This window comes from Trematomus bernacchii, unplaced genomic scaffold (assembly GCF_902827165.1).
Source record: "Trematomus bernacchii unplaced genomic scaffold, fTreBer1.1, whole genome shotgun sequence".
In the NCBI taxonomy this organism is placed as follows: domain Eukaryota; kingdom Metazoa; phylum Chordata; class Actinopteri; order Perciformes; family Nototheniidae; genus Trematomus; species Trematomus bernacchii.
In genome coordinates, this window is record NW_022987641.1 from 6512927 (window position 1) to 6584749 (window position 71823).

General features: G+C 41.4%; 4 protein-coding genes across 4 annotated transcripts in view; 2 read left to right on the plus strand and 2 right to left on the minus strand.

Moving 5' to 3' along the window:
- Positions 1 to 8420, plus strand: part of itfg2 (integrin alpha FG-GAP repeat containing 2) — a 9291-nt gene extending 871 nt beyond the window's left edge. The window contains exons 2-12 of the mRNA XM_034133258.1: positions 394 to 489; positions 571 to 612; positions 707 to 884; positions 964 to 1103; positions 1674 to 1822; positions 1907 to 2001; positions 2127 to 2180; positions 3454 to 3545; positions 3876 to 3993; positions 5810 to 5983; positions 8265 to 8420. Of these exons, the coding sequence (XP_033989149.1) occupies positions 394 to 489; positions 571 to 612; positions 707 to 884; positions 964 to 1103; positions 1674 to 1822; positions 1907 to 2001; positions 2127 to 2180; positions 3454 to 3545; positions 3876 to 3993; positions 5810 to 5983; positions 8265 to 8332 (1206 nt within the window). The 3' untranslated portion in view covers positions 8333 to 8420. The remainder of the gene's footprint in view (positions 1 to 393; positions 490 to 570; positions 613 to 706; positions 885 to 963; positions 1104 to 1673; positions 1823 to 1906; positions 2002 to 2126; positions 2181 to 3453; positions 3546 to 3875; positions 3994 to 5809; positions 5984 to 8264) is intronic.
- Positions 8421 to 17763: 9343 nt separating this feature from the next.
- nrip2 (nuclear receptor interacting protein 2) lies at positions 17764 to 53026 on the minus strand. Its single transcript, XM_034133259.1, has 6 exons — positions 52451 to 53026; positions 33686 to 33976; positions 23702 to 23784; positions 22882 to 22979; positions 21831 to 21883; positions 17764 to 19821 (listed from the first exon to the last, which is right to left on the minus strand). Exons 1-6 carry the CDS (start codon positions 52604 to 52606, stop codon positions 19711 to 19713), a joined length of 792 nt encoding a protein of 263 aa, XP_033989150.1. The 5' UTR covers positions 52607 to 53026; the 3' UTR covers positions 17764 to 19710.
- Positions 53027 to 55507: 2481 nt separating this feature from the next.
- On the minus strand, positions 55508 to 60183 carry klhl42 (kelch-like family, member 42). The gene is made up of 3 exons (XM_034133257.1): positions 59420 to 60183; positions 57966 to 58159; positions 55508 to 57578 (listed from the first exon to the last, which is right to left on the minus strand). The coding sequence occupies exons 1-3, from the start codon at positions 60181 to 60183 to the stop codon at positions 57130 to 57132; spliced, it is 1407 nt and encodes a 468-aa protein (XP_033989148.1). The 3' UTR covers positions 55508 to 57129.
- Positions 60184 to 62924: 2741 nt separating this feature from the next.
- The window catches only part of LOC117484829 (UPF0577 protein KIAA1324-like), a 13804-nt gene continuing 4905 nt past the window's right edge, over positions 62925 to 71823 (plus strand). Inside the window, 15 exon segments of the mRNA XM_034133260.1 lie at positions 62925 to 63135; positions 66326 to 66418; positions 66420 to 66447; positions 66535 to 66724; positions 66839 to 66986; positions 67519 to 67608; positions 67696 to 67801; positions 68353 to 68502; positions 68655 to 68743; positions 69509 to 69689; positions 69933 to 70061; positions 70467 to 70557; positions 70773 to 70875; positions 71043 to 71180; positions 71537 to 71809. Of these exon segments, the coding sequence (XP_033989151.1) occupies positions 63034 to 63135; positions 66326 to 66418; positions 66420 to 66447; positions 66535 to 66724; positions 66839 to 66986; positions 67519 to 67608; positions 67696 to 67801; positions 68353 to 68502; positions 68655 to 68743; positions 69509 to 69689; positions 69933 to 70061; positions 70467 to 70557; positions 70773 to 70875; positions 71043 to 71180; positions 71537 to 71809 (1911 nt within the window). The 5' untranslated portion in view covers positions 62925 to 63033.

Consider the following 71823-nt stretch of genomic DNA (forward strand, 5'->3'; position numbering starts at 1 on the left):
GAATGTTTTGTAACCAACATATTAACCACTTAACCAATATTGAATAGTGGTGGAAAAAATAGCCCTCCATTTTATTTGTATGTGCTGATGTACATTAATAGTGCTAGTACTTGATATAAAACCCACACTCTTTAAAAAAAAAAAAAGAGGTTTAGTCTGCATATTGACCTTTTCGGTGAATGCACCTGAATATGTAATGTCAAAATGTCATAGCTTTACTCAATGTATTGTTTTGGGAGTGTTATTTCAGTGTCCATGCAGCTTTTGATATTGATTTTGTCTCCTTGATAAAACACCTGAAACACATGGTTTAAACAGGACCTAAACCCCTATTAAAATCACATAATGCTGTACCAGTATAACAAATGTGCGTTCTGTCTCCATGCACTGCAGCTGAACGAGCTGGTTGTAGGAGACACCAACGGGAAGCTGTTTGTGTACAAGAACGATGACTCCAAACCCTGGATCACAAGAACCTGTGTGGGCATGGTCAGTACAGAAACCAGAGAACGTTTATGGTTTAATAAAGTGTATTTCTTTCTCTCATAAAAATGTGTCTTATTTTGCCAGCTGACCTGTGTTGCAGTTGGAGATGTGTGCAACAAAGGAAGGGTAAGTTATAAAGTGATACATGATCAGCAGCAGATTGTTGTGAATATTTTGTGGGTTATGTTCCTAACATTGTGCTCTCCTCTCTATTTGTCAGAACTTTGTGGTGGCCGTTGGTGCGGAGGGCTGGTTCCACCTCTTCGACCTGACAGCTGCCTCTGCTAGTAAATCAGATTCATCCAGTCAGCATGAATTCATGTCCCCAGATGACCAGAAGCCCCTCTTCACCCAACATATTCCCGCCAACACTAAAGTCATCCTCATAAGCGATATTGGTAAATAACTCTCTTATATGTTATTTGTTAAGTGTGTGTTGCTCTGTGAGTCTGACTACAGATTGTGTCTGTGTTGTAGATGGAGATGGCCGCAATGAGCTGGTGGTGGGATACACAGACCGGGTGGTGAGAGCGTTCCGCTGGGAGGAGCCGACTGAGGGCTCAGAGACGGGAACCGGTCAGCTGGTTCTGCTAAAGAAATGGATTCTGGAGGGGCAGGTACACTACATCTCATTATTATCTCAACATATGGTGACTGAAAATGTAAGGGGCAAACCTTAAAACGGCGTAATATAGTTTTTTAATAGAACATATGGTACAGTCAGAGAACTTATTAGACAAACATTTTTGCTGTATACTAAATGGATAAAGGGCTGGTAGTTAACACAACAGTATTTATTATTTATCAAATGTCAGTAGACTCATAAGGACAGTATAATTTTGTCATGCCTTCATTCAACATATTTATAACGTCTAAATACAATTTTTTTCAAAGCAATCAAAAACTAACTAAATAAATGTATTTTTTTTCCATTTAGTATTTTAAACATGAGAAGATGTTGGACTTATGTTACAGTGGAACACATTTTGGATGCATCTATCCTAAATGAATTAAAAGCATTTGGATTGTGTACTAACCGTCAATTATTTAATCAATAGAAGACATCACCCTGGGCTTTTTTAACTAGTTTTGGACATTATTTAACTTTTTGATCCTGTACTATTATTATCTTACCATCCATTCCATCAAAGATACATTCAGTGGTTATTGTACTGTCTGTGGTGCAGGTGGACAGTCTGTCGGTGAACCCTGGTCCGGAGGGTCTGCCGGAGCTGATGGTGTCTCAGCCCGGCTGCGGGTACGCCATTCTGCTGTGTTCCTGGACCCAGCAGGACTCCTGCAGCTCGGGGGAGGAGGCCCCCCCCACCCCCGGGAGGTAGACACTGTTCAGACAAAAGCTAGAGAGGTGTAGACTTGAGAAACTGATATTAAACATGCTTTCATTTCCATTTGCTCACAGTGAGGGACCCTCCAGAGATGTTGTTCTCCATCTGTCCACCGGGCGGATACACAACAAGAATGTCTCCACGCACCTGATCGGCAGCATCAGTAAAGGTACTGAACAGTACTGCCAGTTAGTCATCTATATGTTCCTTTACTATAAACTACACTTAATATAAATCACTTAAAGAGTGGCAACCATAATCTTATTATACATTTCTTTCTTTGTTTTTCATCAGGTTCAAAAGAGGAGTCGTCTAAATGTGGGCTGTTTGCTCTCTGTACGTTAGATGGTAAGTCATTCATTTAAGATGGCTATAAGATGAATATATTTGTCATGTTTCCTTACCTGGCTACTTCAGTTCAAATGAACTCTGGTAAATGTGACTATTGAGTTGATTTGGTTTTGTCATTTGTTTGTCACACGGGTGAATATAAATAATAAAGCTACAATGATAAGTTGACTTATTGATTAGTACATCCACTAAAAAACTATCTTCAACTATTAATGATAATGAATATGAATAACTTTAGGTTTTGTAGTGACTAAACAGAAATGAAAAAACATCACCATGGACTTTGAGTAACTGGAATAGACATGGTTTACTATTTTCAGACATTTTATTATCCATATAATTAATCCAATAACATAGAAAACCTACAGATTAACCATTTATGGAAAAAAAGTTACTTGAAGCCCTTAAATAGACACATAATGCCCACTCATCTGCTCCATAATTGGCCATTAGTCTACATATTTGTTTTCCTCACTTCACATGGGGTTGATTCTGCAGGATAACAAGCATGAAAACTGTCCAATCAATGAGTTACTCTTAAATATGTATGACTTCATGTTTACTCCTCTCAAAATATACAATATATATTTCCCCCTTTTTATAATCTACATATGAAAGAACCTTAATCTAAAAAGGTTTTTGTTTAGCAAAATGTACCTTCTGACTCTATAGGAGCTATTTGTCTGTGCGCCTCTTGCTGTATTTGCAGTAGTAGTGATGCTATTTATGGTACCCCCCCCCCCTGCACACACCAGTGTCTGTCAGTGTAGATCCTCCAGCTGGAGACTGCATCAATATTTAAAGCAGAGGATCCAGTGGGATTATCATCACTTCAGACTTTGGCTGCCAATATAATACGCTCACAACTCCATCTCACTGACAGCATGATGAGCCATCGCAGAGAGAGAGAGTTATAAAACCATTTCAGGTTGAAGATTCATTACCAGAGGAAACAGAAGTGGACTTGGTTAAATTAGTTCTCCTGTGTCCTTTTTTAAGAATCATTTAGCTCCATAATTATAGATGTGTAGTTTTAAAAGTCAGAGACATATGGACCTTGCTCTTGATGTCTAAAAGAAGTCATAAACAACATTTTGTATTTGAAGAAAAACAAACTTATTCTCAGGGCTGAAAATAAATGTTTGTACATTTAAATACTCTTTTCATACTTGGGAGTTCTTCACGTATTCTTTATTTCTAATAGATGCACATACAAAATGATAAAAAACTGCTTTTATATTATACTTACCTCTCTTTTAACATGTTCCAGGCACCCTGAAGCTGATGGACAGCTCGGAGCAGCTGCTGTGGTCGGTCCAGGTGGATCATCAGCTGTTCGCTCTGCAGAAACTCGACGTCACAGTGAGTCCGTGTGAATTAAGATACAATTATTTTCAACTTCTGATTTAAAATAGACTTTAACAGCAGTCAAAATCTTATTAATGCTGTTTTCACTCCTCCCCTTGCTGCAGTTATGTAGAGTTTTATTCTCTGACACCGCTATTAGCACACATGTGACCACTCAGAGGCTTAAACCTTTCTGAGAGGGCAGTTAAACACTTTAATTCCTCTTTAACGATTAATCACATTTTAATAGTGATTGTTCAATCACCAATTAACATCAGAATTTCAAGTAGTTTGGAGAGGCTCTTCTTGTTTAGATAATCATGGCGAGGATGTGTGTGTTGTCAGGGAGACGGCAGAGAGGAGGTGGTGGCGTGTGCCTGGGACGGTCAAACATACATCATCGACCACAACCGGACCGCGGTGCGCTTCCAGTTCGACGAGAACGTCAACGCCTTCTGTGCGGGTGAGAGACCTAATCATATTTCTGTTTTTATAATCAAATGTTAAACAGCCTAAAATCACCAATTAAACATTTACCTCAGGTGACTTTACAGTGTGTACAGCATACCACACCCTTTGGTCTTACCATTTCTTTACATTACATTTCATTAAGCTGGCACTTTAATGCAACCAAGACCAAAAGGCAAGAATACTGCAAGTACATTTCAATAAGTACAGTGGAAAACCTTATCTGGCTTGTATTTTCAAGAAACATATACTATAAACATAACTTTATCAATTTACAAACATATAAACTCTAAGTTAAGAATACAATGACATTCTGTTACTTATGTTATTTTGGATAACAACCTAAAAAGAACACCTTTGACTCCAAAGTTCTTTGTATTAATAATATCTTTGCATCTTCTTTTATAAATGTGACATGTTCCCAGAACGTTTTTATCTTATTAACTCAATGGAAACATGTTCCCTTGCACATTCCACATTTAAAACAGATATCTGGGTTATTATTGCAATAAATGCATTTAGCTTCTCTGCAGTAATATCAGACACCAGTAGGTGGCGTCTTTTGCTTTGGTTTCACCCAGGTCTTCTTTTCTCTCTCTGTCCTTTTCAAATATCTCTGCAGTGTTTGAACAAGCCACAGTGTGTGTGTGTGTGTGTGTGTGTGTGTGTGTGTGTGTGTGTGTGTGTGTGTGTGTGTGTGTGTGTGTGTGTGTGTGTGTGTGTGTGTGTGTGTGTGTGTGTGTGTGTGTGTGTGTGTGTGTGTGTGTGTGTGTGTGTGTGTGTGTGTGTGTGTGTGTGTGTGTGTGTGTGTGTGGGTGTGTGTGTGTGTGTGTGTGTGTGTGTGTGTGTGTGTGTGTGTGTGTGTGTGTGTGTGTGTGTGTGTGTGTGTGTGTGTGTGTGTGTGTGTGTGTGTGTGTGTGTGTGTGTGTGTGTGTGTGTGTGTGTGTGTGTGTGTGTGTGTGTGTGTGTGTGCATCAGAGCAGATTGGATGGTGTTTTCTGTGTTTGTCTGGAAGCTACCACAGAGACACATTAGCAGCCATGCGTTGTCCTCTGTACAGTATTACATTTTACATTCTGTTTTATATAATTCTTTCTAACCTAGTACATAGTATTCTTATTCATACATTTCACTGTCCCCATTTTATCACCTGCAGACATTTTCTACTGCACTATTTGACTTAAAAACTCCTGAATTGTGTAGGTTCACAAAAGGATTAGGGCCTTTTGAGTGCTTAATGATGTGAAAATACCAAAAACATATTCATGATGACGCATTGCCTGAAAAAAATGCAGACATTTCCGAGGGTGGATCCGTGTTATGTATACTTTTCAGTGCCCTCTGAAACTCTGCCCAGAAAGGTTTTATCAGTGGAAACTCCCAGAAAATATGCCCGTGGCTGACTTCCTGAAACCCACATTTGGTATCTCTTACAGCGAAATGTGCTCTCTGCTTGGATATAATAGGACTCAAAAGATAAAATAAGTTTTATGTGTCATACGAACCCTAGCTACAGTGTAGTTATTGGCAATGGAAATCTTAAGTCCCAGGCTTTTCAACATTTTAACATTTAATATACAAAAATAAATGACACAATGGTGCAAGAAAGAATCCTGGAAAAAAGTAAACTAAATTGGAATAAAATACCACTTGTTAATAATATATAAATGTGTGGGCTGTAAACAGATGAATATGAAGACACTTCACATAGCATTCAGAAACTAATGAAACATTTCCACCCTGCCTGCTTCATATTGAGTCAAATGTTTATTTCATGTGTAGTAAAGAGGCTCCTGTGTGACTGTCTGCAGGTCAGTACACCTGTAAGGAGGGGAAGAACAGCCCCTGTCTGGTGTACGTCAGCTTCAATCACAAAATCTACATCTACTGGAAGGTGGAGCTGGAGCGCATGGAGTCCAGCAACATGCTGCGAGTGCTGGAGGACAACCCCGAGTTTAAAGAGCGTCTGAAGCTGCTGGGAGTCGGTGAGTAGAGTCAGTCATGAGGCAGATGATCAGCTCTGATTGGAGCATCCTTCATCACACTCACCCTGACAGCTCCTCTGCTTGTTGTTTTAAATTGGACACACACTAACTGTGGCTCTTTGTAGTCAATTAGTTAGACATCCAGTTATACTCAGACCCTGACCTGAATACTAATGAGGAGGGAAGAGTAAAACAGTCCCAACATGACAGATATTTACTGCTTGCATGAGGTCTCACGCAGCAACAATATTCACCAATGTTCTCGCATTCAATCCATTCCTCTTAGATGTTATGGTACTACAAGTATCTTTAGATGCGGTCACTTATTTCTCTCTCGATCCATCTGAAATATCTCAAACTATTGATGCAATGCCATAAAATGTTGGTTCAGACATTCTCTTTTCCTTTATTTAATTTGAATATTTATTAGGTTTTTGTGTATACAAACACAAGTATTGTGAAATAAACATTTTTACAATCAGAAAAAGGAAACAAATAAAAGAAAAAGAGAACAGCCATGGTTGCCGTAAAGAAATCTAGTATTTTGAAATGTATATATAAGTTAGTCCATAAGCATTTTCAATAAATCCTACATTGCTTTCATTGACTAACACAAGCGATTTCTCTCGTCTTGAGCTGAAAATTCTTTTTTTCCCCCATAGTTTTCAATCTTTCTTATCATTTATCCATGATATTGTTTTATCTGGCTTCTCCTTAACACATCTAAACACAAACGCACAGGGAAAGGTCAAAGAGCTAATTCATTCATAACCCTTAAATCCAAAGACTGAAGTATTCTTCGAGAGGCAGCACACAGAAGCTGTCTTTATCTTTTTGCACTTCGCTCTCTGGAAAATTGCATTTATACCGTCCGGCTTCTTTCCAAAAACAATCCTCCTGACAGACACTAAGTCCATAAGTTGGTTAATGATTGTGAATGCACACAAAGGCTATTTATTTCCTGTTCATTTCCTGAAATCTGAATTATAATACAAATTAGTCTTTTTTGTCTGCATGGATGACCAGCTAGCGGACCGCATCATGTCACAGGAGCAAAGCTAAATGAGTGGAAACCCATGTAGTGTGGAAGAAAACGATGATGACACACATCACATGTTCAGTAGGAGAAGATGCACGTTCCAGCTGATGTTGTGAAGCCTCGTGATGGTGTTAGCGAGCTTCCTGCTGCCTCTGTTAATAATTCAACCTCTGGGCCTGTTGTGTTTCTGTTGACCCGGATTTCATGGGCTTGTTACCTAACCCAGGGTGGAAAATGTGTGGTGTTGCAATCCAGGTACAAAATAATGAGAGGAGAAGACATTTTTAGTAAAAAAATAAAACCAGGAGGATGGGATATTAGGATTTGCATCTTAGAGGAACAACAATGGGGAATGTCAAAAAAGGCGAGACAAAAGAGGCTTGAGGTGCATTTAATATCATATGCAGTCTTAGTAGCTCTCAGTTTCTTCCCTGCTGTTTGTTTACCTTGAAAATAGTCCATTAGTGAAAGGGTGAGGATGAAGAGTTCTTCATCATAATCTGGGAAGGTTTCTGAACATAGACACTTGCTGCTATGTTCAGCTGGTTTCGATTAGTTTCTCTATAGCTGACAATGACATACTTGGGCCATTTTAAGTATATGTATGGTCATTTTCAGACACAAAACTCTCCAAAGAATTTCCAAGATTAAAGTCACAAATATACGTTAAAAAAACTCTTAAGGAACCAGATTGCTTTAATTTGCAAGCTTTATCAACCTCGAGGGAATGCCACATGCACAGTGAAGTGAAGCGATGTGACAGTAGGAACAGGAAGATATCCTTCATCTGTCCACTGTATGATCGTTTCTGATGCACAACAGCGTATTCACTCACTCATCTATGTTCGTGTTTCGTTTCCCTTCTGAATACGCCAAATTCGCAGCAAATGCTTCTGATAATATGGTGATCCTAGGCTAAAATCACAAGTATTTCCTTATTGATAAATCAAATTGCAAAGTTGAATTTGATGAGTTAATCCCATAAAGGCATAATAACCAACAAGCTGGTGTGATCAGTTTGATTCAACCAGCAAACTGAAGTGCTGTGGCTCTAGACAATTGTTTCATTCTTTTATTCGTTAATTTGGGACTCTAATCTCAGAAATGCGTAGTTTTCTTAATACACCAGTTTGCCTCCCTATCAAAGAAGAACAAGCTTTAACCGGTAAGAAAGTCCCTTTTAATGTTTATCCTGTCACACAGTGTGAGTGTTTGTGTTAACGTTTGTGTTTTCCTCCACAGATACTGAGGACCCGGCAGCAGTTAGAGCAGCGGTGACAAATGTTCTCTACAACGATTTGCACACTTAACACACACATCAACACACACATCGACACACTGCTGTCCCTGTGTCCCCCTGCCTGTAAATACTCTGTTAATAAACACTGGATGAATGTGTCCTGTGCCGCTTGTTATTGTGTTCCCAGCAGACGGACGTGTCGGGTTCAGGTTTCTAACCCGCTCGCTGCTGGCTGTACAAACTGCCTCGCTCATCGCTATTCATTAGCCCAGGTTGCTGAGGGAGGAGAACAGCATGAGGTACAATGCAGGGGCCATTTGGAACACAATGTTGACTGAGTGAGAGAATCAGCTTTTGCGTTATGCTGCTGTCTAAAGTGCACATTCTTTCCTTTTTTTGTTAACCTTGTGAAAACCAAAACGCCTCTTGCATTAAGTCCTGAGAGTGCAAAATGAGTCCTCCAGGTGGAGAGTTAGGTATTTAAAAGTCTTAATTCTCACTTACTAAAGGTATTGCTGTCAGAAGCATGAAGATGCAAACAATTAGAGCGTAGTTCCTCGTCATCACTTCTTGACTAAATCGCCATTGCAATATAGCGCGAAATTGGAACTTAGAAAACAAAGTATGCATTTTTAAATGCAGCCGTCATAAGGTTGTCTTTTGTCTTAGAACTGTCTGCAGCTCAATCCATATGATGTGTCTGATGTGGGTCATAAATAGCTCGAAAATCATGCTGTCTGCAGTATTCTTTGGTAAAATTAATTTGACTTACTTTGTTTTGGGTTGTATAAAGCATGACGGCTATCATGATGTATATTTGCTTCACTAATACGGAGGATAAAAGAAATGTATGTGAGTGAGACGGAGTTAAAAGTAAAGACAGAAGCAGTCTGGTTGTTGGTCACACACTTTCAGTAAATATGAATTATCAATAACCAAAATACATTATTTATTATAACAAGAAAACGTAAATGTTAAAGTTACATGCAATTCAAATACTTGACCCTGGGGGGAAATGTGTTGAAGAACACCAGAGAAACAAAATGAGAAACATTTGTTAAGAAATTACCATTTGAAATTATAATTTACATTACAAATAATGTTTATAGTTATTTTCTCATTCCTCCATTATCCAATTTTATATAAAACATGTAATACCACGAAACCGTGACAGTTTATAAAATGCTAATCTCTGCATTCAAATCGGCGACCCTTTTCTGGTGAAAAAGATCAAACGTGTATGCAATTACCCACTTTCTTTTTATCCTGTGAAGTCTTTTAGCATTTTCTTTTATCTGGTGCAGGATCCCAAAGATATAAGGCACTTCAGATGTTACATAATACACATTTATTTACATGGCAGCAGTGTTGTCAGTGAGCGCCTGCAGGGTGTGACCATGAGTTAGTGAGGGATTCACCCACTGTACCCGACGGGGGATCCTATAACCATCCATGTACACTGCCTCTCTTTCTCTCATGCAATATAAATTAGAGTGTGTGTGTGTGTGTGTGTGTAAAGGGTAAACACAGGCTCAGGTGTCCTGTAGCCCCTCATCTCTCTGGTGTTTCTGCCCTTTAGACTAGAGGACCTGCCAGGGGAGACTTCACATATAGAACGACACTCAGCGCCACAGATCAAAATGTTTAGTCACCTTTTGTTTGTGCCACTTGTTTTTTGACAGAATTAAACCTCAAATGTAATATAAAGCCGTAAATCAAATAGGAGTGTACACAAATAGGCTTTACCATTTTTTTTTTTATTATATCGTAATGCATGCCTTAATAGAGCTCAATAATTACCTACACAATTATAAGAGCATTGGCACTAACACCAGCACTTAAAGGGTTATTAATTACTGTTTCATCTTTGTACATCATAAAACAAGCTAGCTTTTTGTAATGTACGCTGTGATAAATGATGATTCACCTCACAAATGTTGGAGCGTCCTCATGTGAAGCCGTCTTCTACGTGAGCCGATGACAAGTTAACCTTGTTACTTCCTGTTGTATCACACAGTCAACACATTCAGCTGCTGCTTGTCCTTATAAGAGCATTCAGGTGCAGTAAGCTCAGACCAATGTGTGTTTATGACCATTAATGGGCACGCAGCGCCAGGCCATTGACCGCTTGTTGTTCTTATGGATTCTATCAGTTTTCTATGGATTAAGGTCTGTTAGTTTGGACTTGTGTGTGTTTAAATTAACCATCTGTCTCCTGGTTCCCCAGAGTAAATGTTCAGGATGCAAGGTCCTGGCTGGTTTCCAGTGATGAATCCTGTGTTACTGACATAAAACACGTCCGACCTTTGACCCTGGGTAGGGACCTAACAGACCTTTTGTGTGTTTGTGTTTTTGTGTGTGTGTAATGTGTATGGATTTGTCTGCAACTATTTCAGCCACATCATTTCTTGTATTGACTAAAGCCCGAATTGCTCTTTCTTAGCCATCTGGAATCTGCCCACAAGAGAGGTTCCCTCTGGGACTTGTTTGTTATGCATCAATTATCCTGTTATGCACTCAATTCTCCAGGGAATTGAAATGCTCTCATGGTACCAGAGCAGATTTCAACTAGAGAAATGGCACACTGACACGATTACTGTGATGCGTATTTATACAACTTTTATTTATTTTTTTATTTCTTCTCTAAGAATATAAATAAAATCTATACATTTTTACTTTATTTCAATCTTTTTTTTCCTTGTTTAGTAAATGTTTATTTCCAATATCGCTCGGACATTGTAATGCCACATTAATTCCTTTAAATTATGTATTCGTTCCATTTCTATTCTGAATTACTGTAGTATGTGCACCTGACACTGAATACATGTTTAAAAGAGGCTGGACTGTGATGTTCACTCCAGAAATCATCAGACTCTAAAATATGCCTGTGACTCCTCTGCATCCCAACATAATTAAGATGCAGCAAATATGAACCTCAACAGAGTGAAACAACATTATTTTGTCAACCAGATAAACAACATGGAACTGCTTTTGGAAAATTGGGGTTTTAATTGAAAATACAAATCATAACAATTAGCAACAACAGGGGAAATAACAAGACTACATCCATGAATATGAGGCACTACTTTTAGCATCATGGTACATTGAGCTAAATGCTAATGACAGCACGGTGGTCACAAAGAAGATGCTAGCATGCTGATGTTTTAGCAGGTACGTTGCTCACCATGTTCATGCTTTGTGTTGACCATCTTAGTTTGTAATGCGGTGTTAAGGGGTCGTAGTCATTTCACGTATTTTGGTGAGACCAGGTTGCAATGTGTTAGCATAATATCTGCTGATTAGCACTAAAGTACACTTGAGGCTAGTGGGGAATGACATTAGCTTTCCAGGTTTCAGGTCAGAAACAAAAGTACAGAAACAATAGACGTAAAAATCTGCACATCATTTCATTGCAATGCAAAGCTTTTTTTTGTAATGCTGCTAGACATGGTGCCGTTAAAGTCAGAGGATCACTAGTCGACAGGATTCATCATCTGGTGATCATGAATGTCACACATTTTAATTTCAATACATCCATCAGTTGTTGAGATTTCTGTGTTTTTCAGGCGGAAAGATTGACCGAAATCCTGGCTTCACCCAACCCAGAGCCGCGCTGCTATCATTTAAGGTACATCTTTGTTTATGAAGGCCACAAGCCAAAAAGGTTGAACTCTAACATGACTTCTATATCTAAAAATGACCACTGCCATGAGATACTGTGGAATAAACCATCATGTGGAGCCTGTCTATCTAACTTGACAGCACATAGCACACTCCCTTGAGGCTGCTCTCTGCATTCTCCACTGAATAGATGCAGCCTTAGTGTGACATATTATATAACCTTTTATTTAAAATATGATTTAAAGCATCTGTTTTGCAGGATAGTATTGTTTCCATAAGAATAAAAGATAAAGTCAAGACATCAAGCTTTAAAAATCTAAAAACCCTTTAATGATGTGAATAGAGAAGGGATTAAAATTATTACATCCAATTTAAAAGGAGCTCTATAAACTTATGTTCCAAATTCTTGAAAGCCTAATCTGCTAAAACTGAATCTCCTCAGTGATCTGAATATAAACTGACAGCCCGCCCCTTACAAAGCACAAAGAGACGATGTCAGACGCTGTCACTTCTGTGTTAAAATGCTGCGTTCAGACAATCTGTTGTCATGCTGTGGATCCTGCCTCAATGTCACTGTTCCAGCAAACTCCAAATTACACATAAGGTTATGTTTATACGTGGGTCAACAATTAGTCAATAACTGATCAATAGAAGATTAGTTGCCAAGTATAAAGATAATAGATTTGTGGTTTACGTTTTCTAGATTTTGACCTATTGTATATGATGGTTTCCTTCCTTTCTCTGTGATACATAAATGTAGGTTTACTGCTTAATTTGTAGGACTTTAGGTAATTGAAAACTTCTAAATATATCACTGCATTATTTTAAATCACATGGAGTGAGCCGCAGAGAGATCAAAGACATAAGTTAACCTTATGACGGCTCTATTTCAAATTGCGTACTTACTTTGCTGTAACGGACTGCGACTGACATATATGCAAGAAGGTCAAAGTGCAGGGTTATGATGAAGTGGGACGCTCCAATTGTTTGCATGCTTCTTACAGCTTAAGGCAAGTCAGAATACAGACTTTTAAAGATCTAATTCTCCACCTCTAAGACTCATTTTACACACACTCTTTCAGCTCTCTGGACTTAATGAAAGAAGCGTTTTTGTTAACTATAAAATAAAACACTTTTGATGCCGACAAGAAAATACTTGGCAGATTAATTGATTATTTAGTTAATTCTTATTTGCAGTAAAGCTCAAATTGAATTCTGCATGATATTATATTTTGCAGCGTCATTCATAATTTGCCCCCACCCTCCTGCCAGTTTACATAAGCCCCCCTCTCCTCACTCTCTGCCCCGTGCCCATGCTTGTCCTGGTGGCACAGTGGGCGGGGGGGGGGGCGTGGTGATGTGGATCTGATCCTGAGCGACAGACAGCTGGACCCCCAGCCTCCAGAGTGGAGGGGGGGGCTTGACATGAGCTCCATCATGTTCCCTCAACAGCTCCAAGCCGGAGGGAACTGACACCACTGATTAACAGCTTCCCATTTTGTGTGGGGGGCTTAAATCTGCGCTCCATCATCCCCTCATGCTCTCTGAGGGAGATCTGCAGGATGAGCAGCTCCACAGCCAGCAATAAAACCACTGGTTTGATCTCCACAGAGGATTTCAATCTGACTGGCTGCTTTTGTTGGGTTTTATGTAATGTATTTTATAAATGCCATTGAAAACATCAGTGTTCTCATTGGTGGAACAGCGCGCCTAGATAATGATTGATTTTAACTCAAAGGCGGCGCTTTGAGATTTATGCAATAGAAAAATAAGGTTTTAATTAATCCCCGTATTATTTTTTTCAGTATGTGGGATTTGTTTTGCCTTTTTGAAGTGCAGCTCAGAATCAATTATAACAAAAGGAAGTGTTGTAGCTGTGTTGGTTTCTAAGGATGGAACTGAGTTTTAAAAAAAAGTTTTTGCAGAAGTTCCTGCTAAATGTACTTACTTGTTTCCATAAATGGCCTGCGACACTTAACCTGTGTAAGATCTAGGATGTGTCAGAATATAAAATAATGTCTGAATTCACCCATATACTGCCAGACTTTGAAATATATGCAAGCTTAGCATGTGCTAGCATTTTCTGATGCTAAATACATAACAAACATGCTAATGTTGATCCTGAGTCCTGGATCCTGAGTCCTGGATCCTGAGTCCTGGATCCTGAGTCCTGGATCCTGAGTCCTGGACTTCGAGTCGTGGCTGAACCTGTCTCTGTGGTCCTGCCTGACTCTCATCATATACTTCCCTGATGGCTCCCACAGGATTGTTGACATCCTCGTGGATTCATCTTCTTATTATAGACACATGCATTTCCAAACATTTGGACTACCTATGTTGTAAATGTATTATCTTTTCAATTTGCACACGGCATCTATTGCACGTCTGTCCGTCCTGGGAGAGGGATCCCTCCTCTGTTGCTCTCCTCAAGGTTTCTCCAATTTTTCCCCATTAACTGTGGGGTTTCTTTGGAGGTTTTTCCTTGTACGATGTGAGGGTCCAAGGACAGAGGGTGTCGTATTGTCATACTGATATTCTGTACAAACTGTGAAGTCCACTGAGACAAATGTAACATTTGTGATATTGGGCTATATAAATAAACATTGATTGATTCATTGATTGATTGATAATGTTAGCATGCCAGCTGCTGTCTTACATGTTTGTTTGCTTTTTAAGTCACTTTATTGCCAAGTCGGATATATCATAGCTTACATCATTTTTACAGTTTTCTTATAGTTAGAAATACAATTTAAATAGGAGGCGTGTGGCGCAGTGGGATGTGCGTAGGTGTTCGGATCAGGGGGTCACAGGTTCAAACCCCACTGCAGTCAGCATGTCGTTGTGTCCCTGGGCAAGACACTTCACCCCAAATTGCTCCTGTGGGGATTGCCCACAGTATTGAGTATTGAGTATGTAAGTCGCTTTGGATAAAAGCGTCTGACAAGTAACATGTAATGTAAAAAATAATGAAATGAATGCTATTTGAGCAGTAATCACGGTAACATAGCATTTATCTTCATCTGCCCCTATTCTCAGTCAGCCTATAGGCTTCTCTCTACTTGTATATTAAGTTCCATGTGACTCTTTCTGAGAAATATATTAAATATGTTCCACTGTCTTGTTTCAAAGCCTCTCTGGAGCATCTGCCACTCACTGGCCCTGAGTTACACAACAGCACCATAGAGGACTGGTCAGATCAATATTCCCTGAAACACCCCGACTCTCCGGGGTTCTGGCTTTTGGGTCATTCCCACTGAGTTAATCCAACCTACAGGGCTGCAGTGTGTGTGTGTGTGTGTGTGTGTGTGTGTGTGTGTGTGTGTGTGTGTGTGTGTGTGTGTGTGTGTGTGTGGTGTGTGTGTGTGTGTGTGTGTGTGTGTGTGTGTGTGTGTGTGTGTGTGTGTGTGTGTGTGTGTGTGTGTGTGTGTGTGTGTGTGTGTGTGTGTGTGTGTGTGTGTGTGTGTGTGTGTGTGTGTGTGTGTGTGTCTGAAACTCCTCACCAGATGGAGGGAGGAGATGCTATTGATAGAGATGAAGGACAAGAAGAGATAGATAGCTATTTCTGGTGTCAGGAAAGTAAATAAACAGGCTGTGATGAGGAGTTGGCTGCGCTTGTATCAAAGGTCCGTGACAAAGGGACGGTCTCTCTGCCCACACCAGCTGAGCTTCGCAACGACTCTAATCTCAAAAGTAACTGCAAATTGGTCTCATATGCTTCAAATGTCTTTAAGCGGCTGAATCTTCTATTGATTTTGGCAATTTCTTTCTTTTTTAGTGAGATGCCACATAATTTACAGATGAAGAAATGTTTTAAGGATTGGCGATGACATCTAGGTTCCACTAAAGATGAATTATAAAAAACATTCCCATCAAATTCAGCTTTGTGTTGGTTGTGTTAATTAGTTGCCTAGAGCCACCGGGAGCCATTTTTCTTTATTATGAAGACAAACACACCAGTTCTCTTTGAGTAAATCCCACATACACAATCATGCCATCGGAAATGCTGATGCTGGAAATAATCCCTATGTGCACAGTTTACTGCAGTTCTTGCTGAAAACTACAGTTCCCGGCTGATTAAGGAACCAATTGGCTTGGTAGGGAATTCATAAAACATTGTGAGATGGACCAACACATTGTTGATTTTGGTCTTTTCAATTTTTTGTAGTTTTATTGTCATGACATTTCAAATTTTGACTCTCTTCACCTGACCTTGCTTGCCAATAATTGTCCATAAATACAATAGCATGTGCACAGGCAGTTTACTTTAGGTCTATAAGCTGTGTGTGCTTTTACTCTTGGAGATTTATTTCATTATGCTGCAGATCTGTGTGCCCCCTCTACTGCCATCTCTACATCTGCCCTCTTAAATGAAAAGAGACCATCATACGGGAGGATAAGGCACGCTGCTTTATGCAAATGTATTCTCCTCAGAAAATATCAAGCATCGGCTGCTGCCTTGTGCTAAACTTAAAGGTCTTTCTTTACAAGATGCATGAAGCGATCAGTTTGTGGTTTTAAGACATCTATTATTCACGCATCTGCTGTGCATTTGTCTAAAGACCCTGACACAGACGGAAAGTAAACCAGTTTCCTCTGAGAGGATATCTGTGAGAATAGGTCCTTTCCTCTCAGAGGTGTTACCTGCAGCAGTGTTAACAGGATGTGGTTTGCAAAGTGTCTCAAAACAAGAGAGTGGGCGTACTGAGGGAAATCTTCTCCAACAAGGTTTGCTGTAATTGTATGTTCCTGTTAGGCTTTCTCCCCCTCTATTCCCTGCTAAGAGCTTACCAGTGCTAGAAGCTGTCAAACCAAGCGTAACAGAATAAATTGCACTGCATGACAGCTCTGATGAGATGAATACAGTTTGTGGGGAAACATTCGTGACAACCCAGAGATGCAATACAAACGAATGCAGCTTCTGAAAATAATTATGGAAGTGGAGGACTTGATTTGTGCTGACGCATTTTCTTTTGCTGCACACCTGTGGGTTTACCATCTGCTCCCATTACTTTTGACGTCTAATTTACATTTTAATGTGGTTTCCCAGTGGCATCTGTAATATAATATAAAAAGATACTGCGCAGGGTTAGACTCATGATTTGTGTGGGATTTTAAATCACAAATAAATAACTTGACCTAGCAGTGATTACCAAAATAAGGAGTCTATTCCATTTGTTAAATGAATTAGTCATTTAATTGTTTGATTTAATTTTCAGACAATTTGATTTGTTGTTTATTCAAGCACCATGTTAAATGTTCAAGGCCTACAGGTTTCAGTAATATAAAAAAAAAGAAGCATTGAGACACATGAGACATCTTGATTATAAGAATCTAAAACCTGACATGGACTGTCTTATGTATTTTGAAAAAAGGGTGGAAGAAATCAGAGCCTTCGATGGTCAGAGGGTTGAACCCTCTGAGCCCCTGGTGCTGTGGGAACATGTGCTTTCTCTGTTAGGACATGAGCGGTTCTTTATATAGCAGCATGTACCAGTGAAGGGCACTTGCAGCAGGGGGGTGTATTGTGAGCAAAGACCATGGGAATCAATGTGATGTCCAATAAACCGAGAAACTGGCTGTTCTAGTAGAGCCCACGCACACCCAGTCTGCTGGTTCACATCATTCAGACAGGCAGACACTAGGGGATTTAAAAAGATACATCTCCCCCTAAATGAGAATTTTCATCAGTTATATCACACCAATGGCTACCTTGAATACTTAAAGAAAACTTCTACGTTGAAAAAACTATTGAGGTTTTGAAGTAAAAGTGGTACTTCTTTAAATGTCTGCCCTTTCACATAATTGTTCTCCCTTACAATTAGGCCCGTCACTCCTCAATGTTTTGTCAGTTGATATTTAGAGTATGAATAGAAACAGAGCTAGCCAGAATACATGTTTTTATTAGGCAGAGAAAATACTGTTCAGAAGAAGAGATAACACCAAAAATAGATTTCTGTCATACATTGATTCCTCTCATACGGCATAGGGAGATCACTAGTACATCAAAGAGAAACAAATCTACGTGTGGATGACCTCTTTGGAGAGATCTTATGGATACTGTAGCACAGTCAAAACGCACGGCACGGCTCACGTGTCATTAAAGCACAGCATGATCTGAGGCAGCTCTTGATTCTCCACACTATGAAAACACTCAGAGGCAGGTGGCACCGTAATGGGGACTCTTTATATCCTTGTGACAAACGTGAGGAGTCAAAGGGAAAAAATGATGAGTTTTAAAGACGGGTCTTGGCACATATCGCAGCCACTGTTGATGAGAATCTCTTGAAAGAGGTGGAGAGGGAAGGCAGCCGGGGTCGGCTTTTGGCAGCTTGTTCTAACCGGAGCTTGGTGGACCGGTCTGGGATAAGATTATGAGGTATTCCTCTTTTTCCCGTGTGAAACTCAAGCCAAAAACAAGGCATGAACAAGCCTTGCTTTTGACTCCCATACGTAACAACACACACACACACAGCCCCTGCAGACACTTCAGACTAGTACACAAACATGCAGACTTATACAAAGGCAGAACTTTACAAAGTCATGCAGATGGAATGTTTTTGATATTTCTGTAGCTGTGTCAAATATGTTTTTCTGGCTGGCCTGAAGTCTATTTTTATTTGAAAGGACTTATAGAGAACTACTTGTAATTCAGGCAAGGCGGTTGTGACAGTCTGGACTACTTCCCCCCGTCAGTCTTTTGATAGGGACAGAAAGAGCAGAAGGGTTTCATAAAGCAGAATATATTTACATCAGGAAAGGAGTTTATCCTCAGATCTCTCGTTTGAAATTCAAGATGAGAACCGGTCTTTGTTTCTTGGAGAGGTAACCTGATCTTTGCCTAATCACACAAGACTTCAAAAAACGTCAAGGCATCTGAACATCTCCTTTAACACACAGGAGGGGGGTTCCTGAGTACCAATACTTGTTAGAGGGGTCACGTTGGTTTATAAAGGAATAGTTTAACATTTTGGGAAATATGCTTATTCACAATCTTGACGAGAGTATACTGAGAAGTTTGATATCTCCATCGTGTCTGTACGGTAAATATGAAGCTACAGCTAGCAGCTGCTTAGCATAAAGAAACAGCTAGCTAGCTCTGTCCCAACGTTAGTCTAAAAAAGTGAATCTGACAGTTTTCTCGCTTTCTTTCGACTAATTTTATGTACGTATACGAGTCAAAGGAAATTACTGGTTGTTTTTTATTACATTTGGTCGGACCCAGGCTAGCTGTTTCCCGTTTCCTGTTTTTATGCTAAGCTAAGCTAACTGGCTACTGGCTGCAAAATCATATTTCCCATACAGACATGATCGTTGTATCTCCTCATATCACTTTCTAAGAAAATTAACTGCCATGGCTCCCAAAATATAAAACAATTACTCTCAAACCAACTAAAATGATTTACACTTAACACTTTTTTCATTTATTTGATAATTTAAAGTCATTTTTGTACAGCCAATTCACGAAATATTCCACAAAAATTCCATTTAAAATATTATAATGATTTTCCATTTTAGAGAGCATCATTGTACTCTTGCAGCTCAACATAGTATAAGTTGAATATATAATATAATCATAAAGAATTATTAGACCCTCAGATTGGATCTCCACAAAACAGGCTTACACCTGCTCTGAAAACTAGACTAATTTAATGTAATAGATAATCATAGTGAATGTCTTAATTCTACAAACACAATGATGCAAACTCAAGAAAGACGGTAGCTCATCCATGTTCTGGCAGTGTGACGGACACTGTGATCAGACTCTGCATCGCGCCACGTGGCTGCAGCCGGTCAGATTTAGAGGTGGAGGCCTCGGTGGAGTCGGGCTCACAGGTTCTCGTTGGTGTCGTGTTGGCACAGGCTGTCGGTCGAAGGGTTCAGAAAGGGAAGCTCCTCTCCCTGCAGCTTCAGGACCCGGCTGCTCAGGTCCAGGCAGCACTGTGAGGAGACACAGTGAAACATATTCAGTGTTAACAACGGGGTGGGTATCCAATACAAATCTATTTTTAATACAAAAAGTACTTAATTTCTTAAGATTTCTATAGACTGGTGCAGTAATAAAAATGTGTTTTTTTGTTGGCCGAATTTGAAGTTAGCATATGTCATTTTTCCATTGGATAAGCTCTATGGCAAACACACATGTATGATATTTACATATTTTTTTCAACAGCATAATCTCCACATATCATCACTAGCTAGACAACAGTACAAGCTTAAGATAGATTAGTTAGTTAAAAGCTAACATAATGCTATGAATGAACCACATTGCAGTCGCCTGACTTCAAGTCACCACCGCTAAGCTAAAGGCAAGGCAAGGCAAGGCAAGGCAAGTTTATTTATATAGCACCTTTCAACACAAGGTAATTCAAAGTGCTTTACAAAAATGGAAGACATTTTAAAAATGGCATTTAAAATCAGTCATTAAAAAGGAAAGATAATAAAATAAACATTAAAAGAAAAAATACATGGATAAAAGTTAAAAGTTACAGTGCAGTTTAAGATGTGAATAGTTCAATTAAAAGCAGCGGCAAAAAGAAAAGTCTTCAGCCTGGATTTAAAACTAGTAAGAGTTGCAGCGGACCTGCAGGTTTCTGGGAGTTTGTTCCAGATATTTGGAGCATAATAACTGAATGCTGCTTTACCATGTTTAGTTCTGACTCTGGGGACAGAAAGCTGACCAGTCCCTGAAGACCTGAGGGTTCTGGATGGTTCATAATTTAGCAGTAGGTCAGACATGTATTTTGGGCCTAAACCATTCAAAGCTTTATAAACCAGCAACAATATTTTGAAATCTATTATTTGACACACAGGAAGCCAGTGTAAAGACTTCAGAACAGGAGTGATGTGATCCACTTTCTTAGTGTTAGTGAGGACTCGAGCAGCGGCGTTCTGAATTAGCTGCAGCTTTCTAATAGATTTTTTAGTGAGGCCTGTAAAGACACCATTGCAGTAGTCGAGTCTACTGAAGATAAAAGCATGGACAAGTTTTTCCAAATCCTGCTGTGACATTAGTCCTTTAATCCTAGATATGTTCTTTAGGTGATAGTAGGCTGATTTAGTAACTGTTTTAATGTGACTGTTGAAACTCAGGTCAGAGTCCATGACTACACCTAGATTTCTGGCTTTATCTGTTGTTTTGAACATTGCAGACTGAAGCTCAGCGCTAACTTTTATACGTTCTGCCTTGGCTCCAAAAACCATTACCTCAGTTTTATCTTTGTTTAATTGGAGAAAGTTCTGACACATCTAGTCATTGATTTGTTCAATGCACTTACTCAGTGTTTGAATTGGAGCATAATCCAATTAAAAGGCTTTTTATTGATATATGCTCCAGCAGTCTCTGTGTTGAACTTTTCAAAAACCCAATGGTAGTTTAAGCCAATACATTTAAATTATTATTATTCTGTTTACGGAAATGTACAGAGAAAGCTCAGTCATGGGGTGAGCTTGATTAATGCATTTTACAGATTACAAAGCCCTTAATGGCTAATTAACAAAACTAAAGAAAAAAAAGAGCTCATGTTCTTTTATGACCCCAGCTGAAGTCCCAAACTAATTAGATTTTTAAGAGGGATATTAACCAGATTCAGCAGATGTAGTAATGAAATAACAGCGAGCACTTGTTCCAGATTGCCTGTGAGTCTCTTAATGGACTTTGAATTGCATTTTATAATGTCCAAATTCAAACTCTCCTCTCACAAAAGGTCCTCAATTCACTCCATGGTGGGTTTTACATGCACAAAGGGGATCTAGTGCTGCTGGTGCACTCTCAGCATTTTCGTGATTATATAACACCACATGAATATCTGGTACGTCTTTCCCTCTGAAATGGTAATTTGTCTTCTACGGTAGCATTTATTTTTCCTTTGCTTATGTAAAAGCCTTGTGACTGTTTCAGGCAGCTGACTCTTTAGAAAATCCACAGCAAAGGCAAATGTGGATCTTACTTTAAGTTCCAACAATGTCTGAAGACCCAGGCACAGCTCAAACGCCTCGTCCTCTAAAAGAGAAAAAGAAAAGATAAGGGGGGTAAAGTGCTTTATGAACACGCTCTTCCAAACATGCATACATCAGCCAGATTAAGACGTTAACACTACATTATTAATTTATGTGTTATAGTGCTGGTACTTGTGAGGATGTATGAGCTATATAGGGGGGAAGTGAGCGTTTTGGAGCTGAGTGAGAATGTATTGTCCATAAAGAATCAGGGTCTGGGCTGACAGATTGGATTTAATTCATCAGATAAGAACTGCGACATAAATAATTATTTTTGTGGACTTTTATCTTTGTGAGGAGTGGAGGAAGGTTAGTTTAAATGCGGGCAAGGACACAAATATTTCTCTGGAAAGATAATTTTAAGGAATATGCTTTCGGAAATATATTCAGTTACTTTCTTGCTGAGAAATGGACGATGTCTATACAGTAAATATGACTCATTCGCAAGTTACTAGTCTTCTTAAAATTGACATTAAATAAGGGTGCTTTAGCTACTTGGGATTGACACGATGGTGTTAATTGTTTGGGGTAGGCTATAGCTTTGACCCTTTCACTTTTTTTCAGTTCATGAAGTTAATTATAAGAATTGTGTCGCCTGTTAAAGCGTTCAGCCGTGACACAAGATGGCTACGTCCAATATGCCAAACACTAGGCTTAAAACTGTAGACACTGGTTGACGTCGTTGTGACTAATTCCACTTTTAATATTAAATAAGATTCGATTAGATGAGGTATATGCTTAATTGATCCCAAAAACTGACTTTCAGATCAGTCTCAGTAGTACTTTGTGCCTATTAGCAAATGTTAGCATGCTAACACGCTAAACACTAGCTTTTTTTTAGCATGTTAGCCTGGCGCTATTAGCACAAAGAAACATCACTGCTTCAGTACATTCTCACAGAGCTGCTTCTAACAATACTGTGTTGTTAATGGGGAAAACCCTTCCAATAGTTGTATGATTTTGATGCATTAGCACTCTTTTAGTGTGATTTATCAATCTTACCTTTGACATATGCTGAGCACTGGACAGTCTGTCTGCCCAGCTGCAGCTGCAGATCCGTCACTGAGCTGCTCCCCCCACATGGTGAACTTGGCACCAGTCTACACACACACACACACACACACACACACACACACACACACACACACACACACACACACACACACACACACACACACACACACACACACACACACACACACACACACACACACACACACACACACACACACACACACACACACACCACACACACACACACACACACACACACACACACACACACACACACACACACACACACACACACACACACACACACACACACACACACACACACACACACACACACACACACACACACACACACACACACACACACACACACACACACACACAATACAGTATATATATGAATCGATGTGTATTTATATACATTTTTTATTATTATTTCATTCCATTGTATAAAGTTGCTGTCTCTCATAATTGGATTTTCTCATTAAATGTCTATCTCTTAAGAATTTAAGCAGCTTTATATTAACAAGCATTTTGGAGACAAACAGTACACCAATATTAGCAGCTTTTACTGTTTGCTTCTCACTTTACTTAGCCTGATTTAAAATAGCAGAGAACAAAATGTCACATCCTCTGAGCCAGTGCACAGATCTAAAGACTGTGCTTTATTTGGCATTTTAATAACTTGCCTAAAGGATGAAGGGGATGTCGGGTCTTTAAAGATCTGGAAAAACCTGCAGCTTATACGCAGTCATTGTTAAATCCCCCCTATAAAGCCTTTCTTTTTTCTTTTTTTTGCGTTTCTCACCCCAGCCTCTGGCAGCAGGAGCTGGAGATGTGGTTGTGTTGGCAGCCGGTGTTGATGGAGGCCTTCACTTCCGTCTCGCAGCACTGTGGGGAACATAGGGGGTGATTTTGGATTCACAGTGTGATTTTTTCACTTCAGCTTGGCACCGAAACCCATGAGGAAATAACACAGTCACAACATCACATCGACTTGGGGAGGCTTACAAAACAATTCATATCGTTTTTTTCTTTTGAACAAATCCTTTCAACTCCCACGTGCATGTGAAACTGCCAAACTGAAAAATAAGTTAATTAACTTAGCACAAACAAACAAATCTCCCCAATCGCTTCATGTTGCTGACTATGTATCCTGACAGGATGCTGAATCTTCAGTTTGTTGGTTGCGCTTGGATTTTTCTGACTTAATGAATTCTAATGCATCACCAGAGCATAAATTATTAACCAAGTGAGTCATCCATGCATTTAACTCATTAGTCAACAACAAGTCCCACACTGACGAGACAAGTGATCTCTAACGAGTCACGTGATAACATGATCACATAAATTAATGGTTATCTCTCATCTTTTAACCAGCTATAATTAATTTGTTATAGTACGATTGCTTAAATTACATTGTGAAATTAGTCGCTCATGCTGACAAACTCACAGGAAAATGTACTCCACCCTGCAGTTCCTCTTAACAAATGCAGCTCATAAGCATGTGTCTGTTGGTGTTTTTCCTAATGATATCAGTGACCATTGCACTATTGCTTGCGTTAGGAGCACTAAGTTGCCCAAAGCCAAGGGCCTTATTGTGCTCAGGCGCTGCTTCAAACACTTCTCTGAGCAGGCTTTCCTACACGATCTGGCTGAGGTTAAATGGCACTTCATAGCGTTAATTCCATCTGTCGATGTTGCTGTCCAGGGCTGGACTGGCCATCTGGCATACCGGGCATTTTCCCGGTGGGCCGACGTGCCTTTTGGGCCGACACGTCATTTTTTTTTTTTCTGAAGTCCCGGCCCATAAAACGGGTAGATTGGCCCTCTGTTTAAATGTTTTTAGTAATTGACACTGGGCCGGTCCAATCAAATCTTTAATCACCTCCCCTTTGGGCCGCTCGGTGTGCATCATTAAATCACGCCCCCAGGAGGTGAGCCGGCCGTTGAAGCCAAACCGCCTTTTTTTTCGAGAAAAAAAAAAGTTCGAGTTAGAAATGGAGAAGGCGAAGGCGAAGACGAAGGCCAAGCGAAAAGGGGGAGCAGAAAAATTGCGGGCAAGAAAAAAACAGGCCCTTCGTGCTGATGCTGCCGCTTGTGTCAAAATAACCGACATGTTTAGCAGGTGCAGGTCCATCTTCAGCACCCGTGGCCGATATTGGTGGTGAGGAAGATGATGAGAGGGAGAGAGATCAGCGCGAGTGGGGAGAGGGAGGAGAACTCGCGGTAAGCAGAAGCTAAGAAAATTAGGAAAAGATTATTATTAAGGTTATGATACTCTGTAGTTCTGGAACCCATTAATATCCCCTTGATGAAGCACTAATAAGACAAATATTATAAGAGAAACATTCGTTAGCCTACAAGCTAGTAAGCTGGCTTTTTTAGGTTTTCCCATAACTTAGGCAAGTTAAAATATAGCTTAATTAAAATTAAAAATTAAATTAAAGCGTTAATGTATATAAAAAGATGCCGTCGACTCATCCTGTAGACTCATCTGGTTCTATCTCTATTGTGTTGTCATAGAAAGGGGAGGCAGGGCACTATAGGGTCCCCCCCCCTAAATTCACTAGAAGTCATCATTTAAGGGGTTATTTTTAAAACTTTTCTTCTGTGGGGGGCATACCCCCCCAGACCCCCCTATTAGTGCTCGTCACTGTTCGCTTTGTGAGAGGGTTTGAAGGTCTAATTTCTAATGATTGATAGTTACACATACTTGTGGTATGTATTAGTTTTGTTTGCCCCTGGTACGTAAAAAAGGATAATAATAGCGTTTTTTTTAATATTATACTGAGTTATTCTTCTTGTCAGGAACCGCTACTATTCGTTTGTTTTATGGATTTGGGCCGGTCTGGGTCTAAATGCCAGGGCCGATTTGCTGTCCCAGTCCAGCCCTGTTGCTGTCCAATTCTTTATTGATCACTTTTTATCGATTATTAATAGACATGCCCCCCTTAGAAAATTCAGAGTTAAGAATAGGAACACTCCATGGTTTACTAGAGAACTATCTGATCTCATTCATGATCGAAATAAGCAATGGTCTTTAGCTAGAAAGTCTAACACTAGTGATGACTGGCTTCTTTTTCGTGTCCTCAGAAATAAATGTTCAGCCCTTATTAAAAAAGCTAAAGCTGATTACTATCTGAGCTTAACCACTGATTGTTTTAATGACCATTCTAAGTTCTGGAAAACAATTAAATCACTTCAGAACAAGAAGGTTTCTAGTTTCCCACAAAAACTGAAGGTCAGTGATTCTTTTATTTCAGATACAAATGATATGTCTAATGCCTTTAATGCTCACTTCAAAAAGGCTGGTCACATTTTTGATGCGCAAAGTCATGACTCTCTGCATGGTCGTACTCACAGCCCTAGTCAAGAGATGAACTCCCCTGTTTTTGATTTCGCTTCTTTCTCAGTCTCTGAAGTCTTACACGGTTTGCACTCAATTGATCCTAAAAAGTCTGACGGCCTCGACCCTTTCTTTTTAAAAATTGCAGCTCAGATTATAGCACAACCAGTTACTGATATTTGTAATCTCTCCCTGTCCACTCACACACTGCCAGCTGTGTGGAAGCAAGCTCTTGTATCGCCCCTCTTGAATAAGTTGAATAACTATCGTCCTATCTCAAATCTTTCTGTGTTATCAAAGATTCTTGAGTCCCTAGTTTCTACTCAGCTAAAACTTTGTTTTAATTCACACAACATCCTTAACCCTATGCAATCTGGATTCAGATCAAAGCACAGTACTGTGACTGCCAGTCTGAAAGTAAGGCTGCTTTGGATAAAAAATATTTTTGTGTTGCATTGTTTATTGACTTAGCCAAAGCATTTGACACTGTAGATCACCACATTCTGTCTAATGTTATGTTGGTGTCTCGTTTCGGTCATAACGCCATTTGCTGGTTTTAGAGTTATCTAACCGACCGTACTCAATGCGTCAGGTTGGGTAGTACTGTCTCTGACCCTGTCACCTTGGAGAAGGGAGTTGCACAGGGCTCTATTTTGGGGCCCTTGCTCTTTTTATTATATGTAAACAATATTTGTATGTTATATCAGATTTAATTTTCTACCTATCATATGTATGCTGATGACACTATTGTATACTCATGTGCTCCTTCTCTGGATATGGCCGTTTCCAATTTAAAATCAGATTTGTCACGCTACAGCATGCGCTTCTTTTTAGAAACTGCTATTGAACAGTAAGAAAACCAAAGCAATGCTTTTTGCTCCCAAGTCAGCGTCCTCTTGCCTCTCCATTGATACCCTTGATGGCGTCTCCGTTGAGTTTGTCGAGACATACAAATCTCTGGAATTTTGGTTGGACAGAAATCTAAACTTTAAACACCACATTGAAGTTCTAACTAAGAAATTGACATTCACTCTTGGCTTCCTTTACAGACTTAAATGTTGTTTTTCAACTTCTTCCCGTAAAAGGTTGGTCTCTGGCTTATTCCTGTCCCAGCTTGACTACAGTGATACCATTTATAGATTTGCCTGTCCCACTGTTTTGGCCAAACTTGACCCACTCTACCATGCTGCACTGCGATATATATCAAATGCACCCTATAGGACTCATCATTGCAAAACTGTATAGCCTAACTGGATGGTCCTCACTTAGTATGCGTAGGATGCAGCATTGGTTTTTATTAATGTATAAAGCCATTTTAGGTAAGCTTCCACTGTATATATGTGCCAGATTTGCTCCTGTTTGTGACTCTTACAACCTCAGATCCAGTGCCTGGATACGGTTCCAGGTACCTGCTGTGCGGACTGAGGCTGGAAAAATGAGTCTTTTTTTATTATGGTCCTTGGTCTTGGAATGACCTTCAATCACGCCTCAAACTGATGGCACTTGTCCCTATAGCCTGTTTTAAATTGAAGTTGTCTGAGGTCCTTACCACCAGCTGCTCTTGCAGTAATAAGTAGTGTACCTTTCTTACTGTCCCAAATGTGCACAATGTAGTGACTGCTTTTCGTCTTTTTGTTTACTTATTTGTGTTCTCTGTATTTTATATGTCTTTGTTATGTGTAAAAATGTGTAACGTTGCTGCCTTCTTGGCCAGGTCAGCATTGTAAATTAGATTTTATCTCAATGCTTTTTATCTCGTTAAATAAAGGTTAAATAAAATAATAAATTTCCCCTGCAGAGCTTTTTTATTTCGCAGCTTTTACTGTCTTCTTCTTTCCTTTACTTACACTGATTTTAAATTCAAATGAGAACAAAATGACACATCCCCTTACGCCCGTGTAGAGATCAAAAGACTGTGTTTTCTTTGGCATTAGAATATGTTTTCATAAAGATAAAGGTGATGTCAGTACGTAGGCCGTCGTTGTTAAATCCACTTATTTTTTGGCCAATTTTTTTAAGGTTGCGTCTATTTTTTGTTTGTTGTATTTGGACCTTTTCTTGCATTTATTTTTACTCGGTTCATTTCACTTTATAGTATTTGCTACTTTCTTCTCATAGTTTCTGTCATCTTTACTGTTTTGATCTACTCCCATCACTCTCATGGCATCTTTTTGGTCAGAGTGCAGCTGTTTTCAGCAAAAAAAAGTCTAAATATCCCACTGCATGCTACCTGCTCAACACTAAACAGCAGTTAGCGATTAGCTGGTGCACTAACTGGAGCATTAAAAAGCTAAAGAGCCTGATATTTCCTCAGAAGTTGGTCAAATCAAGTGTATATTGACGCATTTCCACTGCAGCGCGTAGCACGGTTTAAGCGTGCCGTGCCAAACCCGCCGCATTTTTTGTTGCGTTTCCACTAGGGGTAGTTTCGGCTAACGGGTACTGTTTCACAGTTTTTCTGGCTCGACAACATCCAGGTTCTTTCCGGGCCAACAACCGGGCTGAATATGCTAAACTAGTGAGAGAATCGCTGGCAAGGGGGCAACAACATCAACATATTTTACCGTGATTTAATTGTAATACATGTTTCAAAATGATGCCGAAGTAACAACATACTGATACCGGTTAGTAAAAACCATGAATTCATGCTTTCACAAGTCTGCAGACCAGACAGCAGGCGAAGACCCTTTTAAAATGCGTGTTTTCTGAATGGAGATCGGCTAAGCTAACGCAGTGTATGCTCCGACCGTCCACACTCACAACAACGGCCTACAGACATAAATAAAGCAGCGACTGTACTCGCCATGACACAGACAGTCTGTGGTTTGTACTTGTTTAACTTTTGTCTAGTTTCTGAACAGATATGAGGAGCTGTGAGCTCTGAGTGCTAACAGCTAACGGCTGATGTTGGTTTTGTGTTTCGCATTGAAGATGACATCACGGCTCTGCCTACACTGCGTTACTATAGTTACTGCCCCAGCTACTAAACTGTAATGGAAACGCAGCATAAAGTGATCCTGGCCTACCAAGGCCTAACTATACCGTACTAAGCCATGCGAGGCCCTGCAGTGGAAATGCGCCATAAGTTTCTGAGTCCTGCGATCCCATGCTCTATATCCTCTTAATATGTTATTGATGAGATAAGTGTTTCATGTTCTCTTGAATCTACTTTTCCCTATGTCAAATGTTAAAATTAACCACATACAGCTACCGATGATAAACATTTAAAAACCTACGCCCTTACATTTGTATGAAAGATGGTTTTACTTTAGTTTGTTTATACATGTTTTATCTCCACTGTGGCTGATGAATATTTAACAATCAAGCTGCACTTAAAACCCTCATCTCTCTATAACCTTTTGCTTATTTAAGTGTAAGGATAGCCTGTACCAATCTCTTACAATGTATATCAAGACCATAGGACCCTGGGAACAGCGGATGACCTTATATTGCACAACATTCATCAGAAGGATACAAGCATGACTCAAAATTAGTAATTCAACAGGCATTATGCTCTAATATCTCCTGACATTTCTCTTCTTTTGCATTTCTCAGTGGCTCTGCTGCCTGCAGGGCACTTCATGTCACACATACTGTAGAAAATCTACAGTGCAGCAGATTGTAATGGTTTACGAGGACTGTCTCTAATGCCCTCTTTCTATTCAGCATCCTCTACTCGATGCCGTGCACACAAGTAGCAACATGACTGTGGGTAACAAATAAATAAGAGTGTAGAATATGTAGAACACATGGTAACGCTACATGCATGTGAGATAAGAAGCATGCTGCACCACCCCCACACTGAACTGTGTGCCATGTTGTTTGCAAATACATATTTTTCCACTATCATATACTCCACAATCTTTCATTCTTACTCTTTTTACATGAATTTGCTTTCCGATAATCTGCAGGTGAACAAACACTGTAATATACTTATGGAACAAATCCTTGAAACACTGCAGCGAATACTAATATTATAAGCTAACTAATAATGAAGGGGTGTTTTTATAATCCTTTGTAGTACTCAAAGTGGAATGACATTCATTTTAAAAGGAGCGCACATAGTCCTTTAAACTAGATGTATTATTTTCTCTGTAGTACCAGTTTTTGGGATTCATGTATTTTTGCTAATGGATATAATGACCTTCTGTTCGTGAAAATGTACTCTGAAAAAGACCTGATTTGGACAAAACATCGTCCCTTTAAATACAGTGTATTTTGGATTCAATATGCACTTAATATTTTCATTTAAATCTTATGATGAGGTCTTTTTTTTTTACTTTACTTAAATCAAACAGTTGCCTTATATTAAAATTGATATATAAGACTCATTTTCAGTTTCTTGCTTTATGTATTTGAGGTTTCTACTAGAACATGTTTAGAGGCTCTAATCTTCAAAAAAACAAAATGTTCTTATAATTTCCTCCCAAAGAAAAGCCTGCCTTTATCATCTTGCAAGAAAAATTGCAAGGTATTTTCTCAAACTGTGGAGATACTCAAATTGGGGGTGGGTATATTGTAATAAGCCTGCGTGTGACATAGGAAGGGAAGGCACATTTGAAAAGCTTCTTAAATATTTTGATATCTGCTTCAAGCTCAAAAACAACTGACTGTTGTCTTATTTCACATTTAATGGGTTGGTATTACTCCACATACCCAAATGTATGTGAATAAGCAGTGCAAAAAGCAGTTTTTCACGATGTCCCCCTTTTAGGAACATAATAACCTCGTATTTAGTGTCCAGCAGTATCCACTGTGGTTCCAGAAAACATGTCCATATATCTTTCTCTCCCCGTCTCTGTAACAAATCAATACTTTATCCAACGACCCTGGGATGTTTTCCCCCTTTGGATATAAAACGTTCAGTTTCCACGAGCCTTGTTTTGATCTCTCACACATTCTGTACGGACTGAGCTCAACCTTTGTCCTCACAGGCAGCGCAGCTTATCAGCGGGAACACAAACCTGCGCTTTGTCTCGTCCCAGCAGAGCAGAAATCCTTACGTTTAAAAATAGCAGCACAATGATTAACTGTGGGACATGTTGCTTTCAATAAGTTGATGATAAAACCAAGCGAAGCACAATGAGTAATAGGAGAAAACGCTGAATCTACCACAAATGAGTGGCCTACTAATTTTTAAGAACACTCACACACAGAGGGAAGCTTTTTAACACTCCAGGGAATAGCACTGATTCATCTTTGTATTGATTTCTAAGGATGAAAAATGGCTTTGTCCTTCGTGTCAAGCCTTGCTGCAATTCTCTATAATCAGAAAATGACAAAATATTTCTTCCTCTTGATGTAGGTTAAGATATTACCATATATTTGTCTCCTTGATGAGTGGATTTAATAGAGAATAAACCCTATTTTCATTAATAATTCTATTTATCTGTATGTTCTTGTTATTATTTTTGTATACAAGAAAATAGTCCAAGAAATATCCAAGAGCCCATAGATAATCAACACATGAGAAAAGCAGCATGTGTTTGTAATATGTAATACAATATCAAAATGACTGTCAATTATTTATTAGTGGATCAGGCTGCATTAAACAGCTATTCTTAAATCTGTATATTTTGTCAGATCATGATAAGAAAGCAGACATTTTATAATTATTTGTATTCCTCTTATACTGAGACTAAAACCCATACGAGGGAAAGAAACTGCCCTCTTTCCGAATAGCTTAATGTTATTAGTGTGTGTGTGTGTGTGTGTGTGTGTGTGTGTGTGTGTGTGTGTGTGTGTGTGTGTGTGTGTGTGTGTGTGTGTGTGTGTGTGTGTGTGTGTGTGTGTGTGTGTGTGTGTGTGTGTGTGTGTGTGTGTGTGTGTGTGTGTGTGTGTGTGTGTGTGTGTGTGTGACAAACTGGTGTTGGCATTTTCAGGACAGGGAGGGTAAAAAAAAACTAAAACAGTATTGAGCTGCATTCTGGGAAATGTAGGATCAAAGGCTTGACCCAAACTAGGGACTCTCTAGTCTCTACTACATCTCAGCTACTACCCTTCATTTTTCATCTTGTTTCTCCCAACTAAACCAAAATGACCCCTTATCTGACCTCTTATCCCAAATGAACAGTGTTTGTGCCTTTAGTCACAGCAGCTAGTGGAGAGTTGACAGGAAGTGATGGTGAGAGATGTGTCAGCTTGGTCATGCACCAATTCCTTTGCGCACTTGTGTGCAATGTACGCAACCATTGATGTGTAAATATTGCTTTGCTGGCGTCTTTACAGGAGCTGACAATGCACTGTGGACTAATCTGCAGCAAGCAACCAAAAGCTTAACGTTTAAAGAGGCAGACTGACTTCATTGTTCTTTACACTGATTATTATAATTCTGGCTGGGTGCTGTACAAAGCTGAGTCTCTTTTTGGAAGACCAGGATACATCTTGATGTTTGCTCTCCACAATATCTTGTTCATGCAAGTTGGATAGAATATTATTACGAAATGTGACCGCCAGCTGATCAGAACTGTTGGATACAGAGCCAAAGAGCGAATCATCCAAAATAAATCATGTATCCGAAAAATGTATTCCCATATAATAAAACTGCATTCCCAATTTCATTCGAGGAAACATATTTTCTCTCAGATTATCGTCACAGTTTTAAACGTGATAAACATTATGTTTTGAACACAGTCATCCATCCTGACCTCCTACCTTTTCAAAAAGAAAAAGGTTATGCTAAAAAAACAAATGTTTCCCTAAAATAAGGTTATTGCCAATGCAGCTTCATTGTATGGGAATTTGAGTTTTAGGAGACAATGCATCGACGATGACTCACACAAAGTCCAACGAAACCTGTTTGATTTTAACAAGCCACAATGGCAATTCAGTTAGCTTTATGAGCATGTTAAATTGCCACTGCATCAGTACTTGAGTGAAGGGTTGTCCACAAGCGGGTTCAAGAGCCAACATTGTGGAACAACTGGACCCAAAAGAGGGATTACCTTTTGGTGACTGCCTAGGTTGTTAGATAAGCTTCTGCATGATTTTTTTTTATGCACATTTTTTCATATCTTGTTCCCTCTTTATATTCTTCCGCCCACACAGATTGTTCTTTTGAATCCCTTGTTCAATTGTTAAGCCTGAATCCTACATGTAATCTGTTTGGGCCCCATGCGGAGGTGTTAACCAGGTTGCACTTACAAACCCCATGACTCACTCATCTGTTGTTCTTTTCCAACCAGACAGCCGCTGGGCCCTGCTGAGCTTTTTGTGTTTGTAGAAGGAGAACAAATGAAGAGTGGGCTTTGAGTGGTGAGTCATGGCAGCAGAACGGTGCTGTCTTTGTAGCACAAAGTGTCAACATTTGGGCTGTCAACTTTAAGACTCACGATTCATCTCGAAAACGTAATGACAACATAAATAAACTTGATGATTAACGCAATTAAACATTTCTTATCTATTGACACCACTAGTTAAAACACCTCTTGTACAGTGCAGTACCTTGCATTGAACCACCAGGGCACTGAGCAGGGTGGGGGTCTTCTGTCTGGCCCCTGCCTCGCTGCTGTCGTCTTCATCGTCCGACCGCAGGCTCTTCTCGCTCTCCTCCAGAGACTCTCTCTCCTCCGTGGAGTCGTCGGCGGTGCTCTCGCTCCTCTCCTCGGCGTCCACCGCACTGTCCTTGGCATCGGCCAGCGGGGAGCGGGTTATGGCGTTGGCGTCCCGGGCCTCGCTCCGGAGCCGCGTCATGTTCCCCTCCATCAGGCGGCGCTGCACGATGCTGTGAGGTTGCTAGAAGGGGGGACATTAGATAAATAAATGTCAGAATGTAGGATTTACGATAAGAATTTCAAGATCAAAACGATACAAAACGGGAAAAAAAGAATCTGTTGTTTGTAGAACTTCAGAGAGGATAATTGTGCAATCGTTTAGTCATTTATTTTAGGCAAAAATACATAAAATGTATGGTTTCATGTTCTCAAATGTGAGAATGTCCTTTTTTCTTACAGTGATGGAGGTAATGAAGTACGCTACATTTAAGAAGCCAGTATTGTACTTTTTAATTACCACAGTTGTCTGTTAACCCTAACCCTAAACATTGACAAATCATTATAGGCTAAGATATATAAACCAGCTGTGATGAATGCAGACATAATACAGTATTTTAATAGATTCTAAAATGGGCCATTATGCCTAACAATTACTTTTGGTATAGTATATAGTATATTTTGATGTCAATACTTGTACTTTTACTTTACTGAGATAATGGTCATGCAATTTATCTTTGAATGCAGCCCCACTTAAATGCCAACTACACCATTTTTGTATTCTAGTCAGCATTTTCTCTATATTTCAGTCTTTACAGAGTGAAATCTCTGCAACACAATTTGATTAGAACAATGTTAGGCAACTGTCGTATAATCAGTAAATTCAATGTATGTCAGAGGATAGGCAGCATCTGCTCGCATGGTGAATAGATACATATTTATAGTATTATTATCTCACCAGAGAATGTCACAGATAGCTTGTGACGCAAGACACATTTCATCTGAAAAAAACACATGTAGGTCATTGTGTTAAAGGAACATGTCAGCGTTACTCCAGATTATCTGAACACTCAGAGAACATGATGTGTTGCTCTCATAACAGCAATGATTAAGATTATTTATGCACATTTATGCTGAAATGTTGAATTCAAATCAGTTCCCTGCTGACAAATGGTAAAATCATCTAGTAAAAGTGGCATAATATACAGAATTGACTACCCTTGGTAATTTCTGTCTTAATTCAAGGGCAATATTGGCTTCATTTCACAAAATGAGCATCCAAATATATTTGTATATTTGTAAATGTTCTATTAAAGTTAACCTTTTGCTTTAATTGGACTATTACACACCCGCAAAAACATTCTGGCTAACCTTTAGCACCTTTAATTAATTCTTAGTACTGCCAGTTTCTTATACATTTAGATTTCCAAATGAAGTACGTTAGGTGTCAGAAAAATAAAGGTTTCCTTTTCAAATCAAAAATGTACAGCTGCTTGGTTTGTTACAATATGTGGTGAAATGTTGTCGGAAAACTGTAAGACAATTGTTTAGGACTTCTGTTTGCATTTACAGATTCAAGGAGATCAATTATGTGCATTAATAACTAGTTATAGTATACATTATTATTATTATTTAAATTGAAGGACTGGCATTGAGGATAAATCTTTCAGACTTGGAAAACCCCATTCAGACGGTCATATGTGGTCAACTTATTTAGATGTTATCCCGCAACTTACATAGTAATTATAGTTCTAATTTACAGTGTAAGGTCGTAAACAAACATCCACCATCTTTGCTGAATGTGAAGTGTGTTCTGTTTTCTCTGGAGCTGCTAAGACAGGATATAGGTTATGTATAGCTTCTGTATTATATCTCATTGTCACCAAAAATGTGCTCTGGATGAGTCACACCGGAACTATCTTTAAGCCAAAAGCTATCACACTGCAGTAGGCAGACTCCATTTCAACTGTGAATGCTGAGGTGAGTTACGTCTTTTGAAGTGTAGCATCAGCCGTAGCATTTCAGATACAGCCCCCGCCCCCACACAAAGTAACTCATACTGAGATTTAAATTGCTAACTTTAGCCTTAGTGGGAAAAAATGCTGTTCAAAAAACGTGAAATTTAAAAGTTGCATTATAATGTCATCAAAGCCAAATCAAGGGATGCTTTCAGGTCATCACTTGCACTAGGTGTGGGATTTCTGGTATGACGGACATTTTTTTAGACAAAAGCAGCACACCCTCTAAAGTGGATACACCCAGCACTTTTTAAGCATGTTTTGTTTTATCTGGCTACAGAAACACTATTTGAGGTTATATACATTACATAACACATGGTGTACAAAACATATGTGCTACCATTTTAATCTATACATTTTAAAAAGTGTGTTGATCTCAATTAAGGAGACCAACATCAACAAAACAGCATGATTCCAGTGACTGGCTGTTCTTTCTGGAACATATATCAAAGTAAATTGTATTTAAGCTGCCTGTTTTCTCTATAATCACATTTGTGTTCACCAGAGCACAGTCTGGTTCAGACTTTCAGACAGCACGCTTTAGAAGAGACGGTCACCGACAGTCTCTGCTTTATTAAACCACAAAGCCTTTGCTTTTACTTTCTAACACTTAAATCCTCTGGATCTTTAAGGCTAATTGAAACGAACAAAGGTGAGAACTTTATTTAACCCTGAGGGAAATAGTGTTGCCGTAGTTGCAGTATAAAGAAAAGCCTGCAAATATTAGGAGTACTATAAATGAGTGCAGCATATTTAAATTAAAATAGATTTAGCTCTTAACATATACAAAGTAGTATAAGCAAATAAACTATGTTGTTAAATCCTTCATAAAAACATTTCTTAGAAAGAAAACAATTAGGGCAGGTGGATGTCAACTATTTAAATATGTAATATGTTCACTCAATGCAGTTTACACATGTATGTATGCCTGTCATTTTATGAGTATACTCTACACCAGTCTACCTCAGAATTATATTTTTATTCTGTTTCATATTTTGTACTTATATATAATTTATTTACTTAATTTTACACATTTTGTAGCATCATTGTTGCAAGGAGCCTTAGAAAAAGACCAACGGCAGCTTTCATGTAATTGTTATGTGCATACTGTATGTACATTAAATACTTGAACTATATATTCAGCATATATTTCATTATCCTGTTGTTGTAAGAGGAGGAAATGTTGCACTGTTTGTCAAGTCAAATGTCATTGAAACTCCTCCTGGTCAAAGTGTGGAGTGAATAACTGCCCTACCAGCCAACATTGGCATCTGTAGAGCCATAACGTCTCAGTTGAAGTATATGTGGTTGATAGCCAATCTCCAAAAGGCCATCTCCATCTATCTACCTGTTGCTCTCACATGCTCTGTGTTGCTCTGTAACTCAGCCTTGAATTTCTACAATCGTCGCTCTCTTCTGTCCAAATGCAATCAACAGGCCTGCAGTGGCTACACTGAAATCAGAAAACGGATTCACAATCCAATGTTCCTATTGGAGAAGGTAACCCTGAGCGTGGCTGGTGATGGCACTAAGCTAAAACAGTGATTTTCCACAGACCTGAGAGCCATTTCTGGGTAATTCTGGGCATTTGACCGCCATCAGAGGTGCAGACATTGGCCATCTTTTGATAAACTGCACATTTCTTAGAGTACATAATGGTGGCTAAACTGAGATATGTCTGACGGCTCAGTGAATGAGACAGGATTTGTTTTTAGACGACATATTCTGAGAGATATATGTGCTATCAAAACCTTCTTTTGTCTGAGGGAACTCCATCCAGCAGATGCGATTGATATTAAGGGGATAGTAAAGGGATAGAAAAGGTTGTCTTCCCTGTGTTTTATTGTCCACATAACTGGTCATTACTTGATGTTCTGCTCTGATGAACATGCGTATAGAAATGCTTGATTCTGCTGTTAAAGTATTCCTGACCAGAATTTCAATGAAGGACAATTTCATGGGCGGGCAAGCAGTAAGGAGACAGAGAAATATATAACAAACTAAAATAGGAAAAGGCATATAGACCGAGGCCATCTATATGACCTGGACACGCCTGTAATAATGTTATGTCTGAGCTGTTGGTGGTTTCAATCCAACACCTCAGCAGGAGGATCATCCAGGAGTCAGTTCAAGCTGCCGGGTCAAAGAGAGCTGACAATACAATGCTGCTTTTGAAGAAAGCAGAGAAAAACACGAGATTTGGTTCTTGCTATTTATAGCCCTCAATTCACTATCTCCGTGTCCAAGCTGCAAAACAACAACACTTGGAGCTGATCAACAGCCGTGTCCATTCAGGGCATTCGTTCCGATCCGAGCTCCAGCTGTGTCTCTTTTCAGCCTTCTACTCTTCTTCACATCTCATCCCCCTCTTCTTCTGTACATCCCTCCTCTCTCCATCTTTCTATGTTCTAAAAATCTCTCCTCTTGAAATCCTTCCTCTCGTTTCATCCTTCTCTCTCTTTACTGTACATCTTTCTTCTTCTTTCTACATCTTCCCTATTTACATATCTCCTCTCATTTCTACATATTTTCTCTTTTCCTTTCCTCTCTAATTTCCATTTTCTTTTATTATATACCCGTCTTTCTAAGTGTTACCATTTGTTGTGACTGTCTTTTCTTTTCATTCACTTTTATTATGTACCTTTCCTTATTAATAACCTCTCCTTCTTTTCAGTATATCTTTCTTGCACCAGTAGAAATCACATTGATAGCATTTATTCCCTACACCAACCCAAACGCTGAGCCTCAGGTAAGAGTAATCCAAAAAGTAATCCCTCTTCTCTGCAGGAACTCTTCACAATGAGCTCCTCCAGATCAGATCTAATCAAGGAGCTAAAGCATTTTTGATTGTAAAGTCCTCGACATTGGCCACTTCCTCTGGCCTCTCTCTGAGTGTTTGTTCTTACAATATTGTGCAAATGAGATGCTATCTCCACATGGGGAATGCACTGGCTGAATCACACATTTATTAACAGTAATTATCCTCTTCTGCAAATGAGAAAATAACAGCTTGTCAAAAGGGGTTACTCACAGTCAGGGCTTACATGCATATGCTAACGTGTGAGTCAGCAGGAGTGGAATATATTATTTTAATGAAATGGCTTATCAAGTGTGGTGGCAATGTTTTTATTCAACCGAAGGGGGAAAATAATGTCAAGATCCGACAGTTTGGAGAGGAAGGGAAGGGAGAGTTTCCTCCTCTGTGTTCTCATGAGACTATGAAGAACAGATTGAATCTGATAGACACACTGAACACAATGTAATTTCATTTCAACGGTCGGCGTCTGTTTTCTGCTGGGCTCAGACTGCTCTGAGGTCAGCTTGAGAGCAAATCATGGTTAACATTGAGCTGCTAGCAGGTTGGCATTCAGTGTCCACGCATGTGTACCGGTTCAGAGGTGAAATTGGCCATCTTGCCTCCAACAGGGTGCACATGAAGTGTCTACTCTTTGAGGTGGATACTACATTTGAAAAAATAGAGCATGAAGTACAGATAGAAGTAAAATGGAGGCAATTAAGGTACTTTAAAACTCTCAGCGCCTGATTGCTGTTATTTACGTCATCATTCGTGAAGATCTGAACACATGATGGATAAGTTGGAGGTTTAGTGTGTCTGACACTTTCTAAAGATTTAATCAAGTTTATAAATTTGATCAGTATCAAAGCAATCCTGTGATAGTTGTCTGTACATCCTTTGGCACATTGGTAACATGAACTGTAAGCAGCCAACTCTGTCAATTAAAAAAAACTATTAACTTTAATAGCCTAAACATGTATAGGCCACAGCATTTAATCCATCATTTCTGTTAGCTATCCCAAAAGTATCATGGGGACTGTAATTTCAAAAACGTTGAGGCTGATGATCACAATACAATAATTGTTCATTGTCAGACGAATTGTTATTAGGACCATTTCTAACTTTCCTCATGACACATCAACACCAAAGTTATCAGACTGAGAATATGTGAATTGGCATCAGTCATACAGCATGCTGTTGGATTTCCTAATATGAATGCTAATGAAGAAAGCAGGCAGCGGCGTCCCATAATGAGTTCATCTATTATACATGATGCAACCTGCTGTCTCAGCTTCATCTGACACTGAATTGTTTTATTGTTGAAGCAGCTGAGGTGAAACTGGCATTGCAGAGGTGTAATCTGTCTGTTAATGTTCACAGCATGCAGAGTGATTTTTGGGACAATCATTGCTCCTGATTGTAAGATGTGTCATAAAATTGGCAATTCAAAAGAGCTTTCACCATCATGTATCACCCTTAAAGTCTTAAAGGAATGACTTTGATATGAGGCTACAAGTCTCTGCTCTCCATTTTATCATTTTGTTTGTGAAGCTCAGGGTAGATCAAAATATGTTACCAGTTTGCCAAAAGGTTACTTATTTCCCATGAACCAAATAAAGACTGTTGATCTTCTGTATTCAAGTCACTGCTAAGGAATTCCAGAACCAATAATGCTTCACATACTCCGAATGTGTATTCATTGAGTGAAAATAGTCCCCAACAAATGCACTATTGCCTCCTGTCCAATCATTTGTGTATCTTCTACTTATTTAGTTTGAAAGCTCTCGAAGAAGAAGGAGAATTAATGGAAATTGCTTTGATCTAAAACTTATTGTTTTTTTTAGCTGATATTCATTACATTAACTTCGAGGTTGCTGCTTGTGGAAAAGGAAAGTGTGCAAAAAACTGGTTGAACTGGTCCGTTTGACACACTGTTTCCCTGTACCTTTATATGTACAGTCTATATGTTGCTGAGTCCTGTTGTGACCCTGAACAATAACCAGTCCAAAGCAGTTGGACAGAAAGACAACTGTCATTGTATCAGGCCATCATCCTCTTCCTTCCCCTCCTCCTCCTCCTCTCTTTCTCTGTATTTATCTCTGTGAGTGAGACTATGGGCTCATTGCCATGTGGACTAATTATTTGGCTGCAACAGGCTGCTCCCTCTCATCCAATCGGATGAGTTTTCTGAAGCCATCCTTCTCCTTCTGACGGAGACTCCAGCTGCTCACTTCCTGTTGCATGTGGCTCCAGCAGCTTCACATCTGCTGCACCTCACTTCCTCTTCACTTCTTACACCTCTGTCCTTTCTTTTGCTATTTCTAACATCAGTTTCTGTCTCTTTACTAAATCCGAAAAACCCTGCACAAAATGTGTCTTTCATCCAGTCAATAATAAGTCATTAGTGTGGAAAACGGATGTATGCACCAATAGTGATGCTATGTTTTTGTATTCGATCCCATTAGAGTGGGCATTTGTTGTATTGCTCAAAGATCAGTTCATTTATCCATTATGAATATTTGTATCAACTAAAGGCCTATAAAAGCCTCTGTGTTTATGTCTAAATACATAAAAGCCTTATTGATTCATTGATTAGTCAGCCATCATTCTTCCACCTCCAGCGTTATATTTTGAATGCTCACCTGCATGTAAATGACCTTTTTCAGTTCAGATATTGCTACCAGATGTACATTTATTGGATTTTGCATTCAATTTAAAACGCCAACACTACTTGGTTTAATGCGTCAGAGCTGTCCATAGCAAACAAATGAACAAAAACATTTTGGTTGTTCAGTATGTTGCGTTCTCTCCTGTTGATGGGGTTGTTTTGTCGTTTTGTATTCTTAGCCTCCCTTCTTAACACTGTGCTGTGGGAGCAGCTGAGGGAGTGTTGCCGCCCCTCCACAGCTCCAGATGACACGGAGAGAGACAAGTTCACACTAACGCCTCTCCAGCCCACCTAATTGTCTCGGGGCTAATAATAAAGCATCTGAAACCGATTTAATGCGGCTTGTTTGGAAGAGAACAGGAAGAGGAAAACTCCTGAGAGCCCGGCGATTATACAAAGGGACATTGTCGTGTTTGCTCTTCACTCTGAAGTACTACTTTGCCCTTTGGGGGAAATTGTACACAGTTGATTTTTAGAAAGAAAATCAGGATATGTATGAATATAAAAACCTGTCTCCAGATGAGAATGTGGACTACTTGACTTTTTGAAAGGACAGGAATTCCTAAAGGTCACAAATTAGGGTTTGGCAGAAGCTCCTCTCCCTTCTAATGAATCTATATTTAAGAAATGTCTTACAATTTGTTTTGCCTATGGATACAATGACTAGATACTTAATGCACACAGCTCACTTTTCTCCATCCATCCTTTCCCTCTGTGTCATCCAAGCCCAGTTCTGTAGCTTTTGATCATCCTCACAGTACCTAGCGACTCCGATCTCTCGATTAGACAGGCCTACACACACACACACACACACACACACACACACACACACACACACACACACACACACACACACACACACACACACACACACACACACACACACACACACACACACACACACACACACACACACACACACACACACACACACACACACTTCAGATTCACTCATCTGTAGGAGAGGGACATGAGCAATTGGATAGCTAAGCTGCAGGGAGAAAAAAGAGAGAGGCTTCTCAGCAGCAGGTGAGGTAACACAATAGAAGCACTTTTTGGATTTTAAAGGACAGCATACCTTTGTTGAAATGTTCTCCAACCAAACATTTCACCAGTTTTAAACCATATGGGTTGGCAAATAGACAAATGTATTGTTTTAAGTGATTTCTAGTTTGAAGATTTTTTTTAAAGCGGGGACACTCTTCAGTTCACAAATGATCTAATATTTTATATCATGAACAAATACTTCAGCGTTTTATACAAATATGCTTATTTGCTTTACTGCATACTATTGTCCCATGTGTAAGGTAATAGTAACAGCTGCAGGTTAGCTTAGCATACATACTGGAAACCAGGGGGAATGGCTAGCTCACTAACAAACTTGATATATTTAGTTTGTTTAAGCCTAATAATCACAGTTTAGTATATAATACATTTGCTTTGGTGTATTTGTAATGTAAAGAAAATGATGTAAAAAAATAACAAAATAAAACGATAGTTACGTCTGTAACTACGGTTCTATGAGTCCCGGATGACCGCCAGAGGCGGTGCTTTTAGCACTGGATATGTCCATCGTGCGCATGCGCAGTACGAGTACCAATATCAACAAAGTCACCTGTGACCCACGTGACACCGGCTATATCAGCCCGTGTCATCAGAGGATCTGTTCCCAGAATCTTCTCGCGAGCACACAAGAATTCTGAGTGACAGGAAACTCTGGCGGTCATCCGGGACTCATAGAACCGTAGTTACAGACGTAACTATCGTTCTATTTCGTCCCTACTGACCGCCAGAGGCGGTGCTTTTAGCACTGGATGACTTATACCAACCATGTCATGAAGAAACCAAATACTCACCTAGCTGGAAGCAGCGGAGCTTGGCAACAGGACCACGCCCAAAGGATGGGGAGTGGCGACATTGACCCGGTAGAACCTGGAGAATGTGCCGGAAGACGCCCAAGACGCCGCGGCGCAGATGGTCTCCAGGGGCACTCCTCTCAGGGCGGCCCAAGACGTTGAGACGCTCCTTGTAGAGTGGCATCTCACCCCTGATGGCAGGGGGCGGCCACTGGCCCCATAGGCATGTGCGATTGTATCGACAACCCAGTAGGACAGCCGCTGCTTGGAGAGAGCACAACCCTTCCTAATGCCGCCATGGCAAACGAAGAGCTGCTCTGACTGCCGTACACAGGCCGTAGCATCGACATACGCTCTCAGGGCACGCACAGGGCACAGCAACTCGGGCGTGCGGCTCTCCTGTGGGACGTTAAAGCGTGCCAGCTGGATGGGCCGATTGGAGTGGGCAAGTGGAAGCACCTTGGGCAGGAACGCCACATTCGGCCAGAGGGCAACACCCGAGCCATCGGAGTTCCACCTCAGGCATGTATCGCTCACGGAGAGGGCATGCAACTCCCCAACTCGCTTCCCTGAGGTTATGGCAAGCAGAAATGCTGCCTTCAAGGACAGCCACTTAAGCCCTACATGGGCCAGGGGCTCGAAGGGAGGAGATGATAGGGCATCTAGCACTAGGGGCAGGTCCCAAGCCGGAGCCCTCGGGGTACTAGGGGGACGATGCCGTAAGGCCCCCCTCAGGAAGAGGGACACCGACCTGTGGCGCCCCACCGTGGCGCCGTCGACCTCGACATGTTGGGCGGAGATAGCAGCCGTATATACCTTCAAAGTGGAGTGAGAACGTCCACTATCCAGAAGGGACTGCAGGAACTCCAGAATGGTGGCCACAGAGCAATGCCCCGGATTCTCAGCCTTACCCAAACACCAGTGGGAGAAGAGCTTCCATTTGCACTCGTACTGTGCTCGAGTGGATGGTGCTCTGGCATTCAGGATAGTTTCCCTGACCGATGCCGAAAAAGCGCTCAACAGTGGGTTGGGCCCTGCAGAGGCCAAGCCCAGAGCTGGAGGCGGTGAGGGTCGGGATGCCAGATCTGACCCCTGAGCTGTGACAGAAGGTCCTTCCTGTCGGGGAGGCGCCATGGTGGGCCGCAGCAGAGACTGCGTAGCAGCGGGAACCAAACTCTCCCCGGCCAGCGGGGGGCGACCAGAAGGAGCCTGTGCCCCTGAGTACGGACCCTCTGAAGCGTCTGTAATAACAGCGGCTGCGGCAGGAAGGCGTACAGGAGACTGTCTGGCCAGTCGTGTGCCAGAGCATCCTGCCCCATTGGGCTGGTCACCTCTGCCCAGGAGAACCAGAGGGGGCAGTGCCTCGACTCCTCCGAGGCAAAGAGGTCCACCTCGGCCCTGCCGAAAAGGCTCCAGATTGTCTCCACCACTTCTGGGTGAAGCCTCCACTCCCCTGGTGGAGGTTTGTGCCGAGAGAGGAAATCTGCCACCTGATTTTGGTCCCCTGGTAGAAAGACTGCCCGCAGGCTGGCCAAGCGGGGAGACGCCCAAGACAAGAGGCTCTGTGAAACCCGGAGCAGCTGTGCGGACCTGGTGCCCCCCTGGTGGTTGATCTGGGAAACCGCGGACATGTTGTCCGAACGGACAAGCACATGCCTGTCCGTCAGTTGGGGTAAAAAGTGCCTGAGCGCAAGCAGCACAGCGCGAAGCTCTAGCACGTTGATGTGATATGCACCTTCCTGGGCGGACCACAGACCCTGAACAGTCCTGCCCTGCCACACAGCACCCCACCCTGAGAGACATGCATCTACAGTGACAGTCTCCCGGCGGGATGGGATGGCGCCCATGGGCGCTCCCATCAGAAGATAGGCCCTGTTTCTCCAGCGTGACAGAGAGTGAAGGCACTGGCGCGACACCCTGACCCTCCTGTGCCACTGAAGGCTGTTCAGCCATATCTGCATAGGGCGCAGCGACAGCAGACCTAAGGGCACAACGGCTGAGGCAGCCGTCAGTCTGCCCAAGAGCCGGAGGAACTGAATGTAAGGCACATTCTTGCCCAGCCTGAAGAGGGGGAGAAGGTGGGAAATGTCGTCCACACGACGAGGTGTTAGGCAAGCCCTCATGGCGACCGAGTCTAGGACCAACCCCAGGTAAGTGACCCGTTGGGAGGGGACCAGGCAGCTCTTCCCGGTGTTTACTGTCAGGCCCAACCGGGCTACGTGACATAAGAGGCGCGCCGTATCCTGGGCCACTTGGGACCGGGACGGCGCACAAACCAGCCAGTTGTCTAGGTACGGCAGGACCTTCATGCCCTGTGCCTGCAGGGGTGCGAGAGCTGCCGCCACGACCCTGGTAAACACCCTTGGAGAGAGGGAGAGACCGAAGGGAAGCACCCGGAACTGATAATGCTGGTCCTGAAAGGCAAACCTCAGGAACTTCCGGTGGTGGGCCGCAATCGGCACGTGGAAGTAGGCGTCCCTTAAGTCCACGGTTGTGAACCACTCCCCCTGTGTGACAACACGGAGGGTGTCTGCTGTGGTCAGCATGTGGAAGGGCAGCACCCTCAGGAATCTGTTGATTCCTCTGAGGTCCAGTACTGGACGAAATCCGCCGACTTTCTTGCTCACCAGAAAGTACGCCGAGTAGAACCCCCCGGACTGAAGCAGGGGGTCCACTGGCTCGATTGCGCCCTTGGCCAAGAGGACGGACAGCTCTTGGGCCAGAGCTAAGGCCTTCGCCGGGTCGCTGACAACTGTCATCTTGACCCGGCCGAAGGCTAGGGGCCGGCGTCGAAACTGCAATTCGTATCCCTGGGTTAGGGTGGAAACCACCCAAGGGTCGGTAGTACAGGCAGCCCAGTAGCTGAGCTGCTGCTGGGAAAAGCAGCCGACGACCGGCCCAGGGACTTCAGGGCCTAGCCCCCCGACCCCTTGGGGGGCGGCGGTAAGGCTGTGGGGCCCGGGGCTGCCTAGAGGGCTGGCGACCGGGGGCACGAAAGTCATTAGGAGGCGGTTGAGTAGACCGCTGGGACCTCCGCAGACCACCACTGAAAGCCAGTGGCAGAGTGCGGCTGCTAGAGGGGCCCCTGGGCCTGCTGGGAGTAGGCACAGGCCTACGTAGACCCGAGAGCTGCTGCCTGGTCTGTCTAGCTTGGGCAGCACGCTCTAGTGCCGCCAGGGCAGCTGCTCCAAACAGCTCCCCTGGTTCGACCGGCACGCCGCGGAGGACACTCCTACATGTCTCCGTTAGTGGTGACTGAGCCAGCCAAACCTGGCGTCGAGTCTGCACCAGTAGGGACATAACTCGTCCCAATGCCCTAGTCATTAGGGCAAAGGCCTGCAGTGAAGCGTCACTGAGGCCCAGCAAAGAAGGCTCAGCCGGAGCCTGCTGCAAAGAGGCGGAGGCGGCCAGCATTAGATGGGAGAGAGAGTTCCCGATACGACCCATGCGTGCCGCTGCGTCGTAGGCCTTACAGAGCAGTTCGTCAGTGACCCTGCACTGAGGCAGAGGGCACCTGGCGTCAGGCCTTAGGGCCTCATCAGGAGCCAGAATCAGGGAGGCGATGGCAGGCTCGATGGGTGGCATGCGACCCAGCCCCACCCTCGTCGGATCCTGCATGGCAGCCAGGGTCCGGCTATCAGAGCTGAAGCGGGAGAGGGCCTTAGTGTCTCTCCAGCATGCATGGAGCTCCCTCAGGTACTCCTCCGAAGGAGGAACAGTGAGGGGGACAGGGGTAGGGCTACGCCTGAAGAAGGCGCTAGCCTGAGCCGCGTCGGCCTGCGGAACAGGAAGCTGCAAGTGTGCCAGGGCCGCACGAATAATGGCCGCCATGGAGGTGTCCTCCACGCCCTGCAGAGAACCCTGAGCAGAGGAGTGGGAAGCCTCCCCGGAAGTGAGCGGGGCCTCGTCCTCCACCTCTTCGTTGAAGAGGTTAGCCGAGGCTGCTAGTGACATGGCATCCTCATGCAGAGGTGCGGCAACCGAAGGAGGGGCAGGCGGCAAGCCAGCAGCCCCTATACCGGCCCCTGGTTGAAGGGCTAAGAGGAGCGACTTCATCATGTCCATGTCGGCGGCTAACCGATCCACCTTAGAGGACAGCCTGTTAGGGGGCGAACCCGTAGCCATCGCTCCCTCGGGTCGCCGGGAACGGCCAAACTGACCTAGGGGAAGATGCGACAAGGAGAGGTGTCCGTTGGCTTCTGCCAGACGCTCCACCTCTGCGACTCTGGCCGCTCTAAGCGCCCAAGGCATGCAGCTACAGTTCATGCAGGCGTCCTGCGTGAGACCCTCCCTCAAATGCTCGAGACCAAGGCAAGAGGGGCAGCGGTCGTGGCCATCCTCGGGCTCGAGAGAAGCCATACAGGCGCTACATGGATGAGCCATCATGTAGGTAGCCGGATGCAGCGTAACCGGGAGCGGGGTGCGAGAACACAGCCTTCATCAGTTACCTGCTGAACGGAAGGAGTAGAGCCCTGCTCCTACTCGCCGAACACGAGAGGGGTGTAATGGGGTACACCCGCGTTACTTAGCAGAGGGAGCGGGGAGCGAGAGCACTGCCTTCACCTAGCTAAGTAAATGAAAGTGCAAAGCTACCAGCAGAGGGAGCGGGGAGCGAGAGCACTGCCTTCACCTAGCTGAGTAAACGAAAGCGCGAAGCTACTAGCAGAGGGAGCGGGGAGCGAGAGCACTGCCTTCACCTAGCTAAGTAAACGAAGCACAGAGCTACCAAATAAGGAAGCTTAACAGGGCAGCTAGCCAGCCGGCTGCTGCTCACAGTCAATGAACACTCTTACCAGGAGCGGGGGTGAAAACACTGCCTTCACTGGTTGAGTAAAATAGCGAAACAAGCTAAGGAAACTGCTTCTAAAGAAAAACCAGCACGGGTAATCCGGTGCTTACCTCAAGCGTCAGCCAAAGTGGCTGACCAGGCAGGACACAGTTAGGCTGAGCCGCGCTACTGCTAACTAGCTAAACAAGAGGACACAACACAAGCTGGAACTCAGGATGCTAATGATAGCTTGGCGCAACGCCGCGCTATCAGAAAAGTACAGAGAACGCAACAAGGGCAACTCCTGGGAGAGGGGGCGGAAACGCTACCGTCACCAGAAAGTTCAAGCCAGGTAGCAACCAAGACAGAAATCAGGACAACCTAGCTGGGAGAGGGAGTGGAAACACTGCCGTCACCGACCAAGCCGACACCAACCTGTTCGTTGAAGTTTTCTGCGCAGCCGGCCGCAGCTCCTGGAGGACGGGTAATCCCGCGGCTCTGACTGGATCAGTCGCGAAGCTACACGCAGCCAGCTGGATGCAGAGAAATCCTTAAATCCAAACGTTCCAACTGAACCCACGGTACTCTCGCGCAGCGAGAAGATGAAAGGAACAGATCCTCTGATGACACGGGCTGATATAGCCGGTGTCACGTGGGTCACAGGTGACTTTGTTGATATTGGTACTCGTACTGCGCATGCGCACGATGGACATATCCCGTGCTAAAAGCACCGCCTCTGGCGGTCAGTAGGGACGAAATAGAACAGAAGATTACAATACAGATGTAAAAACACTGTAAAATATGTCCAATATATCTTAGGTTAAAAAAGTATGTTTTTTTTTTTTTTTTAAACCAGCATTAGGTTCAACCCTTCTACAAGACCAGCCTTCAGAATCATACATGCATACTTTTTACTAAAGAGTTGGACGGCATATGCTTTACAAAAGGTTTTTTCTAGCCTGATACAATCTGAAAAAATATGAATACTTCAAATGTTTGGCATAGAAAGAATACCACAACATACAGGAAGCTCCAACACTGAAATGATGGTGTTGCAATGTATTTTTTGCTGCAGCCTTGCAAACTGTTATCTCCCTGGTGTGTGTTGCGATCCCACAGTGATTACACAATAACTCGTCCACGCCGGGCTCAGGTGTCGATGAAACTGGGCTCAGATGTTTCCAACCAAATCCCCCAAACACACACACTGGGTTGGGCATTCCCTCCTGTGCACAGCCCCAGTCAAACCCAGCGTCCTCCATGGCCCTTTTCCTGTTCCCTGCTCCCCTCACTCTGCAGCATGGAGTGATGCTGTTGCTGCTGAGAGTGAGAGGACCTCGGGATAAAGAGCAGCAAAACAAATGCACTCTTACGTAACCGGCTCTGCTGCTGAATTACACTCTGGACAGGGCAGGCCAGCAGAAACTAAGAGGAAGAAAAATGAAGCTCCAGCCAAAATATCTGGGGCATAAAAGCATAAAAACCTTTATGACTCAGAAGACCAATATTTAAAGGAATGGCTTGACATTTTGGGAGTGAGACTCGAAGCTGGGGACGTATAGGGAAACAACTAAATAACATTTTCTTCCTTATTTTTTTTATGTATGCTTGCTTAGCCTATAGATGTCAGAAAAAACTACCAATGATGAGCTCCCAAAGCTGTAAGTGACATTTTCAATCGGCTAATCTGCACTTTTGAGAGACTAGAACTATCAAATGTTTTATATTTTGCTTGAATAATGACTTCATTGATCATCCAAATTGTTGTCAATTGAACCTTTTCGTGGAGTTGGTTTCAACATAACTACAAAATAAGTACATTCTGCCTTTTGAAATTGACACTTTTATAGAAATGAACCATATTGATTTCCAAGAGAAGGGAAAAATGATCAGTCATTGTCAAAGAGCACTGCCTGACATTTCTCGTTTGACCTTTTGTTCAACAAGGCTACAAATCAAAAAGAAAATAGTCATTCTTCAGCAGTTACTAGATAAAAAGGCTAGGATATGTATAACTGGAAGATGTAAGATTATGGCGCGTTTAAGTCAGGCTTCCTGCAGACAAACTAATGGATGGACAGCTTTATCCAGATCATCTCATCTTATTTCAGAGTCCTCAGAAACACACCATGCTTTTTTTCCATTTTAATGTGTATTCACAGCCTGAGTGATTCTGCATGGTTTCTGCAGAGTAGAGACACAGGCATGGTGGAGGACTGCTGGCTATTTCCATTCCTCCTCTCAAGTTCCCAACATGGAACATTATTTTTATAGATATCATTCAAATCATGCTCTGCTCCCCGTGGCCATGTCTCGCCACAGATTACGTTTTAGATAACTGCTGAGATGAGCTTCATCTAAGAGGAAAAGATAATAGTTTAAAGAGGCTGTCCAGGCCCCTGCAGGGTGAATCACTGGCAGCCAATGGGTGATTTGAACTCCTTCAAACTAATATTCTGGGGAACATTATCTTGACTTACATTATCTTTTCATTTTATCCTTAAAAGTCCCAAAAGATAATGACATGATTCATCTTCTATCCTAACCATTTGAGTTTAGGCTGTAAGAATACTAACACATTATTATAATCACTAAACAGAAAGTCCATAGGCTGCTGGGAATGCCATTCATTTTGCAGTATTGTTGTTGTTAACCATAGTGTGGGATACATTGAAATGTTGACCTGATGATGACGTTATATGAAAATAGTAGGGGATCACAATAGGTATCACAAGTCATTCTTAGTGGGGCATGAATCCAATCCAGACATTACATTCAAAACCACTCAGCGCTTGCGTGAAAGTCAACAAATTCACTAACATTCAAATTCTTAAGACCATTGTATGCCATTGCAATAGGATTAAACTAAAACATTTTTTCAGTCTGGAACAATTCCACAATCTATTAATTCCACTTTCACATAATGTTATCACAGGAACACTAGAGGGTATAGAGAAGACATACAGTATCTAGCAATGCATGACAAAAAGAAGAGTAGGAGGTTATAATGATTTCTCTAGCAGTACATGTTGGTATTAAAAGCTGGCAGACATAGATATATCTTAGTGTTATATCAGAGCACTGCATCAGAAGGATTTGTGTGTTGAGTTTCTTGGAGAGCTCTGAGGAATCTGGGAAGCTGCCATCAAACCAAAACGGTGTCACAGGAGGAGGTGGGTAATAAATTGTTAAGATTATGACAGGGAGTTCCTCCAGAGCATATAACAGCTCGCTCTATAGGCTTCTGGAGGAAGAGGAAGTGAAGAGGGGGAAGATGTCTTTCATCATATATATGTCAACCTTTAAAATATGCGTGTGTTCCTGGATATATATAACGACCTTTCCCTCTGTACTCTACTTTAAATGGACGTTTTGCTTCTGTGTAAAGTGCAAAACTCTAAATCTTTCATGGTTTCATGACCTTTTCTTGGAGTAGTCCCTTTTCAAGGATACACTTAACGACATACAGAAGATATAGTAGTGCGGGGACATGGTGGTTATACCATATATTTTCACTATGTTATTTATTTATGATTATCCTTGGGCTCAGCAAAGATTTGATGTCAGCTGTTGCTGTCTTTTTTTCTATAGTTAATACTGAAATAGAGCCCAGCTGTTTTGTCAGGGCCTTTTCTTTAAATATCATTTTAAAATGTCGATACAGTAGCCCCTTTTTTAAAATGTCTATGCTTAAGTTTTTATAGGTGTTGCTATCTGCTTTGTGTAGCGTGGTTCTACAAGCAAGTCTGTGCATTCATTGGGTGGTATCAGATAGATACAAGGGTCTGTAAATGCAATGAAAACAATTGGCCACAGCAAATAATTGATATTAAACATGTAATTTTTACTTTTGAATACTTCAGTACAAAGGATGTATTGAATAATTTAAGTGATATGTGTACACATATAAATCATTAGTCAAAACAGGGCTACATTTGATTGAATTATAAAAGGTATAATATGTGGTAAACTGAAGAGCCGTTTGGGAGCCGAAAGAGCCGGCTCTTCTTGGTGAGCCGAGCCAAATGATCCGGCTCACCAAGAAGAGCCGGAATTCCCATCACTAGCGTGGTGAAGTGAAGACATGTTCTTGTAGTCAGACCCCTACAAGTTAGTATCGGTTAGCAGGTCACATGACTTCACATCTCCAATAGTAAGCTTAAAGCGCCTGATGTTTGGCGTGATGACGTTTAGCATTCTCATTTAGCCACTTGTTAGCAACCGCCCATTTTTTAAGACATTTAAAAGCTAGGTTTTTATGACATATTTTATGTCGTGGAAAAACACATGAAAATCCCTTCAGCTTTTATTAACCACATATCTTATTTCAGGCATCTAACCAAAAACATATCCAAAACATTGATTCAAGACAAGGGAACAGGAAGTGCTCAAATACTAACTAATTTCCAGGTTTAGAAATCCTTGCACCAATCTATATAGAAGGTAATATATCTGATTCTGCTGCATCAATTATAAGCAACTTTCCATCATTAGTCCAACATGTGTCACTGCAGTTCTCTTTGCTGCTGGATACTCAACCCTTAACATCTGCTAAGCAACAACACACACAACAGCCTCTCCAATCAAATCATGACCTGATTGTCCACTCACCAAGTCCTTGGTTGTGCCGAGTCTCTTCAGCCCGTCCAGGGGCAGGAGGTCAGCCGAGTCCTTGTGTGAGAACTGGGTGGCCTGCTTCAGACGCCTCTGCTGGTGCAGGATGGCTTTATCCCGGATGGCAAGCCCACCTTTCTTCGCCTCACTCATGTTCTTGGTCTGTAAAGCAGTCTTTTGTGGAGACTATAACCTCAGCAGCAGCAGCAGCAGCAGCAGAGAGAGGTTTCTGCAGACAGAAAGAGACAGAGTGTTCGTATGCAGAGAGGCTGAGAATCCCCAGAAGGCAGCTTTTTTAGGATTGCTTTCGGTCCTTTTTAAGCACCAGAATAAACCTTCCGCCCTGTTCTGTCCTTTCTGAAATGCCCTTCCCTCTGGGCTCTGTCTTTCTCTCTCTGTGTGTGTAGTCCTGGCATGTATTTGTCTCTTGCAGATTTAGGAGCTATTGTCCTGTCCTCTGATGAAGACATGCATCTTCCTCCTCACACTGTCAAGATCTGCCTCAGTGTAGCAGAGGCTGTGTGGAAGGTGTGAGTGAGAGTGTGTTATTCCCCCTCCCCTCAGTGCCGTCTGTCCTTGGATCTCTCTCTCTCTCTCTCTCTCTCTCTCTCTCTCTCTCTCTCTCTCTCTCTCTCTCTCTCTCTCTCTCTCTCTCTCTCTTCTCTCTCTCTCTCTCCTCTGATCCCACCTCTTTCCGTCACACACTCAACAGACGCATGCTCACCTCCTAAATACAGAGCACATTTCCTCATTTGACTCTCAACTGAAAAAACCCAAAGAAAAAACACTGTATACTGTACATCAAATACATACATAAATAAATGCACTTAAAATGTGGGCTGTAACTGGCAATTATTCTCACTGTCACTGACTTTCTAGATGAATTGCTTGATCTTTAATATCAGGAATGAGTTAAAAAGGTCCATCCCAGTTTTCAAAAGTCCAAGGTTAAATGTTTTATTTAGAAAATCCCACAGATTTTCGGTTTATTATGACATAAATATATAAGCCTCACATATCCATATCTGAGAGGCTGCAAACTGCATGTTCTGCCAAATGTGCATGGAACATCACAACTCATTCACAGTATATATCCCTGAAAATACTGTCATCCATTCAGTTAAATAAGATTCTCTGTGTCTTTTATTCTTTACAGAGATGTTTCACCATGGTCTGTCACTCTGTATCTCGTCTCACAGCCAGCACAGTTTGATGTATTGCTCCCTGAGCAGTGATGCTGTGTAGGTGTGAGATCACTGTGGTCCGGCCACAGGATCAATCTCCTCTGATTGATGATAACAATTGATTTCCTCCTCCCCCGTTGCAGCCACTGTGAATTAGAGAAACCCAATTTCCAACATACATCCATCTATCCATCCAGGCTCACCAACAAACGCTGAAAATATCACATCCATCAGTGTTGATGACCTCCAGATGATGACACATTGTGAACATGTTGATGATTAAGCCTACAGGTGTGATTGGGTTCATGTGATACAACAAACTCAGCTTATTTTACTGACGTATGAGTAGAGAATTTGCTCAGAAAAGGCATGTTAATGCTCAAATGAAGGATTGTTTCACTTGATTTAAAATATATATTTTATTGAAGGATGGAGTCCTTGTGAAGGTGAAGTGGAAAATAATGTTTGCATGCTGAATATATGTTATGTTTAAAACATAGACTGTATATATGTGACCTGCTCTATCGAAATCAGTCGCATTGACCCGAAGACACATTTTGAGTTGTATACACTGTTGGAAAGAGGAGATTCCTAGCTTTCTAATGATATCAAGATTGTTTTTGTACTCCAAATATTAAGCAAAATATGTCACATTATATAATGACTGTCACCGAGTCATCATTTTGAGAAAAAGGCCTTTAAAGTTTCCTCTTCTCTGGAATCCATCGATCTGATTGATTATTAGCGGAGCAAATTATCAAAATAGTCCGGAGGGAAAATATTTCCGTTTGGATTACTGGTCTGGGGGAAGCTCGCGAGTGTGTGTGTGTGTGTTTGTGTATTTTGCGTTTGTGTATATTGTGTTTGTTTCCCGGGGAAAACACTCACGAGAAACACCGGCTGTTGTTATGCTTGCTGTGACGTTAAATGACTCCGTTCTGCGCTTGTAATTATGCCGTTACAAGCTTCATAGTTGTATTTATCATCTAAATTTGCCGAAACAAGTTTAATATTCTGAAAGCCAAGACTTTGTTTATTTGAAATCAGATGAAAACAAACTGTAACGGACCCCGCCGTGTTATCTAGATAACTATATGCCTTACATTCATAATTTCAGCCGGTGGGAGGGGGCTGCGCTACGGAAGAGCAGATTGCGAGCGAGAGGTGCCTGTCATCTTCCCTTTACAAGCTTCACAAATGTATTTATCGTGTGATTTTGGAAATAAAAGTTTCATATTCTGAAAGCCAAGACTTTGTTTATTTAAAATCAAACAAAACACCCGAACCCCGAAAAAATAGTTTTTTACGCAAATCCACGTTTATTTTGAAATGAGCCGTTGCGACATCCGACTGATTTCGATAGAGCGGGTCACATATAAGGTTTAAAAGCATGTGTCGCCCCCTGCTGGTCAACTTTTGGTATACTTATTTTTTCAGTTTTTCTTTTAACCTTAAGTTTGACACATGCAAACTGTTTTTATCAACAACGTAATCTACATTTTTACAATTTGAGGTTAACCGTATTATAAATGTGTTTTTGTTGGGGTTTTTTCCAAGCAAAACTTCACATTTCTATTAGTTTGATATACTACACACAAGGGTAGGCAGGCGTGTGGCGCAGTGAGGTGTACGTTGGTGTTCGGACCAGGGGGTCACAGGTTCAAACCCCACTGCAGTCAGCATGTCGTTGTGTCCCTGGGCAAGACACTTCACCCCAAATTGCTCCTGTGGGGATTGCCCACAGTATTGAGTATGTAAGTCGCTTTGGATAAAAGCGTCTAACAAGTGACATGTCATGTAATGTAAAGTAGAATATGGAGGAATGACCAAGTTGAAAACAGTCATTAAAGGACAGACAGCAAAGCAGAGCCCTGATCATTGTCTTTATTATCATGAACTAAATTCCCCAAACTGTCAAACAGATCAATAATGCAAAGAGAAATCCACAAAATCCCACAATAAAAGTGCTGCATTAACACACAAATTCAAGTTTTTGAAATGCATTTTTTTTTGACTCATTTCCGCACACCCAGTAGTTAATAAAGAAACGGAAAAGTACCTTAATGAAAAGAAAAAGCTGCTGCATGCTAGCAGAGAGAAAGAAATGAAACACAGCAGTTTGGTCAGTTGCTGGCAATGTAACAAAGTCTTGCATTTTGTGCTCATTTTGTATGGAGTTCCATTATCTGAGGTTGCAGAAGGCACATGTGCATCGTTCATTTCATGGACTTGCGCTTGAAGCTTTGCTTAGTATTTCTCTGAAAAAGAATACTGTGCAAGTGTACACACATTAAGCTCCCTCTAAGCCGCTTCTCCTCACAAACAACCACTTTCAAAGGATCTTTTCATTAACCTGGCAGTGTAAAACCAAAGCCATTTTTCATGATTACCTGCTATGTACAGTTCATAGAGAATGTGTTTTGTTTCCGAGATATTTTAAGGTTTGTAGTGAATTATGGATAAACCTGTACCCTAATGCGATATTTGCAGTGTAAACATCAGGAATATTGTGTCCCATAGATTTAAAATCATGCAGCAATAAAACCCAAGTTTGTTTGTGTGTCATGTATTAGCATTAGATTCAACAGAGGTATTCATCCGTTACATAAATACTGACCTTACAGTGTTAGAAAACCAAGGTCGTTTAATAGGGCTCCTAGTAACAATTACTAGCATTGTCAATATTTTTCTGTCTATAAAAAGTCAGATTCTCAAGGTCGAAGAAGATGTCTAAACTGCCATATTTTGTCAGACCAAGAGACACATATATTCAGTTTGATATCATATTAAATAGAGATCGGGAAATCTCTATATGTTAGAGGGTGAAAACGGCATTTTCTGACATTTTTGGAAGGAATATAACTTACAAGATTTACAGATCATCAAAATAGTAAATAATGGGCTCTATCATTAAATCACTCTTACTGCTGTCCTTACTTTGTTTTCAGAATCATAAAAGACTCGTCTAACCATCTGGACAGTAACATCCCTCCTGCACATTAAAACATTTTAAAGTTTGCAAATCTGTTTCCAAATCAAAATAAAGATGCGTTAGGAAACAAGAGTTGCCAGTGAGGAAACAAACTAAAAAAGATGTTCAATTGTGCAGCAGAGGGAATCATTAATCATCCAGATGGTTCAGAGAGTCTTTGGCAATAACCTGATGAGCAGAGGTAAGTGATTTTTCAAACTGTCCAGGTAGTTATTCCTTAGAGAACAGATGATTTCCACTGTGACTTTCATTTGAATACATGAGAGGAATGAACTGGGGCTTGCTGTTATGATGTGGTTGACCTACGGGGGCTTCATCACTTTCATACTTATCATTGTAGCTTCTTTATACATCAGCAACAGTATGTATAATGAGGCACAAAGGTCACTGTTCCCACTAATGCAGCAGAGCCCCATTCTGTGCGAGAACAAGCAAGCCACACACGGGCCTATATTAACGCCTCATGGGCTCCTCTCTCTGTTTCCCATCAGCCCTTTGGATCACAGCACGTTGGGCAGGTAGAGCGAACAGAGCAGCATGTTCTGACCCAGCGCCGGGAAGCGCCTGAAGGCCTCCCAGGCGTCCGAGAAGATGTTGTACTTGAGGAAGACGCGGTGCTCCAGGCTGGTGGGCAGGCTGACGTCGCGGCTCATGATGTAGACGCCGTCGTTGTGCAGCGTGCACGTCAGGTTCAGGCCCGACTTGGACGTGTTCTCCTTCAGCTGGATCCACTCCCCCGTGGTGACGTTGTAGGACTGCACCGTCAGCACATCCTCCGTCTGGCTGGGACGCCGCTGGCCGAACTCCAGCTCGTGGGTGTAGCCGCCCACCAGGAAGATGGTGTCCTCCACCGAGAGCATCTGCTGCTTGCGGATGTGCGCCGAACAGGAGCGAAACACCGTCCAGGTGTCAGAGGTGGGGCAGTAACACAGGACGCTTGTGTTCCTGTCTGTCAGAGAGAAAACGGAGGACAAACTGAATCAAAGGAATAGAAGTAATAGCAATCTTAATCTTAATCATAAAACTAAGCTAAGTAAAATAATCTAATAAATAAATAGTCTGCCTTATAAGAGCAGGCATAGGCCAGTGCAGATGATCTTTTTTATATTTTTTGTAAATTGTGTAATTTTTCTGTGGGACTAATAAAGGTATTCTGATTCTGACCAACCAGTAGTTTTGACCTCATGACATTAGGGTTTTTCAACAGTCTGTAGGAAACCAGAGCAAGTGGCCATCATTATGTTCAATGTGTGGTACAAGTTTTTATTGTCTGTAATTGTATGTGTGTAGCGATGTGTGTGACAGTGTGACTGTATACTCAACAGGGTATACCAACCTCTTGCGGTGTATCCTCCCATGACGTAGATCATCCCCTGGCACTCACACGCTGAGAACTCAGCCAGCGGGTCGGGCATCGAGGACACACACATCCACCAGTCGTGCTCCGGGCTGTAACACTCCACCGTGCCCAGACTCTGGCCTCCGACCGCGTAAATCTTCCCCTGGACCGCCAGCAGCTTGAAGTTGGACCTGAGGAGAGGATGCAGTAAGTGAAACATGACAGCAGATAATGATACTTGAGAGGAAAGGTGTAGATCTCAAGGTGGAAACAGTGATGGGAATGTTGATATGTTGAAGTTATACGCCGTCCTCCCGCCTGATGGAGCTTCTGCAGAGGAGCTGATCAAAGAGTATCAGGTAAATGTTCTACTTGATACTAAATTAAATAGCTATCTCGACCCAATCAGTCTCAGTAACTTCAAAGAAAAGTTTACAGTATATTGTATGCTAACACTGATTTACATGTTTTGACAGAATGATCGCAAATAAGTCGTCAGAAAAGGACTGTGCCGAGTGTGTCATTACAGATCCATGTCCTCCATGAAGTGCAGCAAAAGAAGACGCCACACCTACCAACGTGTCCATCTCCATCGAAGGATCTGAGGTGCTTGATTAGTGTAAATGTTTGGCGAAGGCTTGCCTTCTGCACACCAAAGTTGAAATACGCTTCTGTACTTTTTCAAAAATCTGTTTTTTTATTTTCAAAAAATTGTAAATATCCTTAGTAAATCTTATTAATTTGTAGCTATTGAGTGTTGTTTTTTTGTTAATATTGGATTTTCGGATCTCTGAGTGACAGTAAATAAATGTGTTTCTGTGCCTGCTTATTTTAGTTAAACTGATGTATGCGCAGTATTTGTTCAAATCATTGTAAGCTGTAGCTTAATCATGGCATGTAGCAGACAACAGAACAAAAATAAATGTGTTGTTTAAAAGTGTCTACTCTACTGTTTCATGCTTTGTATAGCCTTGGTGTAAAACGGTTTTATTGAGTAAAAATTGCATTTGATGTAACAGGTAGAATAAATTATATTTAAATATTACCAACATATTTATGAAATAAAAGGTAAGAATAGCAAGTAAAAACAACCTGAACAGCCAAACATTTTTTAGAGAAGATTTGTAATAAGGTGCACGTGTAGTCTTAAGTAAAATCTACTATGCAATAGTAAGTCAAATGTACTTACAAAAACTGAAATTTGACCGTAAAGTTTACTTTTGTGCCTTTAGTAACAAACACTTAACTGTAAGTAGATGGTACTTGAAATATACGTAGTTCCATGAGAGCAAAATCTTACCTAGATTTCCCTAAGTACATCTTATTTCCCATTTTTTTCAGTGTAGCAACATTTCAATGTTTTTTCCTGTATTAAGATCAAAAGAAATCTATAGCAGTTTGGACCCTTTAAGGTGGAGCCCCTGGCGGTGTGAACCCTGCCCTGTGTTTACCTCTTCTGGTTGAGCGGAGCCACCTGGCTCCACTCGTTCCTGCAGGGGTTGTAGCAGTGCACCGCAGAGATCTCCTGGCTCGTCATCCTGTATCCACCCACTATGAACAGGTAGTTATCGAGCACAGCTGAGCCATATCCTCTGACGTTTATCATATCTGAAGGCAGGTTGTTTGCCAAGGGTTTCCAGCGCTGCTCCATCTCTCCATACCTCAGCATGGACCAGGGCTCATCCTGATCCGGCACGTCCAAGGAGAGGCAGGTGAAGTCTCCTATGGCTACCAGGGTGGCAGTGCCTCTCATGCGCATCTCTTTGACCAGCTCTCTGACAGCAGAGGGGAGGCTGCTGAACTCTGGTCGCCTCAGCATGGGATGATAGTAGCAGCTCATGTATTTGAGGCAAGCATTGCGCAGATCATGAGTCCCGTAGACTTCAGAGAGGCTGTACAGCTCCACGCAGTTGTCCTGGCGGATCTCCGAGGTGAGGAGCTTGAGGATGGAGGTGACCTGTAAGAAGGAGGCGGTCTCAATCAGGTCCTCCAGAGTCTCGTTGACAACCTGGACCTTGGAGGTGTTGATGAACTCCAGGACGAGCTCCAGGCCGGGCACACTGAGCCCCTGCAGCTGCACCGAGTCCTCCGTGGACTCCCTCATCCCGGAGCTGTACAGCGCACGGAAGTAGTCGCTTTTCTCAATCAGCTTCTTTTTATTCACCTCGTAGATTTTATCATCCATGACGATGGCAATAATCTGCTCAGATGACATGGTGAAGTTTTTGTAATCTTCAAGGCTGAGTTTTGGTTTTGCCCCTTGTTTCAGCCTCCTCGGGGAGCCACTGTTTACATTTCACCGGCGAGGGAGCTCTGTGGCCGGGCTATATATGGCAATGTTCAACCCATAGATAACCAGGGAGCAACTTTCGTTGGCCGTTGAAGCTAACTAGCTATAAATGTACACTGATAAAGCTAGCCAAAAGAACCTTTTCCTCGGATGAGCATTCCTTGACAGTCGCATAGAAAGTTGCCTTTGTCTCTAAAGACGTTGTTTAAATAGTGCAGTTTATTTCTGACATTGGCAGTAACAGTTCCCATCGCATTTTATCAGCCTTTTGGGAGACAAGTGCCGAGCTGTCAACAATAACTGTTTTGATTCGGCACTCTACGTCATTTCCTTTTCTTTAATTCTTCTTTGTGGGGATATTTTTTGGCAGAGCTCTTGTGTGCTGCTGCCACCTGCCGGTGATTGGACGACATGCTTAACCTAATGGATAACCTACAGTCAATATGCATAACATAAAACAACATACACTCATTTTGGGATTACCTAAAGGTTCTATATTTCTGTGATATTATTCCAAAGGAAATTAATGTTAATAGTATTATTTAAAACAATTATCTAGTAAAAAATAAATGCATTTCCCAGAAGGAATTTCTATAATATCCAATTAATTGTTTTAGGATTACATTTGTTTAAAAATTGTCTAGATGTTAAAACTTGTGCCAAATCTGGTTGACAGGAATGCCTTTTTAGACATCCAGGTTTATACATTACAGTTATTACAACAAATTATATTCATTGTAGTACGATCTGATTCACATTAAATACTGAAGGAACAACCTTTACATGTAACCTCTCTACTTTGTAACCAGTTTCTCAGGTGTGTCAGTTTATGGTGGCTCAACTTGATTTATTGTTCAAAGAGTTGATGTGAAAATCTGCTGTAAGTGACACTTGTCTTTTAAATGGTATTTTCTTGTCATTTTGTGTTTGAAATGTGTTATGCAGATACACTTGCCTCATGTGGTATTACATGTTAATTTCAAACTCCTAATTTTGGTAAACCTGCAGATTGAGAACTGTTGTTGAGTTACATTTGGCATGACTCAGAAACATGGAAACATTTCCTAAAACATTTAATTTGAACATCTTAATCACTGAATATTGACTAGTGATTGAAAAATCCAAACCACGTTAATAAGTATAAAATAAAAGCTTGTTAAGTGGATCACATTACTCCCAAAAAATCTATTAGAAAGCTGCAGCTGATTCAGAACGCCGCTGCTCGAGTCCTCACGGACACTAAGTGGATCACATCACTCCTGTTCTGAAGTCTTTACACTGGCTTCCTGTGTGTCAAAGAATTGATTTAAAAATACTGCTGCTGGTTTATAAAGCACTGAATGGTTTAGGCCCAAAATACATTTCTGATCTACTGCTAAATTATGAACCATCCAGATCTCTCAGGTCTTCAGGGACTGGTCAGCTTTCTGTCCCCAGAGTCAGAACTAAACATGGTAAAGCAGCATTCAGTTATTATGCTCCGAATATCTGGAACAAACTCCCAGAAACCTGCAGGTCCGCTGCAACTCTTACTACTTTTAAATCCAGGCTGAAGACTTATCTTTTTGCCGCTGCTTTTAATTGAACTATTCATATCTTAAACTGCACTGTAACTTTTTATTCATGTACTTTTTATTCATGTATTTTTTATTCATGTATTTTTTCTTTTAATGTTTCTTTTATTATCTTTTCTTTTTAATGACTGTTTTTAAATGCCTTTGTCTTAATGTCTTTCATTTTTGTAAAGCACCATGAATTGCCTTGTGTTGAAAGGTGCTATATAAATAAACTTGCCTTGCCTTGCCTTGCCTTGCCTTATAGGTGATAGTTTATAGGTTTTCAAGATAATACAAATATTATTTAACTGAACGTTAAATGTATACTTCAACCTTGAACCCTACACGTTCTAACCCAAACTACATTGTTATTGTCACAATTTAGTGTTTAGTATTTTTTTTGTATAAAGTTAGATATTGTCTATCTCCTACTCATATGACAGGGCAGAGCTAAAATAAGCTCAGCAGCCAGCAGGCCTGTTGTCCATCTCCAGCTGCCAATCAAGATAAAGTGAGCGTTATCGCACTTGTGGCGTCACTGTCTGAGTGAAGGTTTATCTAGAGAGGCGTGAACCACCTCTCGGCTCAAGCGGCTCAGACAGATGGCTGCGCCTTCAAAATAAAAGCATGGAGCTTGAGTTTTTACCATAGACTGTATATATAAAGGTTTTTACCTATGGTTTTTACTCAAAAGCTTCAGTTAATAAACAAGCCGTTTATTTTATATAATCAATACGATTTGATTGATTATAATTTGATAATAGTAAACTATGGGCATTAGAGTTGCAACTATGGATTATATTTGTTATTGATTATTCTGAATTTTTTTATTGTCTGGTTTATTTGTCCACTATTTTTAATCAGGGCCCAAGGTTAGTTCTTACCTGGAATCGCACATAAACATTAATTTACACCATTTCAAAAGCTTGCATAAAAACAATACAGTTATGTTATTTCAAGTGTACAAAAAATAAAACGTATCAATCTTTTAGTTCAATTTCTTCCCCTCTTTATTCTAGAATAACAGGAGTTTTAATTTGAAAACCGGAAATGGAGGTATTCTTTTTTCACTGTCTGTCTTGATGATGGTGGGGGGTGAGTAATAGACAGGCAGGCATCAATGAGAAACACACCGCCTCACAGACCCTCACTGCTCGGCCTGTTTCATGTTTGAGGCTCCAGGCCGCGGACAGCCGGCTGTTTGTGACCCGAGCTGAGGATGCGGGAGCAGGTGTGGGCCTCCTGGCTCCCCCGCTGCCTGGTGCTCATCATCACCGCGCACACTTCATCTGCGTCCGCCGAGCTGCGGCCGTGCGACAGGGTGAGTCCCTTTATTATTGTCTCCATATCATTTAATGCTACTTCTAAACACAAATGTGTAGCTTTCTAACAAGCCAAAGTAGCTTCAGTCTTTTTTAAATTCGTGTTCTCATCTAGAAAATTGCAAATATATTTTAATGGATGATCCAGTCAATAAAATGGCCATGCATGCAGAAATAAACAACCACATTATGGCTTCTCATAATGCACAATTACAAGGAAAACAAGTCATTTGCCAGCTTAATATATTGGCTCAATTGTTTTTTGAGCTATGCGAGACCACACGGTCCCCCAACCCAATGATCGGCTTAAAATGTGGTTCATGTTGACCATACAGACGCTCCATGACAGAGGATGTCTGCTGGCCTCCATCCCTCTCTGAGCAGCCTCCTGCCGGCTAGCAGCGGCCAGGTCTGCCCGCTGAGGACGAGAGAGAACCGGGGGCTTTTTTTTCCCATATCCATTTTTTGTTCATGTAAAAATAATAATGTTATAATTTAAGACATAAGACATAGCCTACTCTGTCACAGGTAAAAGTATTGCATTCAAAAGAAAATACAAAACTAAAAGTGCTAATTATGCAGAATGTTTTTTTATATAATATTTCAGAATAATATACATTACATTAATGATAAGAGCAGCTAACACACCTTTAACAGTTATTATTATTATTATTATTATTATTATTATTATTATTCGTTTTTAGATGTATTAGATGAAAGTGAAGTAATATTTACAGTGTCAAGAGACATGTGGTTTATTTTTCCTAGTTTAAGTCTAATTTATCCAAAATTATGTTCAGGCACTCTTTCGCCCTGACAATAATAAAATGTCTTAGTGGATTTGTTTGCCATCAAACATTCAATAATACAAAATATCAGTATTTGGAAGCCAAAAAGATTAGTGTTCATCTTTCCTGTTGTGTATACACAAATCCTAAAACCTCCAGTCTAGATAATCTCCTGACTCAGAATATGCATGGCGTTGAATTTTATCCAATGTCCCTCCTCTCGCTTTTTCTCATCAGTCTCCATGACAACTAGCGTGAGTCACCCTGGAGACCAGCGCAACACATTAGCACATTTTTATCAGACTCACCTTTCCCTCCAAGCGCTGTTGTTTGTTCAGCAGGTGAATCTGAGCACATGTTTGCTTAGTTCATGTTAATGAGGTGCTCGTCCTCTCACATTTTGTACACAGATTGCATGCTTGTGTGTGTGTGTGTGTTGGGGGATGGGGGGGGTTCGGAATGAAAGCCATTTTAGTTTTTGCAGAGAGCTGAAGCTTATCTTTACTGCACACACCCACCTGCATCTGCAAACCATCTCTGATTAGTTCCCCCCCGTCACACGCCACAGGTCGTTTCTGTGATTGTTCCTGTTTAATTAGCTGCTGAATGTCAGTGCCCTGCTGCAGCCAGCTCCTGTTCTCCGGTGATCCTCTGTCTGCCCAGTGCAGCAGCAGGGTCGGGGGAGGAGATGGATATCTGCAGAGGGAGGCTTTGGACTCAAGAGAACTCAAATTTAAAAAAAAAAAAAAAAAAAAAAAAAAGAAAAAAAAAAGGACAATCCAAGCCCTACTTACGGGATGTATTGCCTTAATTCTGTTTAAATGGCATAAAGCATAAAACTGATTTAAAGTATTTTGCCAGTTAGATATTCAAAGGTTACATCAGAACGAGAGGAAAGTGGGTGACATTGAATATCAATAATAAATATGCTCACTGTACTACTTCTTTTTTACAGCCAAAAGATGTATAGGCCTACTAAAAGTCTAAATACAAATATGCCTGAAAATAATTATGACTTTAAATAGCAATAATAACTTCTGTTAGGTTACATGGAACCTGTTGAGAAAATCAATTGAATTAATGTCATCGTTTAATTTGTTTGTATAGGCCAGCTATTTCCCCTCTGTTTTCAGTATGCTAAGCTAACTAGCTGCCGGCTGTAGCTTCATATTTAGTGTAAAGATAAAAGAAGTCCAAATCCCAATAGAATTTCCTTTGCACACCTAAACATAATATTTATGAAATACAAAGCTGTTTGTTATTTTATATACCAGTTAACCATTGTTTAGCCCATAATATAATCAATATGGCATATCAAATAAAAAAGCAATACATGTAAAAGTGTGGGAACAATATTTATTTTTAAAATGTTATATTATGAGGTTATTTAAAAAACGAAATATTAGAACAAGTCAATAACTTGTAATGTATGAGGTTAATGGATAATACAAATGAATACTCAGCTCTTTTATTGAACACACTCATTGTCATGTTTAGCTTGTTTCTATGGAGATTAAAAGCACCTCATTATAAATTGCCTTGGACTAAATGTTCCTCTTAATGAATGTGCAGTCATTCGAAGAGGAGCATAATAATGACACAAGCAGCCGTCCTTGGAAAGAAGCGTGCATACAACCGCTGTCGTGCCCTTAATGGACCATTCGTTTTACATTAGGTTGGTTGCCCTTGGTGATTAGGGTCAGCCATCAACTTTTAAGCCGGCTTTTGTTTTCATATGAAATGAGCTTCATACTCGTAAAAAAAAAAGTAATGTTGCGTCCAGAACTGTATGTGAATCGAGATTAAGCAATCTGAGGGGTTTGCTTCGCCTGTGCTGTACACTAGTCAGGATGGGATAAACGGAAATAAGGGTGTAGAAAATAAACAATGATGTATGTGTCCTGGTTTAATAAAAGGAGTCTACAGTTCGGCTGCACATACACCCTTAGGTGATTTGAGCTAAAACCTCAGCTAACATCAGCATGATAACATTCTCACAATGTCCCCATACCATGCTCATGTTTAGCACAAATTATGTTTCCCCATGTTCACTATCTAAGTTTGGTCTGCTAACAATTGTAAAATAGAGAATTAGAAATGGACATATGACCGCACACAGGACATTATTTTTTGGGCCAGAGGTGACTAAAGGTTAAAGCTTGTAGTTGTTTAATTTTCTCTTTTTACTGCACTGTTAGTGTACAGTTTTATTATTATAATTTTAACTTTTTTTATTATGCTGCTGTGTTTGTTGTGTCTTTGTAACTCTGGCACAAAAAAAAGAACTTCTGAGAAAATGTGTTGCTCTTCCATGAATTAGTTGCTGAAATATTCCGTCGGCACCACAGTGATCCATTGGATGGTGTGTTGATCTTGTTGTGTGTCTGTGTGTGTTTTGCAGACAGAATACAACTACCAGTACACAGAGTGTGACAGCACAGGGTCACGATGGAGGGTCTCCATCCCCGTCACTCCAAACTCCTGCTCAGACCTCCCCCCCCCCAACCAGAGGAACAGACTGCTGTAAGTACTGTGTGTGTTTCTGGATGTGTGTGTTCATATCTGGTGTGTACATGTCAATATGACCCTTTTTCCCTAACTGTCTCACAGCTTTCTCCTGTCCGGCTGGGAAGTTTTTAGAGATGAGCACGCAGCATTGCACGCCGTGTCTGGCCGGCTCTTATTCTCTGGGCAGTGGTCTCCGTTTTGACCAATGGGACGCCATCCCTACAGGCTTCACCAACATGGCCAGCTTCTTAGACCCTGGGCCAAATGGAGAGGACATTCAGGCCTGTAACAGGTGACACAGACATCCACTAACACTACTTTTCTCACAGGTTCAATCAGAGTTCAGGAATGACATGTTATGACATGTGTTGTTTTTTTTGCTGAGTGTTTTTTCTCCTTGCTGCAGCTCATCATGGACGCCACAGGGTGTGTATCTGGAGTCAAACCGCGATGAGTGCACAGTGTCTCTGGTTTACGCCGTCCATCTGGAGAAACTGGGCTCCGTCTCCTTCACCTACCAGTACCCCGACAGCAACATCTTCTTTGAGTTCTATGTAAGCACTTTTAAATGCCTTCTTTAATATATTACATAGTGATATAAGACATTTGGGTTAAAAATGGCTTGCCTAAATAGGTTTTATTATAGCTTAGATTCCACTGAAATTATCTATGATTTTCCTGAATAAAATAGCAGTCAAATCTACCTAGATGTGCTTTTATAAACCTGCCCATGCCAAATTTTCTTATAATTCATAAATAGTTAAAGAGTAGTATCAATCTAATCATTTATTTGTCTTTTAAATGTCACACTTTAGATAGTGGGTATTTATGTGCTTAAAGTGCGATTAACCTGGTTCTGTCAGTTTTTAAACATTTAAAATTGAAGGAACTACATATCAGCTCATCATATCCACTTCTTGCAGCTTTTTTCCACTGATTGTTTTCAAGCAATCCACATATACCCTGGTTTACAGTTATATGAAATGAATGTGTAGTGGAGGTTTAATGCGAGATAATTGAGAACAGCAGCTTTTTCCTGGAAGACTATCTTACTGGATAATACCTGCCATATCAACTTGTGTTCAGGTCCAGAACGAGCAGTGTCAGGAAATGGCCCAGACTGATGACCAGAAGTGGATTAAAGCCACCAACAATGGGGAATGGGAAACACACACAGTGAGTATCTGATTCTGCTTCCATTAGTATAGGGACAGTATTTTGGTTTTGGTGTGCTTCCTCATGTGTATGTCTTTTTGTTTTAAGGTGAGTCTAAAGACCGGTACTAACATCCTCTATTGGAGAACCACCGTCATCCTGGTGGGAGGAAAGATGGTGAAACCTGTGCTGCTCAAGAACATCCAAATAGAAGGTAAAGCAAACACTCACAACATTAGGCATTCATACATTTAACAGTTGTAGCTTCTTTTTTGATTTACTATAAGCTACTATAGATGCCTTTTTGAAAACAGACATTTCCAGCACGTTATACTCACAGTTGACTGGTCCGTTTTGGGTGGCTGGCTTGATGTTATGCAGCTCATGTGGTTGATCAAAATAAAAGAAAATAGTTTCCACACATTCAACAAAAAAAGTAGGCCTTTACAAGAGTAAAATCCAAACAATAGAGGCAAAATTATAGCGTTAATTGATTAATTTAATGGATGAAAACTGTGTCTCGTCGCTGTCTTTTATACAGGTTGCCCATAGCTGTGCTCCTGATAAGGTGGCGCTGTGGGAATTCTAGTCTTTTATCTTCCATGCACCTCAGAGGTCAACACTAATACAATTTAAGCTTCTCACAAAACAAAAACTGGCTTAAACATTAGCAATAATATTTAATATATACAGTGGATGGAAACGTTTGAGATGAATTCAGAGTCTTCTTTCTTGGATATACAATTTATAAATGAATAATTCCAGGTGTTGCCTACACATCTGAGTGTTTCCCGTGCCGGCCCGGGTGGTTCAGCCCGGCCCCCGGCTCCTCATCCTGTGAGCCTTGTCCCAGCAACACCTTCTCCATTAAGGGGGTCTCCTCCTGCACCACCTGCCCTGAGCACCACTACTCACGTATGTACACATTTGACTTTGCTGTATAATATTTGTCCTCTGTAGAGAAAAAGACTAGAACATCCGATTGACCAAATATCATATTCTGTCTGTGCATGTTTTCTCTGCATCACTGTGTACTGGATCATCACCGTCTCCCTCTCCTCTCTCAGATGAGGGGTGGGCCGAGTGTAAGGTGAGGCCGCCGTGCTCAGAGAAGGATTATTTCCAGATCCACACGGCCTGCGACAGCGAAGGAAAGGTCAGCAGCATCCACACGACACACACTCACACACTCACACACATCCTCACCTTTTTGCTACACAAGGACAGACACACCCTCTTTTGTATGGGGTTTGAATTAAAGGTGCATAAACAATTTAACAGAGACATTTGATACGTTTTCAAAGATTTCTTGACAATTAGGTTGTTTAAAGCTTGGATGATTGAGTTAATAAGCTGAAATAAAGCAAATTCATCTAATTACAACAAGACAATTTAAAGGTTTTTATGTAAAAGGTGATCAGCATGTCATTGTTTATTTTTGGTCTGATGTTATACTCTTAAAAAAAAGATAGTATATTGAGTTATGCTATGTGCATTTATACTTATGTCAATTGACTTAAGGCCCATGTTATATGTTGTGACTGCATCACACTCACATTTATTATAAAATCAGAAGACGTTTAGTCAGCTCTCTCAGGGTATTGTGTGTCAGAAACCAGAGAAGTCACACTGTGTGATGAGAGAGGAAATGATGAAAAGCTTAGTGGACGCTTTGCATGTCATCTGATCCAAAGTCAACTTCGTCGGCTCTCGTCCACGACCTTGGCTTGTTTAGATTCACATCTCTGAAAGCGCTGAGTTAGAGTGATGACGATAAAAAAAAAACAGAAAAGAAACACAATCTATCTGCCCTCCATTTAAGACAAATGTATGTCTGTATTGTTCCAGGTACTGTTACTTTATCTAATCATTTTTTTAAGAATCATAAATCCCCTGACCTCTGTGGTGTTGTGTTTTACAGACGCAGGTGTTGTATCGGTGGGTGGAGCCAAAGATCTGTGTGGAGAACGTGACGGGGGCGTTGGAGCTGCCTGCCACGGGGCAGAGAGAGCCCTGCCCCCCCTGCAACCCCGGCTACTACAACAGCAACGACTCCACCTGTTTGCCCTGCCCAGCTGGAACCCACTCAGATGGCACCTACGGTAAACATGCCCACACCTGGCCTCTGGGGTTACTGATGCTGCTGTATTCATACAATTCAAGCTTTTTACTCTGCATTTATCTAGTGAAAGAAAACCAAACATCTAAACACGACCCAGCTGGATTATCCACTATTGAATAGATAGTTCTTGTGCAAACATAATGTTTTGAAAAGGAGGAAAATACCATTGTCGTTGCTAAATAAAGCTTGTGTGTGTGTGTATCTGTGTGTGTTTGTGTTCCAGTGTGCACCAAGTGCCCTGCAGGTACAGAGCCGGTGTTGGGTTACGAGTATAAATGGTGGAACGTGCTGCCCTCCAACATGAAGACGTCCTGTTTCAACGTCGGAAACTCCAAATGTGATGACATGAATGGTAAACACAACAAAGTCAAGCTTGAAGGACTCTCTAACTTTACATTAAAGAATAGAAAGCTCCAGAACAGATACTTAAATGGCCAGATTGTTTTCCTAAAGCTTTATAAACTAGGTTTTTGTGTCCATCTGAAATCACTATTCACATACACACACTTGTTTCCTCTGTGCAATATATAAACCCTTTACTATTTAATACTGTTGTTACTGACTTTAATTCATTTTATACATTTCACCTACTTTTACAATGCTTTTTTCTATTCATGACGTATGCTTTGCTTCGTCTACTCTATACATTTCCCTGCTTGGGGGCAAATGAAAGATTTCTGATTCTGATATATGTGCACAGATCTGTTATCCAGATTGAGTGAAGTTTAATGTGTGCATCATGTCTGTTGTTCCTCAGGATGGGAGGTTGCAGGGGACCACATTCGCAGCGGAGCAGGCAGCTCAGATAATGACTACCTCATCCTCAGCCTGCACGTGCCTGGCTTCAAGTGAGAATTTGTGCTTTTCTATGTACATTTGGGCATCTCAGAAAGAAGATAAGATGGGATAATGCAAAGTAGGTACATATGGTGCAGGTTGTTGAGTTGTTTGTGGTGGATTGAGTCTTGATTGTGCAACCTGATTGCTTCTGGCTAAAATAAGTGGCAAGACGCTTTGGCTATACTTTTTAAATCTCTGCCTGTGTTTGTGTTTCTGGTGGCAGGGTCCCAGCCTCTCTCGCAGGGATGACGGGCAGTGAGTTTGGACGGATAACCTTTGTGTTTGAGACCCTGTGCTCTGGTGACTGTGAGCTCTACTTCATGATGGTGGGTGTTTTTATCTGTGTGTTTTAGTGCAGACGGTAGTAATTAGATGACACATTTTACCAGCAAGCAGAATAGTGACATTTCTCTCAGTCTATTACAGTGTTCTGCATATTGTTGCTCAGTTTTACAACCCTTGTTTTCCCATTTCACTGTGCCGCCCCCTGCAGGATGTGAACAGGAAGAGCACCACAGTGGTGGAGTCATGGGAAGGCAGTAAAGGGAAACAGTCGTACTCACACAGCATGACCAGGAACGCCTCCGTCGCATTTACATGGGCCTTCCAGAGGACCAACCATGCTCATGATGTGAGTGAACACACACACACACACACACACACACACACACACACACACACACACACACACACACACACACACACACACACACACACACACACACACACACACACATACTCAGTGCCTTTATCCCTTTAATACAATGCCTGTGCTTGTCATTCTCAGTAATAATTATCTAGAATAGGGAGTTTTGTTTTCAGCTAATCTAGAAATATTGGTGTTTTTAAGCCATAGTAGAAAAAACGGCCTCCTTGGTTCAGATGGATAGTCTTGATTATCTTTATAAAATGTAACCATTACTTGCTTAAAGCAGTCGCAGATTTGTATCTCATAATTTGTTCTATCCTTGTGGTGTGTGTGTGTAGGTGCGTCAGTATGTCAGTGACATGGTGAAGGTGTACTCCATCAGTGTGACGAACGTCCTGGACGGCGTGGCGTCGGCGTGTCGGGCCTGCGCTCTGGTTCCTCAGAACTCTCAGCGGGCCGGCTCCTCCTGCGTTCCCTGCCCCGCTGGCTTCTACATCGACAGAACCACCAACCGCTGCCAGGAGTGTCCGCAGAACACACACCTGGCCGGACGCCACACCTATGGCCAGGACGCGTGTGTCGCCTGTGGGCCTGGAAGTATTAGCGACAAGGTAAAGAGATTTTT

What these genes read in the sequence shown, in the direction of transcription:
- nrip2 (XM_034133259.1), bottom strand. Translation starts at nt 52,606, where the DNA reads ATGAGTGAGGCGAAGAAAGGTGGGCTTGCCATCCGGGATAAAGCCATC. An exon ending in TCGGCACAACCAAGGACTTG is followed by an intron (nt 33,977 to 52,450) that starts GTGAGTGGACAA and finishes CCCCCCTTCTAG; the next exon opens with CAACCTCACAGCATCGTGCA. An exon ending in AGACATTGTTGGAACTTAAA is followed by an intron (nt 19,822 to 21,830) that starts GTAAGATCCACA and finishes GTCTCCTCACAG; the next exon opens with TGCTGCCTGGACCTGAGCAG.
- klhl42 (XM_034133257.1), bottom strand. Translation starts at nt 60,183, where the DNA reads ATGTCATCTGAGCAGATTATTGCCATCGTCATGGATGATAAAATCTAC. An exon ending in GCTCCGCTCAACCAGAAGAG is followed by an intron (nt 58,160 to 59,419) that starts GTAAACACAGGG and finishes TCCTCTCCTCAG; the next exon opens with GTCCAACTTCAAGCTGCTGG. An exon ending in GGGAGGATACACCGCAAGAG is followed by an intron (nt 57,579 to 57,965) that starts GTTGGTATACCC and finishes TCTCTCTGACAG; the next exon opens with ACAGGAACACAAGCGTCCTG.